General features: G+C 44.5%; 1 long non-coding RNA gene, 4 other non-coding genes and 2 pseudogenes across 5 annotated transcripts; 4 read left to right on the top strand and 3 right to left on the bottom strand.

Annotated features, from left to right (window-relative positions):
* Positions 1 to 4,470: 4,470 nt before the first annotated feature.
* On the top strand, positions 4,471 to 5,047 carry LOC148826750 (uncharacterized). Its single transcript, XR_016091792.1, has 3 exons — positions 4,471 to 4,589; positions 4,854 to 4,880; positions 5,013 to 5,047. It is a non-coding gene; the product is annotated as an uncharacterized LOC148826750 (long non-coding RNA).
* A 3,604-nt stretch (positions 5,048 to 8,651) lies between these two features.
* On the bottom strand, positions 8,652 to 8,770 carry LOC148826749 (5S ribosomal RNA; annotated as a pseudogene).
* An 11,540-nt stretch (positions 8,771 to 20,310) lies between these two features.
* On the top strand, positions 20,311 to 20,474 carry LOC148826748 (U1 spliceosomal RNA). Its single transcript, XR_016093026.1, has one exon. It is a non-coding gene; the product is annotated as a U1 spliceosomal RNA (small nuclear RNA).
* Positions 20,475 to 21,085: 611 nt separating this feature from the next.
* On the bottom strand, positions 21,086 to 21,204 carry LOC148826747 (5S ribosomal RNA; annotated as a pseudogene).
* A 6,864-nt stretch (positions 21,205 to 28,068) lies between these two features.
* Positions 28,069 to 28,237, top strand: LOC148826746 (U1 spliceosomal RNA). Its single transcript, XR_016092757.1, has one exon. It is a non-coding gene; the product is annotated as a U1 spliceosomal RNA (small nuclear RNA).
* Positions 28,238 to 30,340: 2,103 nt separating this feature from the next.
* On the bottom strand, positions 30,341 to 30,504 carry LOC148826745 (U1 spliceosomal RNA). Its single transcript, XR_016092188.1, has one exon. It is a non-coding gene; the product is annotated as a U1 spliceosomal RNA (small nuclear RNA).
* A 7,583-nt stretch (positions 30,505 to 38,087) lies between these two features.
* On the top strand, positions 38,088 to 38,145 carry LOC148826744 (U7 small nuclear RNA). The gene has a single exon (XR_016093281.1). It is a non-coding gene; the product is annotated as a U7 small nuclear RNA (small nuclear RNA).
* The last annotated feature ends 18,800 nt before the right edge of the window (positions 38,146 to 56,945 follow it).

The raw sequence follows: 56,945 nt of genomic DNA, 5'->3' as shown, positions 1-56,945 counted from the left end.
GCTGTATGTAATTTATTTACACAGCTTTGCATACAGGGGTTTCACGAGGGGGTCTTGCCACCTGCCTGAAAAAATGTAATTAAATGTTGATTTCTTTGAATGACAGTATTTCTATTTCTATTTTCTTAAGAAAAGTTGATACCATTTCCTTTTATATTCCATCGTCCTTATAGTATCTTACATACAACAGTCACTGTTTATTTACTGTTTACTGTTTATTTGCATGTGTTACAATTATCTGTAGGTGCACATCAGCACGCAGGGGGCACACCAAATCAGACTTTATGTCAAAGGACTATTTATCCCGATGGAGGAAGCGACGTGTGGAGCTAAATGCTCTTGCAGAATCCAGCAGTGATGATCAAGATGACAGTTTTCACATAGATGACACCAAGGACGAGAAAGTGGAACAATTGTCTGGTGATATGGGTGCTTGTGTCAGTGATGATCAGGATTCAAATGACTATGGGTACACTGAAAAAGTTATTACTTCTGAAGAAGAAATCTTGAATGAGGTTGAAATTTCTGACTCTGAAGAATCTGATGTACAGTGCCTTGCGAAAGTATTCGGCCCCCTTGAACTTTTCAACCTTTTGCCACATTTCAGGCTTCAAACATAAAGATATAAATTTTTTATTTTATGTGAAGAATCACCAACAAGTGGGATACAATTGTGAAGTGGAACGAAATCTATTGGATTTTTGAAACTTTTTTAACTAATAAAAAAATGAAAAGTGGGGCGTGCAAAATTATTCGGCCCCTTTACTTTCAGTGCAGCAAACTCACTCCAGAAGTTCAGCGAGGATCTCTGAATGATCCAATGTTGTCCTAAATGACTGATGGTGATAAATAGAATCCACCTGTGTGTAATCAAATCTCTGTATAAATGCACCTGCTCTGTGATAGTCTCAAGGTTCTGTTGAAAGCGCAGAGAGCATCATGAAGACCAAGGAACACACCAGGCAGGTCCGTAATACTGTTGTGGAGAAGTTTAAAGCCGGATTTGGATACAAAAAGATTTCCCAAGCTTCAAACATCCCAAGGAGCACTGTGCAAGCGATCATCTTGAAATGGAAGGAGTATCAGACCACTGCAAATCTACCAAGACCTGGCCGTCCCTCTAAACTTTCAGCTCAGACAAGGAGAAGACTGATCAGAGATGCAGCCAAGAGGCCCATGATCACTCTGGATGAACTGCAGAGAACTACAGCTGAGGTGGGGGAGTCTGTCCATAGGACAACAATCAGTCTTACACTGCACAAATCTGGCCTTTATGGAAGAGTGGCAAGAAGAAAGCCATTTCTCAAAGATATCCATAAAAAGTCTCGTCTAAAGTTTGCCACAAGCCACCTGGGAGACACCCCAAACATGTGGAAGAAGGTGCTCTGGTCAGATGAAACCAAAATCGAACTTTTTGGCCACAATGCAAAACGATATGTTGGCGTAAAAGCAACACAGCTCATCACCCTCAACACACCATCCCCACTGTCAAACATGGTGGTGGCAGCATCATGGTTTGGGCCTGCTTTTCTTCAGCAGGGACAGGGAAGATGGTTAAAATTGAGGGGAAGATGGATGCAGCCAAATACAGGACCATTCTGGATGAAAACCTGTTGGAGTCTGCAAAAGACCTGAGACTGGGACGGAGATTTATCTTCCAACAAGACAATGATCCCAAACATACAGCAAAATCTACAAAGGAATGGTTCACAAATAAACGTATCCAGGTGTTTGAATGGCCAAGTCAAAGTCCAGACCTGAATCCAATCGAGAATCTGTGGAAAGAGCTGAAAACTGCTGTTCACAAACGCTCTCCATCCAACCTCACTGAGCTCGAGCTGTTTTGCAAGGAAGAATGGGCAAGAATTTCAGTCTCTCGATGTGCAAAACTGATAGAGACATACCCCAAGCGACTTGCAGCTGTAATCGCAGCAAAAGGTGGCTCTACAAAGTATTAACGCAAGGGGGCCGAATAATTTTGCACGCCCCACTTTTCATTTTTTTATTAGTTAAAAAAGTTTCAAAAATCCAATAGATTTCGTTCCACTTCACAATTGTGTCCCACTTGTTGGTGATTCTTCACATAAAATAAAAAATTTATATCTTTATGTTTGAAGCCTGAAATGTGGCAAAAGGTTGAAAAGTTCAAGGGGGCCGAATACTTTCGCAAGGCACTGTAACTGACCCCAGTCCTGAATCTACTGACCTTGTAGAAGAGGCACAGACTGACCCAGCAAGGCCAACTCTATCTACCAAACTTGTAGCTTGGTCTGCAAAGCATGGTTGTAAAAGACAGTGTTTCAATGATTTATTGGAGATATTGAGACATCAGGGGCACAAGCTTCCAAAGGATTGCGGGACTCTCCTACAAACACCTAATAAAGTGCAAATCAGTGATAAATGCGGTGGTCAGTACATTTACTTTGGATTAAAGAAAGGAATCCTGAAAAACATATCTTCTTCTAAAACATTCCAAGAAGGCATGCATTCTGTAGACCTTTGTATCAATGTTGATGGAGTTCCTCTCTTCAAATCTACATCTGTCCAATATTGGCATATTTTGTGCTCTTTTCACCAATTCCAGCCTTTCATTGCAGCCTTATTCTGTGGAGGGTCCAAGCCTGATCCAGTTGATGATTATGTGAGTGACTTTTTAGAGGAGTTCAAGTTACTCACCAATAATGGCAGTCACTTTGAAGATAGAGTATTTAATGTTACTATGAAGGCTTTTATATGTGATGCCCCTGCACGCTCATATCTGAAATGCTGCAAAGGACACAATTCGTACTTTGGCTGCGAAAGATGCAAAATTAAAGGGAGCTGGGAGGGAAAAGTTGTTTTCACAGGGGAAGAACAATTCAAGAACTTTGAGTACAAGGAACACCAACAAAGACTTTCTCCCTTAGCTGCTGCTGGAATTGGGTGGATAAGCCAGTTCAACCTTGACTACATGCATCTAGCTTGTCTTGGTGTTGGCAAAAGAATTCTTATTTTCTTAAAGCAAGGACCATCTAAATGTCGACTGTCAGGCAGAGGAATTAAATTTCTGATAATTTGGAAATTCTTAGCGGAAAGATGCCTGGGGAATTTGCTAGACAGCCAAGATCCCTCTCAGAGCTTGACAGATGGAAGGCTACATAGTTCCGCCAGTTCCTTTTGTATACAGGCCCCATTGTGCTTCGTAATGTTGTATCAAAGGAACTATACACCCATTTTCTGATGCTAACAGTTGCTCTTTCCATTATGTTGGACTCGGATGAAAGAAAGAGAAATGCCTATCTCAACTATGCCCAAAAACTGCTTGATACCTTTGTTGACAATGCTCAGCATTTGTATGGACCAACATTTGTTGTATACAATGTGCACAGTTTGAGACATCTACATCAGGATGTGGTACAATTTGTTCCTTTAATGATGTATCTGCATTCCCATTTGAAAACTTTTTACAGTCCTTGATGAAATTAGTGTGGAGCAGTCATAACCCTAGAGCTCAAGTAGTAAAGAGAATGAAGAAGAAGGAAAGAGTTCAGAGCAACTGTGAATCATCTGGTTCACAGATGTATGTTTCGTCAAGACAAAAAGACTGTTGTTTCCTGTTGGATAATGAAAACTTTGCTTTTGTGAAGGAGGAAAGAGCAGACAGAAGTCTTCTATGTGATGTTGTATGACAGACTCAGACTTGTAACTTCTTCACTGAACCATGTGAGTCAAAACTGCTTAATATTGTATATGTTAAAAGTCTGGAGATGCATGCAAGGGAGAAATTCCTCTCTGTAAAAGAGTTGCACAGAAAAGTAGCGTGTCTCCCATATGGTGCTGGTTATGTCCTTTTCCCTCTTCTACATGGCATAGAACATAATCCTGTTCCATGAAGAAGTTGCAACATTTATTCACACAGGATGCTTCTGTCTGTTTTTTTCTCATGGTTAAGTTTAAATTTTAAAGTTTGTTAGGAATTGCATGTAGTGAATACCATCTAACTACAAATATATACATAAAGCAGAATGTTTATTATTGAATTATGTGTTTTTATTGAGTATAATCATTATAAGCGAACACAAGTGTAGTAATCAGCACCACAATCTGAATTAAGACTCAAAATTAAAATGTGTATGTCTGTTTCAGGTGATGTGGACACGCGCTGTTTGGATAGAGCAGGAGGGGGAGGTTGAGGGAGTCCTGCCCTCAAACTGGGTGGATGCCCGAAGAGAGTTTGTGTGGTGGCCGAATGATCCAAAGCAGGCCACAAGAGAAGGCCAACCCTAATAAAGATACTTGGGTTACCTTCAAGGTCATTAAAGTTAAACATACATCAGGTATAGCTTTCTTTGAAAATAAGAGCAAATTCCTGTTCATTATTATAAATTCCGATTGAATATTTACAGTAACTGTCTATGTACATGTATTAGTGCAACAATACCTTTTTCATATTTGATCATACGTAATGTAAATATAATTATTTGTAGACAAGAAATCAGAGTGTGATCACTTTGATTTAACCACCTCTGTTACGGATGCTGAAGACGAGGATGAGACACCCAATCCAAAACGCAAAAGTAAGAAGCGGGTGTTCTCCGATTACGTTGATGGTATGTAAAAGTAACAATCTCAATAGCTATATTTTTAACCAGTTATTAATATCAACTGATGCCTTATTTAGCTTGTACCTTGTTATTGATTTTTTTACAACCCTTTAAAATAAGTCATTTTGAAAGGTGTTCTGTATGAAAATGTTAAAAATCTTATCAGATTTGTTGATCATGGAAATTGCTAAGAATTTTGGTTAGCTTATTCTATGTTAAACTAATTTTCAGTATTATATTGAAATATGATAATTTTCTATTATATTACAGACTTTGATTCTGATGCTGCTACTCCAAGTAAGTACATTTCTCTGCCTTCAAATTTCTCAAAATAAAGGAAATAAATTTATTGTAAAAAGTTACAGATCAAGTTGATAAAATAATTTAATTTGATATGAAATATTTTACTGCCATATTTTTTCTGTTTAGAAAAGAAGAAGCCACTGAAGCTGCCAGTGCCACCCCCAAAACTGAGGTTCTCTCCTAGGAAGAGAGTCTCCCAAACCTCACTCAGCTGTTCAAGTACGCTTAAAGGTAGGTTATTGCAATCAAAGTTAAAATGTTTTCTTAATGTCCTTAGAAGATAATCATCATCAATCATATTTAAAGACAAGTTAACACTATTCTTTATGTTATTGAAGCCCAACAATCAAAGGTGAGAACCTCCCCAAGGAAAAAAAACGGTGCTAAGTTCTGGCTTCAACATTCCTGAAGTTATTACTACATTTTTTGCCTACATCTAATTACTCTATGAAATTCACAAGTTATTTTTTTTTATTACGTCTGAGGTTATGTCACTATACTTTCCTAAGTCTGGAGAACTGTCTACCATAAGCGAATTATATTAAAAGATTATTGGACTTGTGAAAATTTTACGTCCATACTTAAATATTAAGTTAATCTGCAATATTATATTAACAGCCCAGGTAGTCCAAATTGTGACCTCACCACGCAAAGTTCGAAGCCCTAAGCAAGTTATAAGACCAAAGTCTTCAACTGAACCCCAGAGTCACCATGCCTCCTCAGCTTCGCACTCACCCTCGCCTTCTCCCTCATCTCAATCAGCTGAGGAAATAATGGCTTTATAAATGTTTTAACACAAGGCTTTGTAGACAATAGTACATTACTTGTATCATATTTATTAAATTATTAAATTTAAGAATAGTTTATGATCCCTCTGCATTTGATAGGTATGAGATTATTGTTAACTTTTTAGTTTCTAGTATCAAACCAGGATTGGCCAGATGGCAGAAATGATCCTGGAAGACTGTCAAAAAGTATGTATTTTTTATTGTATAAAGTAATAAATAAAACTACCCATATTATAGTTTTACACAGAATGTATTTTAATTATGTGTAGGCTCGTATACAACATAAAAATAAGTTGTGTTTAACCGCAATGCTACAAACGACACAAACATATTCAAAATTGAAGTACGCCAATGGAGTTTAATTGACATTGTTTATATAATCCTAGTTCAATGACAGACTAAATGACTAAATTGAAATATAAAGTTGTGTGATAAAGTAAATGTTTTCCATAACTGAATTCTTTTCAGTCTCCCAGGCAGAAGACCACGTCCAGACCAGAAGAGAAGAGAGAGAGATATACTCTTTCAGAAGGAAGTACAGTTAAAATGATGTGGGAATTTTTACTTTTTAAGATTATAAATTGCATGTAGCACATTAGCAACACTACAGTTATGCTAATGTGACAATAGTGTAAGAAACTCCTAACCTAATTCCTTTTAAATGCTGATATAAAATATAAATAATTTCAGAGTTTCAGAAGCGGGTATTGGGCCTCCTGATAGAGATGAGGGATGAATTGAGGCGTTTGGGTAGGTCCACAGAACCGGTGGACTCCCAATTCCACATCAGGAGGCTGACCACAATGGGAGAGTTCTGTGCATACGAGCAAGCACTTGACAGCATGGACAATCAAAACCTGCTGGTACGATATTATATTCTCACTGTGGTGTAGAAAATATTCACTACTAATGTTCTAGGTTTCAGATAGGTCATAATTTTATAGCCTACATCTGATTAATATGATCCATCTCTGGCATACGTTCATATTTTTAGTTTATAATGTATAATCTTGCTTATCCTTTAATGGCAAAATAAAGTGTTTTCATGTTCTAAAACGCTACTACAAGTTTTTTTCACTTTGAAAAACGGTCACTTTGTATTTATAGACTGAGAAAATACTGCAAAAAAAGTGCAGTTAATATGTGAAAATGTGTTTGTTCCATTGAATGTGTAAATGGGTATGTCTGATTAGTTGATTAATGAAGATCTAGTAGCTTCTAATATTATTTCTAATATAATATTATTAGAAATTATTAAACCAACTTCGGAGAGTAGGTGGCAGTGATGTCAGAGAGAGTGTGTTCACAGTCTTGTCAAGGTATTGCTTATTGTTTTTTTAAAATGTTTTTACATTAAATTTTTACTTTGATCAAGTGAACATATCCACAGAATTGAGCTTATAGATACCTATGTGTTAACCACTGAATGTGCAAGGTGTAAAACTGCAAACTGCAAAATTGCAAAAAAAGGATTACAGCACTACATTTGATCCTAAATATTTGAGTAAATAAATGTTGAGTGGAAAAAAAGTCTAAACTAAATGTCTGAATTTGGTTTTCAGACTTATGACAAATGAACTGATGACAGAATTCAACTTCGCTGGCACAAACCGAAAAGATAAACAACAAAAGAGGGGCCTGGGAGACACAAATCTTTATAGAGTAATTAAAGGTACTTCTATTCTATGTTGTACTTTCAAACTTACTCTTTAATTAGGACAGGGTACTCTTTAATTAGGACAGACTTTATTGCTCAATCGCTATGATGCAAGCCAAATTTTATCCGTTTATTTCAGCTTTGAGCTTAGTAAACCTTATTGGTTCATTTTTGAGGTTATACTCAAGAAGATATTAATCATCATTTATTTGAGTAGTAATATTATATAATTTTCTCCTAGCTGCGGTGCTGAAGTCCCACCTTACATCGACAGAAAAAGAAATAAAGGAGCACGCAATGCGTTACTTGAAGAATGCATATGCAAGGCAGGGGGCCAGGAGATCTGGACACTGAAAATAATAGGTTTCTGGTCCTGTTAGGACAATAAGACAGGGTTTGCAAATGGTGGACAAAAATCGTCTTAACTTCAATTGTAATATTTTTTTTTCCTTGGAAATATAGAAGTTGTACATTTTAAAATTTATATTTGAATCAAAATGTGGTTTTGAGTTAGTGTGTTAATGTAATTAGTTTGTGTTTGTCATGACTATACTGTATATTGCCATGTTACCAGAATTTGTAGCTGAAGTTTAAGACTAGTTGTGTTTTTTATGATTATTGCCCATATGTTGATTGTTGATTGATTGTATACAATGTATAATTTAATTTTTCAGGTGTGAATGTGTATTTTCAGAATAAATTTCTAAACCAAATCATTGGCTTGGTTTACTTGTTTCTACACCTGTAAAACCTATCTTTGATGTATAATAGACCTCTACCCATATACGTATAATAGTCCTCTAAAGTTATCCGTATAACAGACCTCTAACCATATACATATAATAGACCTCTAAAGTTATCCGTATAATAGACCTCTAACCATGTATGTATAATAGTCCTCTAAAGTTATCCGTATAACAGACCTCTAACCATACACGTATAATAGACCTCTAAAGTTACCCGTATAATAGAGCTCTAACCACATATGTATAATAGACCTCTAAAGTTATCCGTATAATAGAGAGGACAGCTCCGTCACGTCTTTTACGATGCTGCTTTTTTTCCCTTGCGTTTTTCTCTTCTTCCCACGTTCTCTCTCTTCACTGCCTTCGCCTCCGCTCTGTTTCACTTCAGTCTTTCACTCTTGCTTCCTTCCAATAAGGACGGAGCTGCGGGAGAAAGGGCGCTATAGAGGATCGCTGTGGATAGCTGCTGCTGTGCTTTGACACCTGAGCTCCGTGGAAAACGATCTCAATACAATTCTGAAAAACGCGACTCCCAGAGCGAGCGAGCGGGGATAATGCGCCTCCTGCGCTTAAGAGCTTACAGCACCTGGTATTCCCAGCCAGTCTCCCATCTAAGAACTAACCAGGCCCGTCCCTGCTTAGCTTCCGAGATCAAACGAAATCAGGCATGCTCAAGGGGGTGTAGCCGTAAGCGAGAATAGGGCTCACTGGCACCCTTCTTATAGAGAGGACAGCTCCGTCACTTCTTTTACGACGCTGCTTTTTTTGATTGTTTTGTGATTTTTTGCGATCTACCGGGTTGATTGCATACTTGATCTTGTGGTTTTCTGTGGTAAAACTGTGATTTCGTACTTAAAAGTAATACTCTTTTAAGTTTAACGATGGTTACTAAAAGGTCTGAATTCGAGTCGCTAGTAAGCATTCTCTCTAGCAGCGACAAGTCTGACCACGATCTCCGCCATATCTCCATCAGCAGAGAAGTTAGGAGAATAAACCTCCATTCTGTGAGAGAGCTAGCAAAGGACATGGAGAGATTTGACCCTGCAGTGTCAGAGAATAATATCGAGAGTTATATTCAGGACCTCAGGTATAACCTGCAGTACCTGCCAAACGCCACAGAACAGGAGAAAGTGTTTCTGGTCAGGAAAACTACCAGCAGAGCTGTACATGAGTGGATGGCTAGGCAGATGAAAGAAGTCTGTAATGACTTTGAACAGCTTTGTCATGCACTTATCGAGGAATACAGTGCGTTTATTGACCCGACAGCTGCGATAGCCGCCGCCCTTAACATTAAGCACGAGAGAGCAGAGTCCCCCCGCGAATATTACGAGAGACTTAGATGAACTTATTTTGCAGGACGAAATGATGAGGGTTGCGAGGAGAACACAAATTTCAAGGGTTTATTCATCGCGAATCTCCACCCGTCAGTCAGAAAGATGATCTTAATGCATACAGATGCACAGACCATGAAAATGACTGATATTAAGAGATTCGTGCAGAAAGCCCGAATGGGAGTATGATGTCCAAAGTCGCTCTGAGCAAAAAGCTGCTAAAGCAACTGTATTCGCCGTCAGAGCCAGCAGGGTTAATTCCCCCCTGCTCGAAGGAGCACAGGCTCCTGAGCTGGCTAAGCCCCGTTCCAAAGCAGGCACGCAGGACCGCACCCAGCATCCTAAGTGCCATGAGAACACCGGGGGAGGGAAAGGGCTAGAAAAAGCTGAACAAAAAGATTCAGTAGCCGCCCGCCTGGCCAGGCTTGAACAAGCTTTATTAGGACAGGGACAACCGCTCCCCAAGGCTGCCGGAAGCGTGAATGAGCTGATACTCTCAACTGGAGGAGGCGGAGACCCGCCCCCTCTCCCTCCATCAGTCTATCTGATTGATCAGAAGGGTTCCTGCCTGGATGAGGTCAGTCACTCCCAAGCGAGTGCTGACTCCACCCCTGAAGTCACAGAGCAGACAGTAAAACACAGAGGAAAAGCAGGAAGCTTTTACCTCAAGGCTGCCATGGGAGATGTCTTACCCAGTGAGACACTGATTGACACTGAGGTTGAAAGGTGTTTGATGTCACACGGCAAGCTCAAACGGGTAGAAAAAGAAAAGGGCATGCGACTCAGAGAGGAACCTTTGGTGGATCACCAGAAAGGCAAGGTGTGGAAACAGGTCAAGACTCCTAAGCCTTCTGTACAGAAGGAAAGGGGGGCCAAGAGGCAGACTGTGCTCACACAGTGCCCACCGAACACAGAAGCCTATGTGGAGATTCCTTCTGTTCCCTCTGGACAAGAAATAAAAATATTTTCTTGTTCCCCGGATCTACAAGGAAGTCGTGTCCCGGCTGAGGTCACAACAGCCTCCATGCCACAGGAGCGGTGCTCCAAGCAGCCGCCTGATCCACCAGGTAAAGCAAACCCCTTTTACATCCCTAAAGGGGAGCAGATCTCCCCACTTGGTGATGAAAAGGAGCTTTCCCTGTGCACCTTGGCACCCAAGAGGGGTCAGGACCACCACCCCGCAGTGGTGGAAGGGATCCAGATGGCAGGAGAGCAGGTTGGTGATGTAGCCCTCACCCTTAGCCCTGAGAGGTCCTCTATCAGTGAGGATCTGCTTGAGCAGCTGTCACAGGGCCACCACCAGGTGCCCCTGGTGCAACATTCACAGGTTAGACAGGAGGTCCAGCTGGACGCTGAGACTACTGCGCTGTGGACACACCTGATCCCAGATGCAAATTCCCTCTGCTGTGACCCAGGGAACCTGCAGTCAGGTAACATTATTTCTCACAACTACCGGGTAGTGAGTGAGACTGACCTGATTGTTCCTGCCTCAACGGCAGGGTTGCCAACACACCCAGTCCCCAGGAAGGGACAGGGAATGAAAGCCGAGCCGGTTTTCTTACAGCCACCAGCCCAGTCTGTCAGTCTGAGTCTGACCAACAGTGGTTCAGCCAGACTGGAGCTGGATGGTCAAGCCACCCGCCTGCCAGTGCAGGACATCGCAAAGAGGGGTGTCAGAATCCCTGCCTGCACAGACATGGGCCTGGTGGGTGATAGTAAGTTCAAAGACAGTGAACTAGCTATCCCAGTGCTGGGGCAGCTCCCTGAACCCCTAGCGAGGGAAGGGGGGAGCGAGCAGGTGTCCTACACCCACACCCAGCTAACGATTGTAAACATGCCGATAGAGGGATTCCTCAATCAGGAAGGGTGCAGGGTGGACCTGAACAGTGAGAATGGGGTAACAATCCCAGATCACTCAGGTGCTCCAGATGACCACTCAGCCGAGGGTCAGGCATGCTCCACCGCTGCACCACCCCCTGCAGGGTTCCTAGAGCACAGGCATGAACAAATCGAAAAAGCAGATGCCCTGGAAAAGGAGGAGCAGCATCAGCAGCTGCGTCAGATCTCCCCAGATTTCCAGAATGTTGGTGCCCAAGATGCCACAAGGCATACTGAGAAAGACACCATGTACACGCTGCGCCAGCTTAGAAAGGCAACAGTCACTCAGAAGGAGATGACTGGGATCAGCCACCCGAAAAGACTTTTGGGAGGACTGATTGCTGCCGCCACTGTTGCACTTTTGCTTTTTCTGGTAGGTTTGTGTGCTACTGGCACTCTCACCCTGACTGCCCCAAGAAGGCAGGTGTCAGAGATGCCAGAGGGTAGTGACAGACTGTATCGACAGCAGCAAAGGCTGGAAAGCTTAGGGAAAACCCTACAGGCAACTTTCTATGCAACAGGGTTAAACCTTATCCCCCAACCAGTGGACATGATTGCCAGTGTTATACAGTGGGTTTATGCTTGTGTGCAACAGGCCAGAATGTTGACACAAGACCTGTTAAGAGAGTTTAGTGCCACTGTAGCCAGTCTAACCACGGCACAATTCCCAACCCACTTGATTCCACTCTTCTCAGTAGAGGAGTATGTGACATTAACCCCATCGCTCATAGCTCACCCAGAAGGCAATCCAAGATTGAATTTGGTTCCAAATCTTGAGATGGGTATGGGTACCAAAGCTATCCATTGGCTGTGTCTAAATGATTCACCAATGAAGGGTGTAAAGCTACTAACGAGCAGAGGGAGGTTAATGAACCCTATGAAGAGCAGGTGGGAAGTAAATGGCTGGTCAACACACCACATTTAACTGTCACCATGACTTGTGACAGGCATGATACAACTAACTAATAAAACAGTTCCTGCAAGTTCCCGAGGAGGCCATAGTACAGCTTGGTGACTTAACACTGTACTGTCTAGAACCAGACAATATAAGACCAAACTTGAGGTCATGGATGCCTTCAGGTGCCACACTATTGAATTGGATAGAAATCCAAGAAACACTAAGCCCTGAAGAGGTACAGGTAGTTAGTTTGCTTTAATGGAACAAACCTCCAAACCACCCTAGCAGATACCCAACACAGGTGTCGTGGTTTATCGAGGGTCTGGGAACAGAAACTGGTGTTATTGTAACACTGCTGCCGGGTAGCTGGATCATGACTGACAGTGTACTCTGAATGCTGTACTCTCACATCAAGATGTACTCCGGGTAGCACGAATGAGTCAAAGGTAGCATGTCAAAAGAAAGGAAGTTACTTCTTCCCAAATATCTGCCTACAGAGGTATCAGATATTGACAGTGAACTTCCTGATGTGTAATTCCTAGACTGAGATAATGTCTCCTGCCGTGTTTATACATACTCCTGATGTTATTCATCATGTTTGTTCCCAATGCTGGTTCCAGTATGAATTCTCGAGGAGTAATGTGGACATTTAATATTAATGTTCTAATGACAAGGGACATCACTTAACTCTGTTTTGTTTTGAAGGCAACAACGCCTCAGGACCTCTTGACCTTCAAAAAGGGGGGATATGTAGTGGCAATGCTTGTTAATAAGACAGAATTAAGTGTTTCTGAGCTTCCCAAATGAGGCCCCATTTCTCTGTTCATCTCTGTGGTGCAGCCACAGAGAGACCATTAGGGTGATTTAAGGTCCTAGGACAGCTCCCAAAGGGGGATGCACTTAGCTAAGCCTGGCTATCATGATCAATGGTCATCCATTGGCGCCTATCTGTCTAGGGAGTGCCAGATGGACATCTGGACTGCATTCCTAGGTGTCAGGAGTAAGTGACTCATATCTCACCTTGATCAACCAATCAGGGACTGGTAGGGCCCTACCAGTAACCCACGTGGGACTCTGATGCCCATGGAACTTTCAGCCAATGAACGAGCTGAAGTTCCTCCAGGTAAAAACAGGCAACACAGAGGGCCTGAGAGACTATTCTGTGGACTTTTCTAAAGGGAAGTCAAAGGAGAATTCCAGGGCAGGACAGCCCAAGAGCAGAAGGCTCCCAAGGGCAGGACATTCTCGCAGCGCGCCTCCTGACCATCCTGAGACTCAGCCCGGACAACCACGGAACGGCCAGTGTGTCCGAGTGCCAGAACTTTCCTTTGTTCTAAGAGTCTAGAGCGGAGGTTGCCAGAGAGTAACCAGAGGATCCACCCGAGGTTAGCACCAGCAGAAGGCCTCGTGAACAGGTCGGAACTGTGGACAGCTGAATCACTATTCAGAACTAGCTTCACCAGGAACGAACTGGTCCTCTTCCTGACTTGCTGGGACCCACAGTCATCTTTTCTCCTGTGCGCAAGCTTTGCTAGTTAAAGCCAGAACTAACTAGCTGGTCTTCAGAGAGCAGCGCAGAGCATCAGCAGCGCACCGTCGCAAGCCGCACAGCACAGCCTGGCACCGAGCCAGAGAGCGCAGATTGGACAGCAACAGCCTGCAACTGTTTCTTTGAGTCCGCAGGAGATCTGAATCCCCAGAGATTGGATGAGTATTCAACTTCAATGCATTACAGCTCGAGAATTCAATTGTTATCCCAACCAGTGGATACCAATTTAATTCCTAAGAGTTATGTACTTGTTTTGAGTTTCTAATGTAGAAGTTATAACCAAGTTCATTTACGAAACGGTCTAAATGAATGATATACTGAACGTATGTCCTCTTGATATATGTAACTCTTTGTAACTGACTGAATATATACCTTTTGTATTCTGATAACCCTCTCGATAAGATCTGTTAGGTTTACATGCATATTCTATGTATTAATAAATGTATCCTCGTGTATTAGTACCTGTGTGTGTGCGTTGTTTGAGTTATATCGCATGGTTGGATTCTAAGGCCATCAAAAGAATCATTTTGTGATTTACTGCTACAATTAATAATTGTCCCAGTAAATGCCCAAACCCTACAGAACTGGTGCCTTCAGAGAGCACACTACACAGGGGTGGGATGTCAGAGCCATATGACATTGCTTTACACAGCGAGTGGCGGGGGTGGGATGTCAGGGCCTGACGATACTTCTTTACGCAGAGAGTGGCGGGGGTGGGATGTCAGGGCTTGACGACACTGCTTTACGCAGAGAGTGGCGGGGGTGGGATGTCAGGGCTTGACAACACTACTTTATGCAGAGAGTGGAGGGATGGGTGTCAGGGCCATACGACACTTCTTTACGTAGAGAGTGGTGGGGGTGGGATGTCAGGGCCATATGACACTGCTTTACACAGAGAGTGGCGGGGTTGGGATGTCAGGGCCTGAAGATACTGCTTTTCGCAGAGAGCGGAGGAGGTGGGATGTCATGGTTATACGACAGTACTTTCCACTAAGAGTGGTGGGGGTGGGATGTCAAGGCCATAAGACACTGCTTTATGCAGAGAGTTGAGGGATTGATGTCAGGGCCATACGACAGTGCTCCACTCAGGCCTCTGCTTGAATTTGTACTCCTCTCTCTCCCTACCTCTGCCTCTCCCTCTCTCTACCTCTCTCCCTACCTCTCCCTTTTCCCCTCCCTACCTCTCTCCCTACCTCTACCTCTCCCTCTCTGTGGGCAAGCAGGGGGCGCTCACCCTGCGGTCTGTGTGGGTCCTAATGCCCCAGTATAGTGACGGGGGACATGATCTGGCCCACCAGCGACGAGCAGGTTACCAGATCTAGACAAAGGGGGCAACTCTTAGTCATATGAGCTTAGTCACACATCGCAGCGATTAAAAAAACAAAACAAACATATTATGTCTGTAACTAACGACTTTTTTTTCCTACATTGAAAGTCTCTTTCCCGGGTGATTTTCTAGCGCGACTGGGGCTCTTCATTTCTCCTCGGTGTCTCATCGTGGGCGGTTTTGAAACAGACCACAGAACCTGCCGCTGCAGTGCTCTCGGTTAGGGGCTCTCATCCTGCATCACCAATCTTCCACAGGAGGGACAGAGCTGGATTTCTGTCTGAAAATAAACTCCAGAGTGAGAGAGAGAGCAGAGAGGGGTAGGGAGAGGTAGAGAGAGGTAGAGCGTTAGAGAGGTAGAGAGAGGGAGAGAGGTGGAGGGCGAGGGGGAGGGAGAGAGGTGGAGAGAGAGGGGGTTAGGGAGAGAGGGAGAGGTAGAGAGAGGGAGAGGTAGAGGTAGGGAGAGAGGTAGGGAGGGGAAAAGGGAGAGGTAGAGAGAGGGAGAGGTAGAGGTAGGGAGAGAGAGGGAGGAGGAGTACAAATTCAAGAAGGAGAAAATCCACAACACAACACAGGCGTCGGCATGCGTGGGCTACAAAAGGAACAAGTAAAATGTTTCTTCCGGGCTGAAAAGAGAAGGAAGGAAAACACACCGTTGCGGCGCTACGACACGAAGACGCCGAGCCAGTTGAGCACAGCAAACCCAACCTGTTCTCACAAGTTGCTTGCGCTTCAGGCGAAATAAAAGCTGCTGAGATAAATCAGGAAAGCGGTAACTATTAGGACTACTCACTGTTCCTCAGGCTGGGACAGGAGATCCCACACTGTATTATTGTTATTTAGAGACAGGCTCACTGTCTGTTCCTCAAGCTGGGACAGTGGATCACACACTATATTATTATTACTAAGAGACAGGCTTACTTTCTGTTTCCCAAACTGGAACAGGAGATCACACACTGTATTATTATTATTGAGAGACAGGCTCACTGTGTCTTCGTTTGGGCTGGGACAGTAGATCACACACTGTATTATTATTACTGAGAGACAGGCTCACTGTCTGTTCCTCAGGCTGGGACAGGAGATCACACACTGTATTATTATTATTGAGAGAAGGCTCACTGTCTGCTCCCCAGGCTGGGACAAGAGATAACGCACTGTATTATTATTTAGAGACAAACTCACTGTCTGTTCCTCAGGCTGGGACAGTAGATCACACTGTATTATTATTATTGAGAGTCTGGCTCACTGTTCCCGAGGCTTGGACAGAAGATCCCACACTGTATTATTATTATTTAGAGACAGACTCACTGTCTTTTCCTCAGTCTGGGACAGGTGGTCACACACTATATTATAATTGAGAGACAGGGTCACTGTCTGTACCTCAGGCTGGGACAGGAGATCCCACACTGTATTATTATTATTGAGAGACAGGCTCACTGTCTGTTCCCCAGGCTGGGTCAGGAGCTCACATAGTATTATTATTATTGAGAGAAAGTCTCACTGTCTGTTCCTCAGGCTGGGACAGGAGATCATACACTGTATTATTATTATTGAGAGACAGGCTCACTGTCTGTTCCCCAGGCTGGGAGAGGAGATAACACTATATTATTATTGAGAGACAAACTTACTGTCTGTTCCTCAGGCTGGGACAGTAGATCACACTGTATTATTATTATGATTAAGAGTCTGGCTCACTGTTCCCCAGGCTGGGACAGGAGATCCCACACTGTATTATTGTTATTTAGAGACAGGCTCACTGTCTGTTCCTCAGGCTGGGACAGTAGATCACACTGTATTATTATTATTAATATTATTGAGAGTCTGTCACACTGTTCCCCAGGCTGGGACAGGAGATCCCACACTGTATTATTATTATTTTGAGACAGGCTCACTGTTTGTTCCTCAGGCTGGGACAGGAGATCACACACTGTATTATTATTATTGAGAGAGAGGCTCACTGTCTGTTCATCAGACTGGGACAGGAGATCCCACACTGAATTATTATTATTGAGAGACAGGCTTACTCTCTGTTCCTCAGGCTGAGACAGGACATCACATACTGTATTATTATTGAGAGACAGGCTCACTGTTTCTCAGGCTGGGACAGGAGATCATACTGTATTATTATTATTGAGAGACAAGCTCACTGTTCCTCATGCTGGGACAGGAGATCACACTGTATTATTATTATTGACAGATAAACTCACTGTTCCTCAGGCTGGGACAGGAGATCACACACTGTATTATTATTATTGCCAGATAAACTCACTGTTCCTCAGGCTGGGACAGTAGATCACACTGTATTATAATTATTGAGAGTCTGACTCACTATTTCCCAGGCTGGGACAGGAGATCACACACTGTATTATTATTATTGAGTATCTGGCTCACTGTTCCCCAGGCTGGGACAGGAAATCACACACTGTATTATTATTATTGAGAGAAAGGCTCACTGTCTGTTTCTCAGGCTGGAGCAGGATATCACACACTGTATTATTAGTATTGAGAGACAGCCTCAGTGCTCCCCAGGCTGGGACAGGAGATCACACAGTGAGTCTGTATCTCAATACTAATAATACAGTGTCTGTTCCTCTTGCTGGGACTGGAGATCACATACTGTTCTATTATTATTGAGAGACATGCTCACTGTTTGTTCTTCAGACTGGGACAGGACATTCCACACTAGGTTATTATTATTGAGAGACAGGCTCGCTGTCTGTTCCTCAGGCTAAGACAGGAGATCACACACTGGATTATTATTATTGAGAGACAGGTTTAGTGTTTGCAGGCGGCGGCTCCCCGTGCCCTGTCTGTGTGTCGTGCCCAAGAGCTCCTGGGAGGAAGAGAGAGCCCTCCCACTCGGGGGCTTTTCCACGGTCTGTGTGAGGGGGGCGGGTGTGTCCAGCAGCTTATCGAGCGGAAGCCTGGGGCGGCGGAGAGCTGTGATTGTTCCATTCTCCGACCACTCTCGGTGTAAACAAGTCCCTCCTGGTCTCTGCTTGAAATGCACTTTCCTGCGTTTGCTTTGGTGTAACTGGCTTCCCCTGCATGGGCGAATGTGAAGAAGATCCTTAGTAAGTCATTGAAGAAAACCGAGAAGAGGTCGGAGTGGCCTCTGTCATTCATCAACCATCCAGTCAGGCAGTACTCCTCCTATTCTGCCAGGACCCGGAATCGAACCGGGGTTGTTGCGGCCACAACACAAAATACTGGCCACTATATGATCACAGCGAGTTACCGAGACAGAAACAGGGGGGTGGGAAAGGATGTACTCTCTTCGTGTGACACTAGTTGGAAAAGTCCTGACGTTGCATTTCAACTGAGCCCTAGTATACATCGACCCTTCGACACTCTGAGTGCCAACTCTCTTGTGTGTTTTCTCCACCAAGCAGGTCATGAAGGCAGCAATTACAGTTTGCTTACATGACGCACTCACAACATGGCTGTATGCTCCCATATGGTCTAGCGGTTACGATACCTGATCTTCACCCAGGTGGCCTGGTTTCAGCTCCTTGTATGAGAACGTGTCAGTTTTGCCTCCTGCTTTCCAAAAGATCAGCACCGTGTACGAAGGAGCCGTATTTAAACCACTCGATCATGTGCAAAACGTACGAGAAGAGGGAGCGCATGTTTTCAACCGAGGACCTCTCGCGTGTGAGCCGAACTGATCATCGCTGCAGCTCGGAAACCTGCAGGAGGTGGGAGGGGTGACTCTGGTAGACAGTGTTGACTTCGGCAATAGGATTTATACTCTCTAAGATGATATTTGCACTTTCTGGAGTGGAGATTTTCTCCAGTTCAGTAGCCCGATTTTGTCGATTGTGTGGAGAGGGCTGTAGAATGTGGGGCCGCCTTTCCTGCTCCGTCCATGACAGGCATGCTGGGCTCTGGTGTGAGAGCGCGGTCAATCAGTGCACTCCAACATAAATACTGGAAGCAGCTGAATAGCTTTGGCGAAGCTCAGCGCTTGGCCACTGGGCACGAGTTCCCATCGTTCTCTTTCTCAGCCCAAAACGCAAGCAAGACACCAGCAGCAGCCCCTGCATGTTTCCGTAGTGTAGCGGTTATCACATTCGCTGTGCGACTCTGTTGGTGAATCTCTTCTGTGCCTAGACCTGTAGGAGGAGCTTCTCCCAGACAGCCCTGTCAGTCTCACAGTGCACATCCTCTCCCTGAGACACTGACACAAGGAGGGTCGGGACCTCAGTTTTCCGCCTCCCCCGAAGGACGGCGCCTGTTTGCGCAGTAGAGTGTCACCATCAGGATGCTGGGGCATAAGGAAGCCACATGGACCGCAGGGTGAGTGCTCCGTACTGGTCCCAGTAACACCTCTTGCAGGAGCAGCAGCAACCTGAGCTTTTCCGGGGGGAATCTCCCATCCGGGTGCCGGCTAGGCTCACACCTGCACTTGAAAAGGCCGACAAATGACTCGTTCCCGCCGGAGCTGAATGTACCAACATGTGTCGTGTCGTCTACTTCCCCCGCCGCGCTGTGTTTGCTGTATTGTCTTTGAAGCCGGCCCCCGAGACGAGACGGGCTGTTCCTGTGCCCCAATTAACACTTTACAGGTGCCATTCCCCGGCATTGTGGCCATTGTCGGTGGTCACACGCGATAAGATAAGGTGGAGGAGGGCGGGGCATGCCCAGCGCCACACATTCAAGGAGGGGGCTGTGCGAGGTGAGGTGAGGTGCGACATGCTGGAGCCCCGACGCTGCTAATGCGGAGCACTTGTTAAACTGGCATTGAAAGGACGTGTGCGAACGGAGCGAGCCTTCCCTGCGGCGGAGCGTGGAAACTTTCTCCCCGCGCTGCAGGAGTTGTGTGCGCTGCAGCGGTGCCGAGAGAACAGCACAGAAGGCAGCAGGCTCTGGAGAGCGGGTAAGAGACAAACCTTGTGGGCAGGCGAGCAGGCCCGTTTTTTGGAAATTGCTGAAAAGGCTCCGGTGTTTGTTCGGTGTGTGGCAGGCGCACGACGCGAGCGTGCGTATCGATCTGCCAGTCTGGTGTTATGCAAATGAGGCCGAATTGCGTCCCGGGACATGCTGCGAATGCGCATTGGCGACTGCAGATGTGTAGGAAATGGCGCGCTCGTTTTCTCATTTTGCCCACACTTTTGAGTGTTAGTGTGGCTTGTGAGTGTGCGAAAGAGTGGGCCCAGCAGGAGGCGGTGGTGTGCGGGGCGAGGAGCTGGCCTAGGCTGTGCGCTTTGTGCTGTGGGTGCGGGCCGCTTGCAGGGGCTTGTACAGCTCATACTTACCTGGCAGGGGAGATACCTTGATCAAGAAGGAGGTTCACCCAGAGCGAGGCTCGGCCATTGCACTCCGGCTGTGCTGACCCCTGTGAATTCCCCAAATGTGGGAATCTCGACTGCATAATTTCTGGTAGTGGGGGACTGCGTTCGCGCTCTCCCCTGATGTGCTTGGTCCAATATCAGATACGGAAGAGTTATAACACCACGAGCTGCGATAGGATCCCAGTTCGAAAGGAGTCGATGCCACTGCTGGTTCCCGGTTTCTTTTAGTTAGAGGTCCGGAGAAGCATTTCAAGCTGGTTACGCTACTCCTTCCGGACATTCATTCCCTTTTCAAAGTCAGACATTTTGCTGTAGTCTGCATTATTTAGGCTGATTATCGAGGTTAGCCTTTATTTGGTCATGGGAGCCTCGGTACTGTATGCTAATTCTCAAGACAGTTTCACCCGTTTTCTGATTGCTAGGTTCTGTACCAGTGCAGACATATCAAACAGTGAATGGCTGTACCTCTATTGTATCCGTGCTCAATGAATGAAATCAGTAATAAATGAATATATGTATAGTTATACGAAAAACAAGTGGTTTATCGACTCATCTTCATTTGCAGATTTAGAGGCAGCTTCGATATTCGTTTTACAAATGGGTTTTTTTTTATATGGGTCACACACATGCCATAGCAACAAAACATCTCTAGAGATGAGGCTATAGATCACCTTTCCATCCTCCCAAAACCTACAGTACCAACGGCGACCCCTACTGGCCGAGAGAGCAAAGGCTTGCAGCACCTGGTATTCCAAGGCAGTCTCCCATCCAAGTACTAACCAGGCCCAACCCTGCTTAGCTTCCAAGATCAGACGAGATCGGGAACATTCCGGGTGGTGTGGCCGCAAGCAAAAGCCATGGCACCTGACTCGCTACTTGAAGCTGTGTGTTGCTGGGGCTCCGTGCCCCCCGAGCGGGACTGAAGGATCGTTCGTGTGCAGCTCTTTGGAAAGGAGTTTCTTTCCAAATCGCATTGTGTACCTGGATGTTGGCGAATGTGCTCCCTTGTGTTGACTTGTCCCTCACTGGAGGAGAACAAACAAACTGCTCGGAGGAGCACAAGGCAAGTCTTCACAAGACAAAAACCTCCAATGCACAGCACTCAAAACATTTCTGGGCTGTCGCGTGTTTATTTCAGCACATAAAGCGCACCAGTCCAACACGTCGGCCGGGCGCGCGGCGCCTCCGCCCTCTTGTGGCCTTGCGGCGTCAGAGCAAGAGGCTCCTTCTCGCTGCCTTTCCGCTGTGTTGCAGAGCCCTGAGAGGGAACCTGGAGCGCACACTTTGTGGGGGGCGGGAGACCGCGTTCGCGCTCTGCCCCCGATCTCTTGCGCGAGTGCTAAATCTCACGGCACCAACCAGCGGCCAGGAGACAAGTGCAATATCGCGGGACAGGGGGGCCTCGTCATTGATTGTTACATATGAGACGGGGATTAGGAGGAGACCCCGACTGATTGGTAAAGGGGAACACTAACACCAGAGTGACACCCGCGGCGTCTCATTTTGAGAGACTCCGTGGGATTTCTTAATGGCCAAGGTGGGTCGGGACCTCGGTTTTACGCCTCCCCCAAAGGACGGCGCCTGTTTGTGCAGCAGAGTGTCGCCATCAGGATGCTGGGGCATAAGAAAGCCACACAGACCGCAGGGTGAGCGCTCCCTACTGGTCCCAGTCATACGTCTTGCAGGAGCAGCAGCAACCTGACTTTTCCGGGGGGAATCTCCCATCCGGGTGCCGGCTAGGCTCACACCTGCTGGGCTGCCGTGGGTGAGCCCAGTCGAGAGTCGCAGGGTGAGATCTAGTCACCGGGGAGAAACGATACAAGCGAAGGATTACTCGGCTCCCAGCACTTGAAAAGGCCAACAAATGACTCGTTCCCGCCGGAGCTGAATGTACCTGCATGTGTCGTGTCGTCTACTTCCCCCGCCCCGCTGTGTTTGCTGTATTGTCTTTGAAGCCGGCCCCCGAGACGAGACGGGCTGTTCCTGTGCCCCAATTAACACTTTACAGGTGCCATTCCCCGGCATTGTGGCCATTGTCGGTGGTCACACGCGATAAGATAAGGTGGAGGAGAGCGGGGCATGCCCAGCGCCAGACATTCAAGGAGGGGGCTGTGCGAGGTGAGGTGAGGTGCGACACGCCGGAGCCCCGACGCTGCTAATGCGGAGCACTTGTTGAACTGGCATTGAAAGGACGTGTGCGCACGGAGCGAGCCAACCCTGCGGTGGAGCGTGGAAACTTTCTCCCCGCGCTGCAGGAGTTGTGTGCGCTGCAGCGGTGCCGAGAGAACAGCACAGAAGGCAGCAGGCTCTGGAGAGCGGGTAAGAGACAAACCTTGTGGGCAGGCGAGCAGGCCCGTTTTTTGGAAATTGCTGAAAAGGCTCCGGTGTTTGTTCGGTGTGTGGCAGGCGCACGACGCGAGCTTGCGTAGCGATCTGCCGGTCTGGTGTTATGCAAATGAGGCCAAATTGCGTCCCGGGACATGCTGCGAATGCACATTGGCGACTGCAGATGTGTAGGAAACGGCGCGCTCGTTTTCTCGTTTTGCCCACCCTTTTGAGTGTTAGTGTGGCGTGTGAGTGTGCGAAAGAGTGGGCCCAGCAGGAGGCGGTGGTGTGCGGGGCGAGGAGCTGGCCTAGGCTGCGCGCTTTGTGCTGTGGGTGCGGGCCGCTTGCAGGGGCTTGTACAGCTCATACTTACCTGGCAGGGGAGATACCTTGATCAGCTTGTAGGTGGAGTTGTTGGATTGTTTTCTTGTTTTGTGGAAGCAGTGTTTGTTTTGCAGTTTACGAAATGGCAACTTTTGGATCCCGCAAGAATGCTGTGCGTTTTGAGCTTTTGGATGACCTCTTCATGGATCGTATGCAGTTCAGCAGAAAAGTGTTGCAGAAGGAACTTGGCTTTGAACCTCGGCACTTGGATTTCATCTTCGCTCTCCCAGGTCAGAAAGCATTTGAGGTTGTATTTGCTACCTATCCTCTGTTTGAACAATGTGTGGATGTGTTTGAGGCAAAAAGAGGGAAAGTTCCTGCTCTTGAGAAGATCAACTTGCAGCCTTTGACACAGAGAGAGAGGAAAACTGTGCATGTTGTTATGTTCTCGGAACTGGCAAAGACGGAGGACATTCACACCTGGCTTAACCAGTACTGCACCGTCCACCATGGAACTGAGGTTAGAGATGTTGACGGTATAAAAACAGGAGCAAGGAAATTCGAGGTTCGCTTGCTACCGGACAATGTAAATGGAGGCTTAAGGCACCTGCCCTCTACAATCCGGCTGGGCGCCTGCAATGGCTATGTTTTTTATGTGGGACAACCAAAGGTGTGTCGGCGCTGTGGTGCTGTGGGACACCTGGCATCGTCCTGCACTGTGAAATGCTGCAAGACCTGTGGCAAACAGGGACATTTAGCCTCTGACTGTTCAATGCTGCCAAAGTGCAATTTATGTGGCTCGGAAGGACACGTTTTTAAGAACTGCCCTCACGCCTACGCCAATAAACTCAAAATGAGAAAGGATGAGGCAGTGCTTGTTTCGGCCAAACCGGCCCGAAAAGCCAAAGCAAACAACAAGTCAAACAAAGAACCCTTGTTGGACAAAGACTCTCAGCCTCCAGCCAGGATCAGTCCTGCTGTGGCTCCGGGGCCGGTGGAAGAAAGATCCACTACGCCCCCACAACCGCAGACTGCACCAGACAAGCACGAGGGTTTGAAAATCCCCGAGAACAGCGAGGACCCCTCCCCCACTCCTGCTCCTCAGAACGAGGGCCAGTGTGGGGCCCCCCGGTGGAGCGGGTCCAGCGAGGATACCCAGGATTCAGCGGAGCTGCTTTTCCCAGACTCTGCAAGGGCTACAGATGCCCTCCTCTCCTCCATCCAGTCCATCACGGTGGATCTGCAGCAGCTGGTGGGTGAGGGGGAAGAGGAGACTGGTGCATCTGCTGCACCCCTTTCCCCTCAGTGCTCCCAGGAGCTGGACGTGAGGAAAAGGAAAAATGACTCTGTTTTCTCCCCGAGCGAGGAGGAAGGAGAGCATGGCGATGGGGACAGCTGGAACCCCTCCACCCCTCCCTCTACCCCCTTCCTTGAAAGGGACTCCGTGAACACTTTTACTGCTGCCACCCTGATGAAGGCTCATTCAGAGGATGGCTGGCAGGAAATTGGTAAGAAGAAAAAGAAGAAGGTAACAGGTGAGACAGAAGAGAAATGTGTTTTGTAAAGACTGGTTCCACTTTCTTATGTAATATGGCTCTAAACATAATTTCTCTTAACACCAGAGGTATCAATGACAGAGTTAAATGTCAGTCTGTCTTTGATTACCTCCAGCAGAGAGAGGGAGATGTGTTGATGTTGCAGGAGTGTGCTTTAGCCTATCAAGAGAGGTATAAAAGCTTTGAAGATAGGTGGGATAAAGGGCCTTCTGTTTGGTCAGGGGACAATAACAACAGAGCCTCTGGCGTGGCCATTCTTTTCAAAGGATGGGCTTTCAAATTGAAAAGTATTCAGAGGGTCATAGATGGCAGGTTGCTGTGTGTGGATGTGGAATGGGGGACCGTTAACCTGCGGCTAATCAATGTGTATTGTCCTACTGACGTGGGAGGAAGGGTGGAGCTACTCAAGGCACTCTCTCACCTATTGTTATGTAGCACAGACGTGATAGTGGGAGGGGATTTTAATTGTATCTTAGAGCACACAGACAGGCAGTCTAGCTCTCCGATAAAATTGGATTCCAGCTCACTGGCCCTGCAAAACTTAGTTCAAGACTTTAAACTCTCAGACACATATAGATGTATATATCCCACAACAGCAGGATATACATGGTCAGGGAGGAATAGCAGCTCCAGAATTGACTATTGCTTTGTCTCAGCGAGAGTGAAAGTTGTTGGGGTCACTCTTCAGCCTGTCTTCTTCTCAGATCATCAGGCTTTAGGGTGTAGAGTGGAACTCCAGGGCGGGACTGTCTTTGGCCCAGGCCTCTGGAAACTCAACACAAAGCTGCTAGAGAACGAGGGGGTAGTATCCCGCTACAAGGAGAAACTATCACAGTGGCTGTCCTTGCAGTGTCTGTACGGGTCAGTAGGAGAGTGGTGGGAGGAGGTGAAGGTGAGGACAAAGGCCTTTTTCATGGCTGAGGGAAGGAAGGCTGCTGCCAGACGGAGAGGAGTGCTAGCCAGGAAACAGAGGCAGCTGCAGCGTCTCTACACGATGCTGCACAGTGGCCTCGATGTGCTCGAGGATATCACCCTTTTAAAAAAGGACATCCGGAGCATAGCCGAAGAAAGTAGTCGAGGAGTGCTGTTAAGAAGCAGAGTGCAGTTCTTAGAAGAAAATGAGAAGTGTACTCGCTTCTTTTTCAGGAAAGTGGTAGGCTCCAAGTCTGTCATGGAAAGTGTAGTTGATGAGGAGGGACGAGAGAGAACAGAGCCGAGTGCTATCCTCTCCTGCACCGAGGCCTTCTACTCAAGACTGTACAGCTCTACAGAGGTAAAGGATGAAGAAATTCATTTTTTCACCTCAAAGCTAGAAAACGTTTTGAGTGAAGAAGACAGGGAAGTACTAGAGAGGGATTTGACAGTAGAAGAGCTGAGACAGGCTATGGAGAGCTTACAGAAGGGGAAAACTCCGGGTGCTGACGGGCTCCCTAAAGAATTTTATTGCACCTTTTGGGATCTGCTTCAGGATCCACTAGAACTGGAGACCCCTCAGCCTGTTAGGCGTGGACACTAAGATCCTGTCCAAAGCCCTTTTCCTGCGCCTACAAAATGTAGTGGCCTCACTGGTAGGGAAAGAACAGACTTGTGGGATAGCAGGACGCCTGATGAACGACAACCTGGCCTTGTTGAGGGATGTTTGTCTGTACTCGGAGGATCGCTCCCTCCCTCTGTGCATTTTAGGTGTAGACCTAGAAAAGGCCTTTGACCGCCTAAACCGGCAGTACTTAACATCGATACTTGAGCACATGAAGTTTGGCCCCATCATGAGAAAGTGGATTAACCTGCTGTACACAGGTAGCAACAACAGAGTAATGGTTAATGGCAATAGATCACGCCCCTTTGAAGTCTGTTCAGGGTTGAGGCAGGACTGCCCATTATCCCCCTTGTTATTCGTTTTGGCTATGGAGCCCTTAGCCTGTGCCTTGCGCCAGGATCAGGCCATTAATGGGATACCAGTGCCTGGAAGTGGGGGAGGAGAGGTAAAGACATCTCTATACATGGATGACGTCACCCTGCTCCTCTCTGACAATGCCTCAATTAGCAGAGCTCTGCAGTGCTGTGATTGTTTCTCTTTGGCTTCCTCTGCAAAAATTAACAAATCTAAGAGTGAGATTTTTTATCAGAACTGGAGGGAGCCAAAAGAAGGACATGATCTCAGGCTGCAAGAGAAGAGAATTAAGGTCCTGGGGGTGTATTTTGGAGAAGAGATGGGAACAGAAAATTGGCAGAACAAATTGCCAATCTTAAACAAAAAACTGATGCAATGGAAGGACCGAGACCTCACCATGACAGGGAAGGTGCTGGTCATCAAAGCTGAGCTCTTGCTTGTCTTGAATTTTCTGGCTTCTACCTTCCCAATCCCACACCGTGTTGTGGCGGTGCTGAGGAGATTGATGTTTCAATTTCTATGGGGTGGGAAGCAGGAAAGACTCAGAAGGGAAATAATGTACAGGCCGCTACCCTCAGGGGGGAAGTCTGTCCCAGATATTGCTACGAAGCTGCTGTGCATTTTCCTGGCCTCTGTGCTGAGAGGCTTTGCAACAGCACCTGCAGCGCGTACCTGGACTTATTTTTCCAGGCTCTGGATAGGTAGGGAGGTGTTCAGAGTGTGGGGTGTCAGACCCAAGCTGGATGTCCCACTCTCTGACACATGCCCTGCAATTTATGGGACAGTTAAAAGTTTTCTAAGATCTCACCCAATTGGCCATATTCCCCTCCGAGATGTCAGCGTCCAAAAACTGGAAGATTTCGTTGCACCCCAGAACAATAGGCAGACCCCTGTGGGCATTTTAACATCAGCCCAAACAAGGAAGGTGTGGAAACACACATCCTCTAAGTTTCTGTGCAACATTCACAGAGATTTAGCCTGGAGTGTCGTCCACCAGTGCTTACCGGTACGAACTTTCTTGTACCGTAGGGGCCTCACCCCCAGCCCTCGCTGCGTTAGGGTGGGCATGCGGCGAGGAGGAGACTGTGACCCATCTCCTGTGGTCCTGCTTTTTTGCTAAGGCCTTCTGGGCACAGTTTGAAGATTGGTTGCAAGCTCTCTCGCCCCAATTTACCCTGACCGCTGCTTTCGTCATATACGGCATCTCTCCTGTCAAACACGTCAGGAGGAAGTTTGACAGGATCTGGGCCGTGGTGAACAGTGGGAAAGACGCCCTGTGGAGAGTGAGGAACATGGGGCTGTTCAAAGGCATCGAGGTCCCAGTCAAGGCAGCAGGTAGCCTGGCCCTGTTCATCACCCGAGAGAACTATTACCTCAGAGATCTGTGGAGAGAAGGGAGGGAGGAAGCAGAAAATCTGTGGGAAATAGAGAGCATAGGTCAATATCTCAAGAAACTGTGAAAAACATTATCATGTTTAAGTAAAGAATGTGATTTGCACCAGAAAAAAAGAAATTGTTGCTATGTAACTGGTACCGTGTCAAAATGTAATGAGATGTGATCATATATACTGTTTTAAGTATGTATATTAATGTAAAGCTTTCTAAATTGTGATGTCCTGTACTTTTTTGTGAAAAGAAAATAAAGTTCTTAAAAATCGAATCGGTTCACCCAGAGCGAGGCTCGGCCATTGCACTCCGGCTGTGCTGACCCCTGCGAATTCCCCAAATTTGGGAATCTCGACTGCATAATTTCTGGTAGTGGGGGACTGCGTTCGCGCTCTCCCCTGATGTGCTTGGTCCAATATCAGATACGGAAGAGTTATGACACCACGAGCTGACTCGCTACTTGAAGCTGTGTGTGGCTGGGGCTCCGTGCCCCCCGAGCGGGACTGAAGGATCGTTCGTGTGCAGCTCTTTGGAAAGGAGCTCTTTCCAAATCGCATTGTGTACCTGGATGTTGGCGAATGTGCTCCCTTGTGTTGACTTGTCCCGCACTGGAGGAGAACAAACAAACTGCTCGGAGGAGCACAAGGCAAGTCTTCACAAGACAAAAACCTCCAATGCCCAGCACTCAAAACATTTCTGGGCTGTCGCGTGTTTATTTCAGCACATAAAGCGCACCAGTCCAACACGTCGGCCGGGCGCGCGGCACCTCCGCCCACTTGTGGCCTTGCGGCGTCAGAGCAAGAGGCTCCTTCTAGCTGCCTTTCCGCTGTGTTGCAGAGCCCTGAGAGGGAACCTGGAGCGCACACTTTGTGGGGGGCGGGAGACCGCGTTCGCGCTCTGCCCCCGATCTCTTGCGCGAGTGCTAAATCTCACGGCGCAAGCCAGCGACCTGGAGACAAGTGCAATATCGCGGGACAGGGGGGCCTCGTCATTGATTGTTACATATGAGATGGGGATTAGGAGGAGACCCCGACTGATTGGTAAAGGGGAACACTAACACCAGAGTGACACCCGCGGCGTCTCATTTTGAGAGACGCCCTAGGATTTCTTAATGGCCAAGGAGGGTCGGGACCTCGGTTTTACGCCTCCCCCGAAGACGGCGCCTGTTTGTGCAGCAGAGTGTCGCCATCAGGATGCTGGGGCATAAGAAAGCCACACAGACCGCAGGGTGAGCGCTCCCTACTGGTCCCAGTCACACGTCTTGCAGGAGCAGCAGCAACCTGAGCTTTTCCGGGGGGAATCTCCCATCCGGTTGCCGGCTAGGCTCACACCTGCTGGGCTGCCGTGGGTGAGCCCAGTCGAGAGTCGCAGGGTGAGATCTAGTCACCGGGGAGAAACAATACAAGCGAAGGATTACTCGGCTCCCAGCACTTGAAAAGGCCGACAAATGACTCGTTCCCGCCGGAGCTGAATGTACCTGCATGTGTCGTGTCGTCTACTTCCCCCGCCCCCCTGTGTTTGCTGTATTGTCTTTGAAGCCGGCCCCCGAGACGAGACGGGCTGTTCCTGTGCCCCAGTTAACACTTTACAGGTGCCATTACCCGGCATTGTGGCCATTGTCGGTGGTCACACGCGATAAGATAAGGTGGAGGAGGGCGGGGCATGCCCAGCGCCAGACATTCAAGGAGGGGGCTGTGCGAAGTGAGGTGAGGTGCGACACGCCGGAGCCCCGACGCTGCTAATGCGGAGCACATGTTGAACTGGCATTGAGAGGACGTGTGCGCACGGAGCGAGCCTTCCCTGCGGCGGAGCGTGGAAACTTTCTCCCCGCGCTGCAGGAGTTGTGTGCGCTGCAGCGGTGCCGAGAGAACAGCACAGAAGGCAGCAGGCTCTGGAGAGCGGGTAAGATTCAAACCTTGTGGGTAGGCGAGCAGGCCCGTTTTTTGGAAATTGCTGAAAAGGCTCCGGTGTTTGTTCGGTGTGTGGCAGGCGCACAACGCGAGCTTGCATAGCAATCTGCCGGTCTGGTGTTATGCAAATGAGGCCGAATTGCGTCCCGGGACATACTGCGAATGCGCATTGGCGACTGCAGATGTGTAGGAAACGGCACGCTTGTTTTCTCGTTTTGCCCACCCAAATTGAGCACGGATACAATAGAGGTACAGCCATTCACTGTTTGACATGTCTGCACTGGTACAGAACCTAGCAATCAGAAAACAGGTGAAACTGTCTTGAGAATTAGCATACAGTACCGAGGCCCCCATGACCAAATAAAGGCTAACCTCGATAATCAGCCTAAATAATGCAGACTACAGCAAGACGACTGACTTTGAAAAGGGAATTAATGTCTGGAAGGAGTAGTGGAACCAGCTTGAAATGCTTCCCTGGACCTCTAACTAAAAGAAACCGGGAACCAGCAGTGGCATCGACTCCTTTCGAACTGGGATCCTATCGCAGCTCGTGGTGTCGTAACTTTCCCTTATCCGATATTGGACCAAGCACATCAGGGGAGAGCGCGAACGCAGTCCCCCACTACCAGAAATTATGCAGTCGAGATTCCCACATTTGGGGAATTCGCAGGGGTCAGCACAGCCGGAGTGCAATGGCCGAGCCTCCCCCTGGGTGAACCGATTTTTTAAGAACTTTATTTTCTTTTCATAAAAAAATTCAGGACATCACAAATTAGAAAGGTTTACATTAATATACATACTTAAAACAGTATATATGATCACATCTCATTACATTTTGACATGGTACCAGTTACATAGCAACAATTTTCTTTTTTTCTGGTGCAAATCACATACTTTACTTAAACTTGATAATGTTTTTCACAGTTTCTTGAGATATTGACCTATGCTCTCTATTTCCCACAGATTTTCTGCTTCCTCCCTCCCTTCTCTCCACAGATCTCTGAAGTAATAGTTCTCTCGGGTGATGAACAGGGCCAGGCTACCTGCTGCCTTGACTGGGACCTCGATGCCTTTAAAGAGCCCCATGTTCCTCATTCTCCACAGGGCGTCTTTCCCACTGTTCACCACGGCCCAGATCCTGTCAAACACGTCAGGAGGAAGTTTGACAGGAGAGATGCCGTATATGACGAAAGCAGCGGTCAGGGTAAATTGGAGCGAGAGAGCTTGCAACCAATCTTCAAACTGTGCCCAGAAGGCCTTAGCAAAAAAGCAGGACCACAGGAGATGGGTCACAGTCTCCTCCTCGCCGCAGCCCACCCTAACCCAGCGAGGGCTGGGTGTGAGGCCCCTACGGTACAAGAAAGTTCGGACTGGTAAGCACTGGTGGGCGACACTCCAGGCTAAATCTCTGTGAATATTGCACAGAAACTTAGAGGATGTGTGTTTCCACACCTTCCTTGTTTGGGCTGATGTTAAAATGCCCACAGGGGTCTGCCTATTCTTCTGGGGTGCAACGAAATCTTCCAGTTTTTGGACGTTAGAGGATGTGTGTTTCCACACCTTCCTTGTTTGGGCTGATGTTAAAATGCCCACAGGGGTCTGCCTATTCTTCTGCGGTGCAACGAAATCTTCCAGTTTTTGGATGCTGACATCTCGGAGGGGAATATGGCCAATTGGGTGAGATCTTAGAAAACTTTTAACTGTCCCATAAATTGCAGGGCATGTGTCAGAGAGTGGGACATCCAGCTTGGGTCTGACACCCCACACTCTAAACACCTCGCTGCCTACCCAGGGCCTGGAAAAATAAGTCCAGGTACGCGCTGCAGGTGCTGGTGCAAAGCCTCTCAGCACAAAGGCCAGGAAAATGCACAGCAGCTTCATGGCAATATCTGGGACAGACTTCCCCCCTGAGAGTAGCGGCCTGTACATTATTTCCCTTCTGAGTCTTTCCTGCTTCCCACCCCATAGAAAATGAAACATCCATCTCCTCAGCACCGCTGCAACACGGTGTGGGATTGGGAAGATAGAAGCCAGAAAATTCAAGACAGGCAAGAGCTGGGCTTTTATGACCAGCACCTTCCCTGTCATGGTGAGGTCTCGGTCCTTCCATTGCATCAGTTTTTTGTTTAAGATTGGCAATTTGATCTGCCAATTTACTGTTCCCATCTCTTCTCCAAAATACACCCCCAGGACCTTAATTCTCTTCTCTTGCAGCCTGAGATCATGTCCTTCTTTTGGCTCCCTCCAGTTCTGATAAAAAATCTCACTCTTAGATTTGTTAATTTTTGCAGAGGAAGCCAAAGAGAAACGATCACAGCACTGCAGAGCTCTGCTAATTGAGACATTGTCAGAGAGGAGCAGGGTGACGTCATCCATTTATAGAGATGTCTTTACCTCTCCCCCCCCACTTCCAGGCACTGGTATCCCATTAATGGCCTGATCCTGGCGCAAGGCACAGGCTAAGGGCTCCATAGCCAAAACGAATAACAAGGGGGATAATGGGCAGCCCTGCCTCACCCCTGAACAGACTTCAAAGGGGCATGATCTATTGCCATTAACCATTACTCTGCTGTTGCTACCTGTGTACAGCAGGTTAATCCACTTTCTCATGATGGGGCCAAACTTCATGTGCTCAAGTACAGATGTTAAGTACTGCCGGTTTAGTCGGTCAAAGGCCTTTTCTAGGTCTACACCTAAAATGCACAGAGGGAGGGAGCGGTCCTCTGAGTACAGACAGACATCCCTCAACAAGGCCAGGTTGTCGCTCATCAGGCGTCCTGCTATCCCACAAGTCTGTTCTTTCCCTACCAGTGAGGTCACTACATTTTGTAGGTACAGGAAAAGGGCTTTGGACAGGATCTTAGTGTCCACGCCTAACAGGCTGAGGGGTCTCCAGTTCTTTATGTCATTCTTTGCTCCTTTCTTAAACAAGAGAGAGATAGTGCCTTCTCTTAAGGAGTCAGGCAGCAATTCTGTCTTATAGCTTTCCTTGTAAAGGAGCTTTAGCGGATCCTGAAGCAGATCCCAAAAGGTGCAATAAAATTCCTTAGGGAGCCCGTCAGCACCCGGAGTTTTCCCCTTCTGTAAGCTCTCCATAGCCTGTCTCAGCTCTTCTACTGTCAAATCCCTCTCAAGTACTTCCCTGTCTTCTTCACTCAAAACGTTTTCTAGCTTTGAGGTAAAAAAATGAATTTCTTCATCCTTTACCTCTGTACAGTCTTAAGTAGAAGGCCTCGATGCAGGAGAGGATAGCACTCGGCTCTGTTCTCTCTCTTCCCTCCTCATCAACTACACTTTCCATGACAGACTTGGAGCCTACCACTTTCCTGAAAAAGAAGCGAGTACACTTCTCATTTTCTTCCAAGAACTGCACTCAGCTTCTTAACAGCACTCCTCGACTACTTTCTTCCGCTATGCTCCGGATGTCCTTTTTTAAAAGGGTGATATCCTCGAGCACATTGAAGCCACTGTGCAGCATCATGTAGAGACGCTGCAGCTGCCTCTGTTTCCTGGCTAACACTCCTCTCCGTCTGGCAGCCTTCCTTCCCTCAGCCATGAAAGAAGCCCTTGTCCTCACCTTCACCTCCTCCCACCACTCTCCTACTGACCCATACAGACACTGCAAGGACAGCCACTGTGATAGTTTCTCCTTGTAGCGGGATACTACCCCGTCGTTCTCTAGCAGCTTTGTGTTGAGTTTCCAGAGGCCTGGGCCAAAGACAGTCCCGCCCTGGAGTTCCTCTCTACACCCTAAAGCTTGGTGATATGAGAAGAAGACAGGCTGATGAGTGACCCCAACAACTTTCACTCTCGCTTAGACAAAGCAATAGTCAATTCTGGAGCTGCTATTCCTCCCTGACCATGTATATCCTGCTGTTGTGGGATATATACATCTATATGTGTCTGAGAGTTTAAAGTCTTGAACTAAGTTTTGCAGGGCCAGTGAGCTGGAATCCAATTTTATCGGCCTTTTGGCTAAGATCAAGTTCAAGTGGCATGCCCGCAGTTCCTGTCTTTCCAAAGTTCTAGAAGGCGATCGAAGATCCTGAAGAATGCTTGAGCTGGTATCGCCCTAGGTTGAGCCTAGGGGGTTAAGGCCAAGGAGCAGCTGAGCTGGGTGGGATCCGGCAGCAACGTTCTCTCTCTCTCCTCTATCCTCTCCCCTCCCCCTTTCTCTTGCTCCGCCTCCTTGGCCTCTTGGCTGGGAGTAGGTACTCGTGGCCTGCCCGCAGTGCTTGCTTTCTTCCTCGACACTCGGAAGCGCTATCTGCTCCCTCTCTCTCTCTCTCTCTCTGCCTTCTTGGCCTCTAGGCGGGGAGTAGGTACTCGTGACCTGCCCGCAGTTCTTACTTTCTTCCTTGCGACTCGGAAGGACTATCCGCTCCCTCTCTCTCTCTCCTCCTGCGCCTGCACCTAGCTGGGCTTTGCACACAAGGACAAAGGCCAGGGCTCCCTTGCTGCTCCTTTAGCAGCTAAACCCTCCTCTCCACAGGACCTTGCTCTCTCTCTTTCTTTCCTTTTTTCTTTGTTCTCCTTTCCAGATGGCAGACAAGAAGACACTGATCCGGTTCCACTGGACCAAGAAAACAGAGACGATGACAACTGCGAAATCCTTTTTCATTACCTTCCTGAGAGGGATCCTGCAGTTGGTGGCCGGAGATCTCTACTGCCTGCAAGACAACAAGGCAGAGAGATACATGGAGGCCTACATGGCCACGGACGCCTCATATGAAAAGGCAATGAAAATGATCAGAGAAAAAGGTAAGCACCCCCTTCACCAATGCAAGGTAAGCAAACCTTCGTTTGCGCAGGTGGTGGAAGCCGGCCGGCAGAAACCGGTCTCAAGACAAAGGGAGAGAGGTGAGAACAAAGAACCCGCACCTCCCCCGCAGAGAACCGAAACTGCCGAGGCCACACCCCCAGCCGCACCAGTGCCACAAGATGGCTGCCAGGACGACAGACAAAATGGCTGACCAGAGAAAGGGCCCTAATAACTCCCAGCAAGAAGGGAAAGAGAAAGCGGGAGAAGAGATGCAGGGTGGATCCACCTTCGGAAGGACAAAAGAAAAGAGTGGTAAGGGAGAACCGTTTCCTTATCCTAGAGGAAACGGAACTTTCTTCCCCTGAGGCCCAGGAACAACCGGAGGAGGCAGCCCAGGAAATGGAAACCCTCCCCCCTGAGGCCCAAAGACGACAGGAAGTGACAGCCCAGGAAACAGAACCCCCCTCCCCCGAGTCCCCCGGACAACAGGAGGAGGCAGCCCAGGAAGAGGTAACCCCCTCCCCCGAGGCCCAGGGACAACAGGAAGAGGCAGCCCAGGAAGTCGGAACCCCCTCCCCCGAGGCCCATGAACAACACGAAGAGGCAGCCCAGGAAGTGGAGCCCCCCTCCCCCAAGGCCCAGGAGCAACTAGAGGTCCCCGAAACTCCTAGAGAAAGGGAAGAAAAAAGCCTTCCCGAAACGGTGGTGGAGAGTACCCTCAAGGAAAACGAGGATTACTTTGAAGCCGCCCTGGAGCCGGGACTGATGGTAGGACTGGACCTGTCCAGCATGTTTACCTTTCAGTCCCCAGCGAGACCTGGAGGGAGCCCAGCATATTCCCCCCAGGACCCGAACAAGAGGAGTTACATCTAGGCTAAACAGTGCCCAGATGTAGACTCCCAAGTTTTCCACTGTAAGCACAAAGAGAGGAGGTTCAACTTTCACTTGTTTAATCATGATTGTGAAACTTACCTTTCTAACAACTAACGTGAGAGGGCTGATAGACCCGTTGAAAAGACGAGGAGTCTTTCATGATCTGGCCTCAAAGTCTTTCTCAGTTTGTTTCTTACAGGAGGTCCACCTGAAGGATGAAAGCGACAAGCTGACATTCACCAGGGAATGGACAAAGGGAGAATCATGCTGGAGCGTAGGAGGGGTCCACTCTTCCGGAGTGGGAATCCTCCTCGGAAATCCAGAGATGACGCTGGTTTCCTCCTTCTCGGTGGTGCAGGGCCGGATCCTGGTCGCAGACATCGACTGGAGGGGGCAGAAGTTGAGAGCAATTAACGTCTATGCTCCAACAGAACCCTCTATCCTGAAGGAAGTGTTTGCTGACCTGGCCAGCTGCTGCACCACCAACAGACAGGTGGTGCTTGGCGGGGACTTCAACGTTGACCGGGAGAAGGGGAGCGACGCTAGCTCGGCAGAGCTGGAGTCGCTACTCAAGAAGTTCTCCCTGGTAGACAGTTTCAGACGGTGCCGCCCTAACGACACCTGAACGACATGGAAAAACTCCCGGGGAGTGTGCAGCCACCTGGACTACATCTTTCTGCACACAACCTGCTCCCTGGAGTTGGCGACGGTGTCCCCGGAGTGGTATTCCAACCACGAGCGCTTGACGGTGGTGGCTAACACCAACCTGCCAGCATTCAGTCGTGGGTACTGGAAGCTGAACCAGGAAATACTGGAGAAAGACAACTTCAAGGCACTGTTTCGTAAAGACTACGCGAGCTGGGTTGATCTGAGAGACGGCTACAGCTCCATGGTGGAATGGTGGGAGTCGGTGAAAGACAGGACCCGAACCCTGGCACAGACGTACTGCAGATGGAAGGCGGCCAGGGAGAGGAAGGAAGCTGCACGACTCCAGAGACAACTAGAGGAGGAGTACAGCTCGGCTAATGGGGGAGGAGCCTTCAATTCAGCCCGGGCACGGGACCTGAAGGAGAGGCTCCGCAAACTCAATCAGGTCCGAGGAGCCCAGAAAAAGAGGGTGATCCACGGCCTGAGACGGGGAGATGGAGAGGAAGTGCTGGACGAGAGCGACAAGGTAGAAGTGGCCACCGCTTTCTACACGGAGCTCTTTTCAGAAAAGCAGACGGAGGTGGAGGCAGGCGAAGGCACGAGTACCGGAGGAGGTGAGGGAGGACTTGGAGGGTCCGATCGCGGCCGAGGAGCTAAAGGCGGCGCTCTTGTCCATGGAGAAAGGCAAGGTGCCAGAGCCCTTAGCAGAGACGGTGAGACGGGACCCTGGAGATACCGGGAGGCGCGGGAGAAACCCTGAAGATCTCCCAGTACGCCGACGACACAAAGCTGTTCCTGAGGTCAGACAGGGGGTTGAGAAGGGCCCTGCAGGTCATGGAGCAAAACTCCAGAGCCTCGGGGTCGAAACTCAACCGCCGAAAGAGCAAACTGAAGTTCTTCAGGCCCTGGAAGCACAGGACGACGGCGCCGGAGGGTCTCGAGCTCTGCACAGAGCCCCTCAAAATACTGGGGGTTTCCTTCCAGAGCCAGGACAACGAGACCAACAACTAGACCAAGAGGATCGCCAAGGTGAACGCGAAGCTGGGTCTGTGGAAAACGCGGTCGCTGTCCTACACAGGGAAAGTGATGGTGTTGAAAGCAGACATCCTGCCGGTTTTGGTTTACCTGGCGGTGGTGTACCCGCTGCCGGCCAGACTCAGACGAGCGCTGCAAGGGATGATCTTCGGCTTCGTCTGGGGCGGCAAGTACGAGTACATCACGGATGTGTCAGCCGGTCGAGGAAGGGGGTCGAGATGTCCCACATTTCCCCATGAAACTCGACTGCATCTTCTACTGCAACCTCTGTCGGGCGCTGCAGGAGCCCATCGGACCTCAGGAGGAGGACGAAGCGCCTAGTCGCCAAATGGGGTTTCCCCACGGCGAGGGAGCGCTGGAAAGGACTTTGGGCCCTATACAGGGATTAAAGGAAAATAGCAAGTGCTAGGTTTGGAGGAACTCTGTTAAATGCTCAAATTCGCCCCCACTTGCAAAGATTGATAACGGACAATCAATCTCCGTTACGCCGTTGTTTTTTATTACATGGAGTGTTAATATGTGTGAGATGTTCCTTTTGAGATGTTTTTTTTTTGCGGAATAAAGTATATTTTGTAGAACAAAAAAAATCTTATGACAAGGTTTTCAAGTTATCTGTTGAACTACATTCTAATAGGTGTGGTCACATTCCAGGTCATTTCTTTACGTTTTTTGTTTCTGGAGCAACTGTTAGATGAAATGTGCTAATATGTAACCTAACTCCAGTGTGAATAACTAGAAGAGGGGAGCAGCTCCATTCCAGACCAAGGGAGCTTTGAGATTGGCTGGGCCAGATCTCTCATTTGCATATCTGATTTGGAAATATAACACTAAACCCCTTCTTGCATGGATTTAACTTGCACCCAAGAGTCACCTACTGTGTATTGCTACTTATTTTTTTATGATAAGTGGTGATTACCAGTTGACAGGTTTTATTTGTTGAATTATAAATGGTTTTGTATTATCACCCTGAATGGCCTGTACTCGAGGTTTGGTAGGGTATGTGTTTTCATTTCATTTACCAAATGGAATTTTTGCTCTTTTAGTATTTGTCTAGAAGGCTTTCTGAAGTCAGGAAGCCCATTTATTTGGTGAAAAAAGATTCTGTATTAATATTAATATTTCTCATACAACATAAATAGGGTCTTCTATTAATAAAAAGATCTTGCACTTGGAAATCTTGATAAAGCTGTGTGCTTCCATACACTCGAGCAGTTTTGATTCCTAATATTCAACCTTAGGTGAGGGAACGTGTCTTTTTCGCCTTTTGGTTTCCAATTGATCAGCACAGTATAGAAAATAGATTCATAAAGCAACGTCAGCAGTGACAAATGTGCGAAAAGTGATCACTTGTTTTCGCCTGCTTTCAAACTGAAACCCTTTGGTGTGTTAAGAGAATGTGATAACCACTACCCTGCGCAAGGTGGGAATGGGTAACTTGCAGAGAGTGTTGAACTTCGAGAAAGGACGTCTCTCAGGAATATATTTCCACATTCTGAAGAGGAGATTTTCTCCATTTCTGTAGTCTGACTTCCTCTTTTGCTAGAGAGCTGTAGAATGTGGAGTCACCTATCCAGCTCTGGGAGCAGTGTGTAGATAACAGGTTTGTTACTGCCTGATGAGCACAGTAAATTAATACAGCAGAATAAACACACTGTGAGTATTTGAAGGGAATAACAATCTTTTACGTCTCGCCACGTTCAGTGCTGCTGTCATTTCTGCAATATTGTGATTATCATGTTCATCACACATGCACAAGATCCCCTGTTTGAAATCGGGCAGAAACAGGTGTCTTTTTATCCTCTCACATTTTGCACTTCTGCCAGTGTTTTATGGATCTTGTTTTGTCTTATTGCAAGAATTCGCATTTCCTGTGTCATTCATGATCAAGTCAAACAGCCAGCAGATCATGTCACCTTTCAGATAGTCATTCTTCTGCTTCCTAAATTTCCTAGAGACAGGTCATTTCAGCAGAACTGACAAACTTGGCAAAGCAACCTGATAAGACCAGGTCCTAGAAGTCACTACTCAGTCAGTTACTGCTGCCGAAATGCAAGCCCTTCCTCGAGCCTGAAGAAGTTGATCCTACATTACTCATGAAGAAGATGTATCTACCAAACATCAGAGAGCTGAGCTGGATCACTTTCCTTCTGAATGACGTTGCAGTAACACTCTACCACTCCTCTTCGTGCACTCATGCTGGAACTTTGGGAGGCTACTGCAGACAGCAGAGGTTGGATCATACACAGAGGTTGAAATAGCTCAGCTGAGAAAGCCTTAGACTGATGCTCTAAAGGTTTCTGGTTCAATCTGGGGTTTTGGTGTTTTGTTTCGTTGCGCCATTTGTTCCTCTCTGCAATGCCCTGTGTCCAAAGTCACACTTCCCTTCATCAGCCTGATTCCCAAACTAGAATCTTTGTGTCCTTGAGTCCCTCTTTTACCAACACTGATGAAGTACAGAAATAACTTAACATGTTTTGCACTCCTTATGGTGTTTTATGGTGGGACCTGTATTTCTCTATGAATTTCCTTAGTGACAGCCCATTTGTTTTCAATATATTTCTGGTGAAGTTATTACATCGGTCTCCCCTGGTGGCTTGTTTTCATATCCCACTTCTGACAACGACTTTTCTTATGTCACTTTGATGGGAGTACAATTGGAAAAAAAAAAACTAAAATGTGTGTAGTTGTTTCCATATCAAACCCATCTTCCATTTTATACAGTATTCCACAGGAGTGAATCAATTCCTTGTTTAATTTTGCAAATGACCGTGCTGTCAAAAAAACTAAATTCCTATGTAACCAAGGAGTTGCTGAAAAGCAACTTCACTTTGATGTTTTGTGTTGTTATAACTAATTCATCTCCTTTTTAAAAAAATAGATTTCTGTAGAAGAAAGGTGTCTCACACTAAAGTTTAAATTGTAAACAGGTCATAGAAAAAGCTCCTTAGCTCCCTGTCAGGAATCAAACCCTACTCTCCTGTATGACAGGCAGGGATTCTCACCATGGTTAAATTGCAACCGTAATAATATTGACAACATTAATAAATGCATATATAATTGAAATTGAAAACATATCTAACACAGCATCTTTTCTGATTATATACCACAATGCATTGCTGATATTTGTTGTTTGCCATTTAGGTTAAATACTGTCATGTTTTTCTCAGCAATCGTCTTTTGATGCGTAAGTATAAATAATGATAATACTATTTGAATACATACAGGTCTTAATATTATTTTGATTAAAAATAGTACGTTAATAAGAAATAAATGGCATATAAAATAGTGTGAAGGTGAAGATCACACAAAATCAACTACAAATGTGGGAATTTTACATTTTTAAGATTATAAATTGCATGTAGCACATTAGCAACACTACAGTAATGCTAATATAACAATAGTGTTAAAAACTCCTGACCTAATTCCTTACAAATGCTGATACAAAATGTGAATGATTTCAGAGTTTCGGGTATTGGGTCTCCTGATAGAGATCAGAGATGAACTGAGGCATGCGGGAAAGTGTACAGAACTGGTGAACTCACAATTCTACTTCAAGAGGCTGAGCACAATGGAAGAGTCCTGTACACACAAGTGAGTCCTTGACAACATGGACAATCAAAACCTACTGGTATGATATTATATTATCTCTGTGGTGTAGAAAATATTCACTACTAGTATTCTAGGTTACAGATAGGTCATTATTATATTATATCAGCTTACATCTGATTAATAGGATCCATCTCTGGCATACATTCTTATTTTTAGTTTATAATGTATAATCTTGCTAATCTTTTAATGCCAAAACAAAGTGTTTTATAAAAAGCTTCATGTTCTAAAAAATTACTACAACTTTTGAACTTTGAAATATGGCCACTTTGTATTCTAGGACTAAGCAAATACTGCAGAAAAGTGGAGTTAAAATGTGAAAATGTGTAATGGGTATGTCTGATTAGTTGATTAGTGAAGATCCAGTAGTAAAAATAACTTCTAATATTATTTCTAATATAATATTATTTCCAGATAAACCAACTTTGGAGAGTAGGCAACAGTGATGTCAGAGAGAGTGTGTTCACAGTGTTGTCAAGGTATTGCTTATAGATTTTTTAAATGTTTTTACATTACATTTTTACTTTGATCAAGTTAAAATATAAACAAAATTTAGCTTAAAGATACCTTGTTAACCACTGAATTTGCAAGGTGTAAAACTGCTAAATTGTCTCTTAAAATATAAGGATTACAGTAGTACATTTGATACTAAATATTTGAGTAAATAAACAATGAGTGAAAACTCGCTTGAGAAATGTCTAAGCTCAGTCATAATTTGGTTTTCAGACTTAATACAAATGAACTGATGGTGGAATTCAACTTTGCTGGCACAAACCAGAAAGATCAAAGACAAAAGAGGTGCCTGGGAGACACAAATCTTTTTAGAGCAATTAAAGGTACTCTTATTCTATGTTGTACTTTCAAACTTTGGGTACTCTTTAATTAGGACAGACTTTATTGCTCAATTACTATGATGCAAGCTAAACTTAATACATTGATTAAGCTTTGAGCTTAGTAAACCTTAATGGTTCTTTTTTTAGATTATGTTCAAGAAGAGATTAATCATCATTTATCTGAGTACTAATATTATAACATTTTTCCTAGCTGTGGTGCTGAAACCCCACCCAACAGCAACAGAAAAATAAATAAAGGAGCACACAATGCGTTATTTGAAGAATGCGTATGCAAGGCAGTGGGCCTGGAAGTCTGGACACTGAAAATGATAAGTTGCTGGTCCTAACTGTTAGGACAATTGGACAGGGCTTTGCAAATGGTGAACAGTAAAAATCGTCTTAACTTCACATTGTAATAAGATTTTCTTGGAGATATACAAGTTGTAAATTTTGAAACTTATATTTGAATCAAAATGTGGTTTTGAGTTAAATATTAGCATGTTCACGTAGTTAGTTTGTGTTTGTAAATATATTGCCATGTTACAAGAATTTGTAGCTGAAGTTTACTAGTTGTGTTTTTTTTATTTTTGATGATTAGCCATATGTTGATTACAATATTGTATATAATGTATAATTTGAACTCAATATTTTTCAGGAGTGAATGATTGTATATTTTCAGAATAAATTTGGAAACCAAATTATTGGCTTGATTTACTAATTTCGATGCCTATAAAACCTATCTTTGATGTATAATAGACCTTTAACCATATATGTATTATAGTCCTCTAAAGTTATCCGTATAATAGAACTCCAACAATTTATGTATAATGGACATATAATCATAGATTTATAATTGGTGTATAACAATATACGTATATTAGAATTTCATTCTAGACTAATTACGGACCACATTTATACGTCTAAGGTATGTGTTTAATAGACGTTTATTCTACATCTTTTGCCCACTGGGATTGACCTTCTTGAGACTTGGTGGGAATACAAATACTTTGCATGTATCGAATTATAGCACGTAACAACCGAGTACCTGAGTTGATATCACCGGGCAATTTCCAATAATGACCAACATCATTAACTTCAAGGAAAATAAGAATCACACATGGAGTTTTATCTTGGAATGGAGGGCGGGAGAATTCGTTTATACTCCCGTTGCATCTTGAGCTAAACTATTTTTAAAATTTTGCAGATTTGCTCAAGACACTTGTAAGAGAGTTTTCATGAAGACGTACGTCGGCTAGCTCTCCACTGTTAATTGACAGGACTTTTGAAGAAACTGTTCTTATACAACCAACATACAAATTACACATCTTAATGAACATGAAGGGAAATCTGTGTTGTGAATAATATAAAACTGTCACTACACATGATTGAGTCCTTGAGTCTGCCACCTAAGACCACTCGGCCATCCTGACAAGCAGTGGAGGCTGGGGTGTTGAATGTGCCCGTTGTTTTGTCGAAGGATTATTAACTACTACTGACAGTTCTTTTCTTGTTATTACAGAGATTTCTACATTGCAAGACAATTGACGATTTAGATAAAGGAAAGTCTTGGTAAACAAAACAGGAACGGAGGGGATTCAAACGCGTGATCTTTTGTTTACAAGACCAACACCTTACCACATGGCCACCGCACCTCCCATGTCACTTGTTTTTCCCATCAAGGCTAACACGTTTTTAAAATAAATAAATTAAATCTTTGTGCACAAATTGCAATATAGGAGGAGTTAAACAAATATGATTATTATATGATTGTTCAAATTAATTCTACTGAAACTGATTAAATCACATGGAAGCAACAACAACAAAACCGTTATTCTTAACAAGGAGATACTGGGCAGCAGTGGGATTCCAACTCACGCCCCCGAAGAGACTGGAGCTTTAATCCAGCTCCTTATAGCGCTCGGCCGGGTTACCCTTGAGAGTAGTTTTTCAGCAGTTTTAGTCTGACTATGTGGTGTTATGATGTGTAGAAGTGACTGCACCTCCTTTTTCTAAGATGCTTCCTCTCACTTGGTGAAATATTCAATTCTTTTGCCCTCTGAATATAGTTCTTCTGTGGAGCAGGCTTCAGACTTTGCGTATAGCGTAGATACATGCAGATATTTTATTTTTACAGGAAGACGCATTCCGAAACATATCTCTCCAGTTTTAGAAACATTTTGAATAGCGTATTTTTTAAAAGGCACAAACCGTATTTTAATTGCAGACTGTAGATCTGTGCAAGTCGTACTCGATTTGATTGTGATTCTGAAATACTTCTAGCAAAGATATTCAGGTTCCCATGAACCTTTGTTAAAAAAAAACTGCTTTGCGTCCAATCTCTGATGTCAATATAAACTCGGACGTGATGTTCTGTAGATGTGTAGTGTGCCTTTCCTCTTGTCGTATTCAAGAGTATTCACTGCGTGAGCTCCTCACTGCGTGTCTTGTACTCTACTGTGATTTCATTTAGATTATCTCCGTGGAGTGCAGTGACAAGATCGTCTTGAACATTTTCGGTTTGTGAAAGGAAACACTAAAGAAAATGCAAGTGATGAACATTTAAAATAACCACAGTACAGCTAGAAGAGTGAAAGATACAAGACGATTTATAATGACATTCACAATAGATTTAAGGAAAGCACAACCGCCCGAACAGGGACTTGAACGCTGGACCCTCAGATTAAAAGTCTGATGTTCTACCAAGCAGTTTCATCTGTGTTTTCAGCTACAGAAGCTCCCTGTTGAATTTATGTTGGTTCTTGTGTTACGAACCCAAGCGTGCAGCATTTGTGTCAGCAGTACTATACAGGTAAGTCGAATACACTTTCTGCGGCTGCATCTGTAGCACTTCATCTAAGAGGATTGTTAGAGCACAGTTACATTCACCCACCCAACTTATTCTTTGATCATCTAAGAGGATTTTTTTACTTTCGCACACGGTTACATTCGCCCACACAACATATAATCTCTGAATGTCCAATGGCTCAATACCCACTTTTTCCCCTGGGAACCACCAGTGTACAGTCCCATCCCATTCAAAAATATAACAGATATACTCAATTGATATATTCAATTAACAAGTATAAAAAGATATTATGAACAAGAGAACTCTTGATTATACAGATCCAGGTTTACACAATTAATTTCATGCCTACTCGAAGTGCCTGAAGCCTTGCTCTGCTGTTTTAAATATACCTCCAAAGCATTTAGTTGTGTTAACTACCAAATTATTTGAACTAATTTAACGTTATATTCAGGAAATTCAGAGAAAGTCTTCAGACTTGTCGTGGCTGTAGAAGAAGCCACCTGTTGAATCTCACCAGGGATTTCTTGAGAGATCATTCAGCGAGCGAGTCCTCCTTCTGCACTCCACACTGAGCTGAAAGCTGCACGAACTCCTCACTGCGTGTCCTGTACTGTTGCAAGTGCTCTCGTCTAGATGTGGAGCACAGCGACAAGAACACCTTGAACTTTTTCCATAAGTGAAGGAAAATTCAAAAGAGCATGAAAAGTATGGATTGTATAAAATATCCATTGGACAACTCGAGAAAAAACTGAAGGACTAAACAACGACTTTTGATGATTACAAGAGATTCAAGAAACACAACCGTCCGCACACGGGCTTGGATCCTGAACGCTTAAGTTAAAAGACAAAGACTTTCTTAATAATTTCTTATTATTACATACCCACACATACACTTACAAATATACAACTACACACTGACAGACACCACACACTCACAGACAAACACCATACAAACACGTTCACAGACATGCATTCAAAGAAATAAAGAAACGCTACAAATACTCACAGACACACTTATAGACACCACACACTCAGAGACCCCACATGCTTACACACTAACAAACACCACACACTTACAGACACACATGCACAGACACCACATACACAGGTATCTACAGATACACGATAACTAACATTAACACAAATAACTCCTCATATTACAACAGTAACACTATCACTAAGACATACATATAACAATATCAATAACATTGACACAAACTACTTATAATAACAGTTAAGCTATCATTAAAACAAACACTACTACTACTGTTAATACTCTAACAGTAACACTATAATTATAATTAATATTAACATGAATATGAACATTAAAACTAAAACTATCAGTATCGCTATCATCATTAATACTCACATGAACACTAACATGAAAACTACCAGTTGTACTCTCTAATATTAACATGAATACACTAGTATTAGAATTAGTTGCTACCCATGACGTCACATCGCTCTTTGTGACGAAGGCGAGACACCTAGACGCGCACAGTGACGTGGCGCCTATCGCCGTGGTTACCATACTTATGATTTATAAACACTAGAAAAAATGCATTTAAACTGTTACTTACATACATTTATCAACTTGGAATATAATTTTCTAAGCTCTAGGATACAGTTACCTAAATAATAATATGAATAATCATTGTTTAATTTCAGATTGAACATTATTAACATTAAACGCACTATGGTAATTGATCGATACAGTCTTTATTGACTGTTTTCTAGATATTTAAAACAGGGTCAAGAACCGGAAAAGAATCAGTACTCACCAATCGGTGAAGTTAATCATTCTACGGTTCTTCAGTTGAATTAATTGGTTGTCGATAGATAAGTGATCAATAACACTCCTCTGTGCGCTCAGCGCACCTCCCGCGGTCTCGCTCTCTGATACCGGCGCTCTGGCTGGTGTCTGTGACGTCACAGCGCTCTTTCTGACAGAGCAGAGCGCGTCTCCGCTGGAGGAGACTCCTGTCTGGGGCCTGGGGTGGCTTTTCTTACAGATATAACATCTCTAAATGAAAACACACCGGGCTGTGAAGAGAAGCGAATCATAACAGTTGGAGAAGGAGGAGAGCGACAAAACAAGGAATGAAATTCATTAAAAAGGAAAAAAATAATTTACCTCGCAGATTAATGCGTTACAAAGCGTTCCCGTGTGGAGCAGCAGAGAACAAGCACGAGTCCCTGAAATGAGCGCTTTTAAGGGTTTTACACGAATCTTCAGAGTATAAGAGCCAGGAAGATCAGACTCCTGATTCTGGAGGTTAAAATGTGTATACTGGTTTTATTTCCACCCAGCTCTCACTTCTATAGGTGGTCTGATGATTTAAATTAACTGTATAACTGTTACAAGCCTTAATCTAATTGTAAATTTATAAGACTGTCTGTGAGACACTTCTGAGAGCAGCTGAATCCCAGGGCTGGTGTGGAATCACACACAGACAGGTCTTCTGTGTGATCTGAGTCCCACTGCTCAGAGCTACAGACTGGTCAACTGGTCACTATTGTAGACATGACCTTTAGACCATTGGCTACTGATAATCAATATACTGATCACAGTGTCACTGCTGGTGTTTATTACATAAATACTAAGATAATTCCACACTCACTTGTGTTATAAAATATTTATAAAACATGTTTGGAGGCTGACATACAGTAAAGACAGTAATACTGAAGGGATGGAGGTCCTGGAAAGGGTTAATAGAAACTTCTTGCTTCTGACCTGGAACAGAGCCCACAGCTGCCAGATCAGTGAGCCCTGAGCCCAGTTCACAGAGGAGAACCAGGAGAATATTGATTTTTTATTCTGCCTCTGAGAATTTTTCTTCTTTGCCAAGTGGTGTTACATTCCCTTCAGATACTCTACACAGACTGCCAGAGAGAAGAGGAGAGAGGTGAACAGATAAGAGCAGACAGAGCGAGAGAGACATACAGTACATCTTGATTTACTTTGAAGCAAGTGTTCATTTCCTTTCTGGAACAAGCTATTTCTGAACTTCAAGAAATTCATACAACTTCCGAAAGATAAAATACAAATCTTGCTTATCCACTTTCTCCACTTAAAAGTGAAGAAAAACAATGGCAGTGCATCTCCGTCGGCTTGATTTAGCTTAATACAAGTATTCACTTCCTTTTCTGGAAATTACAGCCTGCGAAAGATGAAATAAAGTTCTTTATTAATCTTCGTCAGTGCAGAAGAAATACTGCCGGCTGGCAGGAAAATGCCAGTATTTTATTTTCTTTAACTACAAACATATGAATGGAGAAAATGTGTCCCTGTGCAGCTATTAAACAGAGAGCTGGTGGTTCAACCCTACTCAGGGTTGGAGATTTAAAACGGTATTTCGGTTTAGCGAAGGTGAAAGTTTACCCACCCAGACGTTTGTACTTTCCAGTTCTTCCAACCAAAATTGACAAAAAACTGTTTTTCACACTGTGTCGTACGTGTGCTGAAACAAAACAGACCACCCCCTGCGAGCACAGTGATGAAGATCGCGTCTTGACTGGTGTCTGGTGCACCCCGGAATTACAGATGGCCTTAGATCTGGGGTATAGAGCGTGTAAAATTTACTAAATTTGACATTTCGAAAAGGCCTCCCACGATCTTTTTTCCAACTACAACAAACTGCATCTGAAAGGGAAACAGGAAGCTTCGGGGTTTTCAGAGTGGTGTACAGATGTCGGGAAACAACAAAGATATATCAGCGAATATTATGAAAAAGAGGGTGTCTGGCTGGACCCCGGCAACATTAAAAAGAATCCGGCCAAAAGACAGCTTTCAAAAATTGCCTTGAACAGTTTGTGGGGCAAGTATGGGCAAAGAGACAATTTACCACAGACCACCATTGTGAGAAAGCCCGATGAATTATTCAGGTACTTATTTACGCCATATCATGAGGTGTCAGCCTGTGAGTTTATCGATGAAAACACAGCCTGTGTTACGTGGAAACACACTAAACACCACTATACAGGCCATTCAAACACTAACATTTTCATCGCTAGCTTTAAAACCGCCTATGCCCGCTTGGAGTTATACAATCTGCTAAATGCTTTGCAAGGCTGCTGTCTGTACCACGACACAGATTCCGTTATCTTTGTGAGCCGGGAGGGTGAGTGGAATCCGGGGCTGGGTGACTACTTGGGTGAGCTGACCAGCGAAATCGCTGCTGGACAACACATCACCGAGTTTGTATCAACAGGACCCAAGTCGTACAGGTACAAACTGTCTGGAGGGAAAGCCTGTTTAAAGGTAAAAGGCATTACGCTCAATGTGAACATCTGTGAAAAAGTTAACATTGAGAGTCTGCGGGACTTGGTTTTTGACTATGGCGTTAACCCTTATGCAGAGTGCCGGGAATTTAAACACATTTCTATTCAACAGCCGATGATCGTGCGTGTTAAAAAGGATTGGCGCATTGAGACCTGGACCTTAAAGAAAACCCAGAAGGTGGTGTACGACAAGCGGGTGCTGCAAGAAAATTTGACATTGTTGCCCTACGGATATTAACACGATGGATGTCAGGTTAAAACACCCTTTTTCATGCATTTTGTCCGGACCCTCGAATTGCGGTAAAAGTTATTTTATAAAACAGCTCTTGGAGAACGGTGATACCGTTATGACTCGTAAACCCGAAAACATAGTCTGGTGTTACAGCTGCTGGCAACCTCTATACGCTGAGTTGCTTGTGAAATTTCCATACATTCAGTTTATAGAAGGACTACCAACGTCGTTTTCCGGCGACCAGCTACTGCCGCAGGGTAGAGTAAATTTGATAATAGTTGATGATTTGATAAAGTCTGCGTGTGAAAATAATGAGATAGAAAAAGCTTTTACCAAATACGTACACCACCGAAACCTCAGCATCATGTATATCGTCCAAAATGTGTTTTGTCAAGGATGGAAAAGTAGAACCATTGCGTTAGATACAAAGTACATGGTGCTGTTTAAAAACCCTAGAGATAAACTACAGATTACAACCCTGTCCCGGCAGATGTACCCCGGTAAAGCCACATTTTTTTTGAAGCGTTCGATGACGCTACTAAAAAAACCTTTCGGTTAATTGTTGGTGGATTTAAATGCCGACACCCCAGATGACTATTGCTTGCGAACAGGTCTTTTCCCTCCAGGTGTACCCACGGCTTATGTATTTAAAAAATCTAAAAGTCGGTGATCTCGCAACCACAGACTCAGTCGAAAAAACACGTTCAGGGCATTGTCATGTCGTTCGGAGAAACCTGACTCTTACATTTTCTGGTGAAAGCCAGCCCCAGTCAGCGGAAAGCTATTCTCTGCGGGGCTACAAATGATCTTGTACAGGCCATAGCTGAAATCGCCTTGAATACCTTGAAAGGGAACATACCGTTATCTGCTAAGCAGTTTGGGACCCTGAAGAGAAAGCCTAAGCTTATAAAGACTTTGAGTCAAAAGGGTCTTTCTCTTAAAAGAAAGAGACTCTTGGTGAACCAGTCTGGTGGTTTTATCGGGACCCTGTTGAGTATTGCAGTACCATTGATTATGGGGCTTGTACAACGTCAATAATGGAGCACGCTGAAAAATGTACCTGGTACCTCAGAAACAGCTCGATCGACTCCGAGAGCAGTCTGGGCTTGAGGGCGATGTAAGAAAAAGAACAACCCGTCAGTTGGATGATGAAATGAGAGACATTCTTCAGAACTCACATCTGGCCGAATATGAAAAAGTGAAATTGTACAGTGAGGTGTTACAACCGTATTTGACATTAGTACGCCAGGGGACTTCCAAAAAGGGGACTTTAACTGTTGTACTACCGGAAAATGCACCCGCCGAGCTATCACGCAAGTTAGCACAACCGCCGTCATCGAGCGACGCTGACTTTGGGTATATTTTGGACAGCGTGTCTCAGCGGTTCCGGAGAAATGCCGAGATATTGTTAAAGACTATGGCCCGCAATGAACCATTAATAGCCTGGAATGAAAAGGGGGAATTTGTGTACAAGGGGGCACCCGTTGAGGGCTCTCACATGATTGGTCTTGTCAGGGCTGTCACGCAGCAGCAAGCAGTTGTGGTCGGTAAGAAGCCAAAAGGTTGGGATGTGTTCATGGAGGCTATGGCAGAAATCAACATGCCGGGCACCTTGCTAGCCAACGCTGGTAACCGAGAGCTACTTGAAAACTCAAGGCTACCCAGTTGGGTTGTGCAGCATCGGTCAAAACTTTAAAACAACTGGTAGAGATGTCGACGGCCGACCCGGTCTCTAAGATAACCGCAGAAAGGAGATGATCATTAATACCTAGACCCACATGGTTGACTTTGTAACATTTTTTCTGTGGGTATGTGTGTTTGTGATAAATGACTTGAAATGTATATTAAAAAGCGTGAGCAATGTAGTTAAAAATGTTTGTAATAAAATGGCTTGAATGTAACATGTATTATAAAAAGCTTGAGCGCTATAACAGCGAATGTATAATAAAAATATTGTGTTGATTTTAATTCATGTTTTGTGTTCTTTTTAAATAATAACCACACAGACGTCGAAATGGTTCGATTTCATTTTTATTTTAGACGGTCGATTAACATTTATGACATGTTTTAAATTGGCGTAAACAGCCGCATAATTGAACATTCCCAGTGGGCAGTGATTTGTCGAATATACAGATGCAGCCATTCAAAGTGCGCGTTACAGACACGTACCGGAGGTAATTGGCTACGGCGTCGCGCATTGTGACGCAAGATGACGCGCGGTACCACGGTACGTGATTGGTTGACCGACATGGGCACTCGTGGTCCGTTGGTCTGTCGTAGAAAGACTTACAGTAAACGTCTTTGCTGTGCCCGTTGTAGATATTGAATTTTACCACTGAAGGGAAATCTTAGTAGCTGAGCATTAAAAGAATAGGAGCATACTGTAACGCGTGTGAAGGCCATAAACGATATTAATTTTGGAACATAAACATACAGTATATGGCTGGTCTTGGTACTTTAAAGAAAAAATACACACCAGTATTCCATTTCTCCCTAAACATTTTAAGCATTGAAGTCTTTAACTAAAGAGATACCGGAGTTAACAAGCATACTTTTAGAATTTGATTAATAGGGAATATAATATGGAATCGCGTATCTAAAGAATTTAATAACGATATGATTATATTCGTGTACTGCGACAGGGCTGTTTCGCCTCCCTCTTCATGCGACTTCCCCTGTAGCCTACTGGTCTACGTGCCCACTTACCAACTCACGGGTTGTGTGTTCAAATCCAGCTGGTGCTGGACTTTTCTTTTAACAAACATTTCTTCGAAAAAATAGAATAGCGATATTATGGACAATCAATTGACTTTTATATTTTAAAATATCACAACATGATCGATTCTAAGTCATTTTTGATAACAATGGTCGCCCTCTTCCCTTCTGACAACGGTCCCTGCTTCTGCTTCCTGCTTCTATTGTGTGTGTGTGTGTGTGATAGAGTAAATTTTTATAGAGAAATGGAGGCTGGACAGTATGCGATACAATATAAACATTTATATTGATTTAAATCGTGTTTTGATTTAAATCGCAAACGAGTGTTTAATTATATGTGTTTTTTTAATCATAATCAGGCTAATGCAACATAAATTGATACAGTATTTCTGTCTTATTTTAAGTAAATAAAGTGCATTTTTGCACACTATATGTGCAAACGTTTTATGATATGTCGCTGTTGTGAATGTCTGTGGACATGTGCTGGCTGGACAGGTGGCTCCACTGTACACAGAGAGCTTAGAAGACAAAGATATCAATTTATTTTAGTCAAAAATGTATATATCACCTTTAAAAGTGGAATCTCAAAGCAAAGTAAATACCCAACACTGATTGAACCCATCTGCCATGCTAATAAAACACCTTGAATTGAATTGAGGGAAAGAGGGGGGGATGGCGCGTGGCAAATAAGATACACTCCACAGGCATCCACAACAGCAACATATGAAACGTTTGCACATATAGTTAAGTTATTACTTGGTTTTCAAAGTCGGGAGACATTAGAGGCTTGCCACACCCGGACTGTTAAACCAACGCATTAGCACGTCAAAGCTCATTGAGGACCCGGGCGCAATAATTGTTTTGTCCCTTGATTTACTGATCTGCATTAATTATGGAAATCGAGTTCCTGCTCTGTGCAGACAACCTGGTCCCACTGTCGCCCACAGAACAGAGGCTGCGCCAGAACCTGGCACTGCTGGAGCTGGACAAGACCAGAGTTATGGTTTTCCAGAAAAAAAGCCAGACCTCAGGGAAACAGGTACAAATTCACACTTAACAACACATTAACACCTAACAACGGGAGCAGGGACGAATTAGGCCAGTACCCACTATTGTTAAACATACAGAAAAGGATATTAAAGTATTGAATATTAGTATTGGATTTAGTATTAGCCATACAGAACATTAAAGTGCCCCTTTTCCATTCAGTGGGTGCCTGAGCCGCTGTGTCCTATCTTCTGACAGTCGCCGTTGTGAACAAACATTTCTTTGAAAAAATTAGACGTTTCCCTTGGTCAGAGATATAAATATATAATATATAAATAAATTTAATTTAACTAACGTGAGATAGCGTGTGAAAAAGTGGTAGTTTAAGCTTTTCTGCTAATATAATATGGAATCGCGTATCTAAAGAATTTAATAACGATATGATTATATTTGTGTACTGCGACAGGGCTGTGTAGGGCTGTTTCGCCTCTCTCTTCATGCGACTGTACCAGGAAGAGGATTTCTTTCTATTCGAAACGTGTATTTTAAAAGTTTAAGAAGTAAAAACCTTACAGCGTACACAGATTTCTAAACTGATCAGGATCGTTATCTTTGTCTTATGCATAATAATGTTCACCGCTCTGTCCAGCAAATTAATAATAAACTTTATTTTATATAGCGTTTTAAACGAATAAGTAATTAGATTGCTCATAAACCTAATCACTTGCTTTTTCTTTTTATTTAGGCTCAGATTTCAACTATAGATCGTATTATTAATAACCATAATTACAGCCAACCAACAAAAACAACCATATAAACATAATACCAACCAAAAACATAGATAAAAAACCACAATACAAAATCAAATATATCAAACCATTATACTTTCGCAAATTCCTCCAATTACCATAATCCCGCCCCTTATGCAAAACCAAACCCTCCCCCCATCCCAGTTTATCCTCTTTATGATAAACAAAATCCACCTCAATTTTCAACATAAAGCATTACACAAAATTAATACCTCAACACTCCATACTCAACAACGATAATTCACAAACAGCCAGAACATGTAACTCCACATTCCCAAACAGACCTCATTTCCATAGCCCCGCCCCTTATGCAAAACCAACATCCCTCCCCTGTTCTCTTCCTCCCCTGGCGGTTGTGATCGTTTTTATTTTCAAATAAATTTTAGCAAAGTCATGTATTTTAAAAATCTTAAGATTTTTATATTTATGTCTTAATTTAGTGGTTTCATTAGTGACAAAGGCTAAACTTTCTTGGAAAAATGTCTTTTATGTAAACCATGTTTGCTATTAATTCATTCATGGCTAAAAAATATTCATTGTCTTCAAATGAAAGAAGGGTTCCTTTCGCCGTGGTCAGGTTGAAATCAGAAGCTTGCCACGCCCGGACTGTTACACCAACGTATTAGCATGTTAAAGCGATTTCATTGAGGAGCCTAGCCTTTCTTAACTAGTACTGTACTTACTGGATTTTTGAGGGGGGGGAGGTGTCTTTCGCTGTGAAACCAGTTTAATTAGTCACAGCCAGCACTCCTGCAGAGAGGGGGGTTGTACTTGCAGTGTATACAGTAGATGGGAAAGCCAGAGCCGACCTCTACGCCGCCCACGTGTTATGCTCTTCCTTAATGTCTAAGCCGGAACACATAATTATATCTCATTTTGTATTTCTTAAAAAAAAAATCATTTGCCCAGCCTAACAGTATTGTTGTTATTGTTTTTAACCTGTAAAGTGCTTTGAGGAGCCACCTTTAAAGGCGCCATATACGATAAAGTTCATTATTATTACTATGGTTAATTTGCTGGACAGAGAGGTGAACATTATTACACAGAAGACAAAGAAAGCGATTTACGTTGCATTGTGCATTGTGCTGCTGTAATACAGTTTTAAATAATTAAAAGTCTAAACAGTATCAGCTTTGTTTATGGGTTTTAAATAAAGGCGATTTAAACGCGATTTAAATCAATATAAATGTTTATACTGTTACGCCTAGGTGACTATTCATTGTTATTAAAATGACTTAAATTAGAACATGTTGTAATATTTAGAAATATAAATTTGTTTGGTGCGAGTGAGGTTTTTTCCCCCAACAACTTTCCAGAGGAGCTATAAATATTTTAAATAAATACACACAGTATTGCTCATAAGGTCTGCTATTTGAGGTCCAGTTATTTAGATGCATACATCTTATTTTATCTCAGCTTTTCAGCTGAGATACACAGATCATACATAAACAATGCAGTAAAAAATGTCTCATCAAGTATTTAATCATTGGGTATAACAGTTTCCCTTTAGGCCTCTGAAAACACCACCTTTTACCTTGTGAATACCAGTACCTCCTAATTGTCTAAAGGGTTTATTTAAAAATTTTTAAAAAAAACTGATGTGCTGAAACAGTACAATTAAACACGCTCTGCAGAAAAGGGGATGGTTGTTAGGTCAGCTTCAGTTTTACACGTACAGTACACATTTGATTTCATTAAAATTATGAGGTACCCTGTATCTGCAGGACTCAAGAGGCTCTCAGTCATGTCACTTTGCAGTTGATGTCTCCTAGAGGTTCCTAGATTCTTATTGTAAATAAAAGGAACAGCATACAGTGGGACTTTTTCAAAAACGGGGAACAAATTTCAACATCCGACTGCACCGAGCACACAAATATTGGTTCTAGGCTCCTGAATCACCTTTGGTCCCTGGATCATTGCTTTTAACCATTTACACAAGGTTTTTACTGTAAAGCACTTTCACAGCTCAACATAAATGGACCTTCTGGAGCACAGGCTTTAAAGGAGCTTTGTAAAAAAAACAGACTTTGCCTTTCCTGTTATAAGCTATTCTTTTAGCATATGACAAGCATGCCCTTATTATGGCGATATCCTCCTAAACATTGGAGAAATAACTCTAGAAGTTCAATTAAAACAGAAATGCTTCAAATCACTTGGGATACAACAAAAAAGTGGTGTATTATAAAGTGTGTTAAAAATGTAGCTAGTTTGTTTTCATACCTTAGATTATAATAAAACCTCACCATTTAACACCAACAGGTGTTTTCTTGAAGTCTGCTAGCTTCAAAGTTTATGGTTTGGCTTTTGTGTATAATGATAGTGAACTGCATTGGAAATGTAGGAAAGTAAGCATTAATAAGCAGGAAAATTAAACCAAGAAACACCTAAAGTACTGGACTATATTGCAGATAAACTACCGATCTACCTTTTAAGCCTGTACAACCTGCAGAACTCCAGCTTTAATTGATTGGACTCAATAGCCTAAGTTTTAAGGTTATCCTTACAAGTGTGGAAAAGCATGGGCGTAATGTTGCAGCTTTCACTGTTGTTTAAGAAGTTGTTTTTTCCAGCTGTACATGAACATTTCTGTCTTGAGTCTTTCTTAACAATATGTAACAGTGTCTGGTATCTACTGTGATCATTATTTCATTACTGAAGTAGCCTTTTGATATTTGCACAGTATTTTTTGTTGCTATGGCTGTTTTCATATTCGTAGTTTTCTTCTGTTAAAACTTAAAATCTCTCACATTAAATTGGCTACAAATGCAAGAATTCAACCAAATATTCTTACTTGTAAAATGTCTACTGTTGCATTGCAGTTAGTTAATGTAGTTAGTCCATAGTCGGCAATCTAAACTTTATTGTTAAGCTTTAATGATTGATGTTGTACCAGTAACCTTTAGTAATACTATAGTACTTCACAAATGCTTTGTGTGTTGGAAATCTTTTGAGTAAAAGCCTTATAAAAATAGGTTTAGTTTTTACAGGACATCACAAAGAAATAGGATGGTATAATTCTTATAATTGCTTTTTGATTGTATTTGGAAGATTATGGACTAAACAGACTTCAGGGATGCCAGTGAATCATTGTGCTATTTGGAATTATTCCAAAAATCAAGTGACCTCTTTGCTGTAGTATCTTTAGTATTATTTATTTAGTATTAATAAAGAATAGATTTATTAAAGTCGTGCCATGTGTAAGCGGGATATGTAAAATAATGTAAAATAAAGTTTTTTATTATTGTTATAGAGAAACATGATCAGATTTCCCCTGGTTCAGAAAAAAGACGATTAAAATCTGTAATCTTTCCACTTGTATGTCATCGGACATTAACGAGTACAACCCCCCTCTCTGCCGGAGTGCTGGCTGTGACGAATTAAACCGGTTTCACAGGTATTTTCAAAGTAGGAAGTACAGTGTTAACTAGTAGCTAGGCTCCTCATTGAAATCGCTTTAACATGCTAATGCGTTGGTGTAACAGTCCGGGCGTGGCAAGCTTCCAATGTCAACTCGACTCAATTGGAAGACAATGAACGTATTTTAGCCCTAAATGAATTAATAGCAAACATGGTTTACATAAAAGACATTTTTCCAAGAAAGTTTATAATAAT

This window comes from Atractosteus spatula, chromosome 10 (assembly GCF_055471065.1).
Source record: "Atractosteus spatula isolate fAtrSpa1 chromosome 10, fAtrSpa1.hap1, whole genome shotgun sequence".
NCBI lineage: Eukaryota > Metazoa > Chordata > Actinopteri > Semionotiformes > Lepisosteidae > Atractosteus > Atractosteus spatula.
This window is presented reverse-complemented; position numbering and strand designations above follow the sequence as displayed.